The sequence below is a fragment of the Thermobia domestica genome, chromosome 15 (genome assembly GCF_964235325.1).
Source record: "Thermobia domestica chromosome 15, izTheDome1.hap1.1, whole genome shotgun sequence".
Lineage (NCBI taxonomy): Eukaryota > Metazoa > Arthropoda > Insecta > Zygentoma > Lepismatidae > Thermobia > Thermobia domestica.
In genome coordinates this window covers 102574888-102646976 of record NC_137468.1, presented here as the reverse complement: position 1 = coordinate 102646976, position 72089 = coordinate 102574888, and the positions used below count along the sequence as shown (strand labels likewise).

At 35.1% G+C, this 72089-nt stretch overlaps 1 protein-coding gene across 1 annotated transcript; it reads left to right on the top strand.

Annotated features, from left to right (window-relative positions):
* The first annotated feature begins 13956 nt into the window (after positions 1-13956).
* LOC145671172 (prostatic acid phosphatase-like) lies at positions 13957-69854 on the top strand. Its single transcript, XM_081740014.1, has 8 exons — positions 13957-14304; positions 30860-30958; positions 42717-42956; positions 44249-44434; positions 45589-45712; positions 47509-47717; positions 58427-58613; positions 61603-69854. Exons 1-8 carry the CDS (start codon positions 14182-14184, stop codon positions 61725-61727), a joined length of 1293 nt encoding a protein of 430 aa, XP_081596140.1. The 5' UTR covers positions 13957-14181; the 3' UTR covers positions 61728-69854.
* Positions 69855-72089: the final 2235 nt, after the last annotated feature.

Genomic DNA, 72089 nt, shown 5'->3' with positions numbered 1-72089 from the left:
CGTTCCCCAGAAGTCGGTCCTGGATCCGCCCCTGGTTAACACTTGGAAATTTTCTTCTTTCTGTTTTTCAGATTGTGAAAACATCAAATATTCAAATATTGTTCATCATTCTTTTTGCCTCTCAATCACTATTAAGAACTTTTCTATGAGATTCGCTTTGTTCGTGTTTTAAAATTGTATTATCTTTTGGCTCTATATCTGTACTTTTATTTCAGTTTGTGAAACCTTTCGTTATGAAAGTACCATCAGAACCTTTTGGAAGATCTCCATATACTACATACTGAACACAGAGCACAACCACTGTCTAGTGGCAAAAGCAATGAATGAGTTTTTCATCTTTAAAAACGACATATTATCATCAACGTTCTGGGCGATTAAATTTCGGACACTACAAATAGTAACTCTATTGTGAAGAAATATAACACACAAAGCATTACACCTCAAAAAGTACAAATACAAAACCCGATCAATAAACTGGGCCTTATGCAGAGTCGTTTTGACGTATGATTAGAGTCATACTAAAGGCCTGACTACTGCAGGAAACATATGCTACGCGAACTCTTTAGTATGGCACTAATCACCCTAAAAAACGACCTTGCATAAGGACCACTTCCACTTCTGGGGGAGGAGACGCTCCCCCTCCTGTGTTCCAGCAGCGACGCCTTGAACATGGGGTGTAGTAAGAAAGGTAAGTGCAAGGGCAAATTACGGAGAAGGTTAGCTTAGATTAGGAAGTCATGTAGCGCAAGTAAAGATAATGGGGGCTGCTGTCAGTGATTACAGATCAAGCTTATTAACAAGAAGAAGCTGAAGGAGATGATAAATCACTGTGATATTGTTAATGGATAGAATGGTGCACACCGGCATGGGACCATAACCAAGTAAAGAATGCAAGGAAGAAAGAAACACTGGTCGGTAGTGCTGGGTGTATGGACAGGCATATATTAGATGATTCAAGGTACCTAGATCTTCCTGGCAGTAGCAAAGTGGATTATTCCGTAGGCCCTGGCGATATTTGTGCACCGAAGTCTGCGCGGTGTTAAGTCGAAGTCGTGTGAACAACACATGATGAGCATGAGTCCATTTAGGGTGATAGATAAAAGAACGCGTGGTAGAATTAGGTTCTATTCGCTAGTAATATTTACCTAGGCCACCTCTAGTCTGATGTTGATAGTTTCACCATTCTCTCTGCTGTTGTTTTCCAAGAGTTGGGATAAATGATGTAGCCGGTAACTTCACCGTTACAGGCGCTAATAACGCTCCTTGTTTACATAATTGGTCGGCCTCTTCATTAACTGGTATCATTTTATGAGCTGGTATATGGATGAAAGTTACCTGTAGTCCTTTGTTTTGTATTTGACATACCTGTTGTAGAATATTGACCAGAATCCAGTTGGAATGAGATGGTTGGGCTGTGGGAAGAAGACTACGAAGAACACTCTGACTGTCACTACAAATACAGCTAACAGGTGGTTGGATACATAACACACGTTGCAATGCGGCTCGAATAGCGAACGCTTCGGCCATGTTGATTGATGTGTGGTCAGGCAATGCCTGATGAAAGCGCCAATTGTAATGCGGTATAAAGACGCCAATGCCCATCTTCGATTGTCCAGCCTTAACCTGTTTAGAAGCATCTGTGTAAATAAGTAAGGCGTCTGCATGGTGTTGGTTTATATAGTCTTCCCATAAATGCGATGTTAGAGAGCGGGGAGCGTTATTTAGCCAGTGGGGCGAAAGAGATGGAAATTCCACTTGCGTAGGAGTGATGTGCGTGGTGTATGAGGATTGGTAGGATGGGAGTTAGGCGTGCGGTAGATAAAATTCAGCCATTGTTTTACACGAACATACATAAAATAGATCCAAGGCAGCTGGCGATGACAGGGTAGGGTTTTGCTTCGGTTAGTAGCATATAAGAGTTGTGTTTTGGGGATGATGGGTGACGTTGTAATTGCCATACGGTTCAAGATGAAAAGTTTAGCTACATGAAAAGCTTGGACATTGTATGGAATGATACCTGCTTCTTCCAGGAGTGCCCTGTTGGGTGAGTTTCGAGGTTGCCGAAGTATTGAACGGAGTCCTTGCACTTGTTCACTGAGACGCCGAGGTAGTGGAGAAAGAGCTGGGCAGCCATATAGAAGCCTTGATTCCAAGCACTGACGAAATATACATAACTGTGATCTGATATTCAATCCCCATCTCTGGGCACCGAGTTCGCTGATAAGGTTAAGAACGGGTTGCACTTTGATGTTAAGTGTGTCGAGATGTGCTTTCCAAAGGAGTCGAGAATCCAATGTCACTCCGAGGTAATGGAGATGAGGAACAGGCGAGAGTTGGGCATCTTGAAGTATTAGTGGCGGAGCGATTGTGCGCCTTCTCCGGGTGAAGATGTACTGACTCTTACGCCAGTTTACACTAAGACCATGATCTCTGCACCAGTATTGTAGGCTGTCTATAGCTTGACGTAGTTTATTGGCACCATGGATCACTGTGGAGGTGCGAACATATAGCAAGAAATCATCGGCGAACTGATTTACTCTGACAACGCTCGAAGCTGCCTATGAAGCGAGATGGTGAATAGATTAAAAAGAAGCAGGCAAAGTGGAGAATCTTGTAGCAATCCTTGAGATACTATCCTGGGGTCTGTATAGCGGTTACCAACACGCACTGACACTTGTCGGTGTATGAGCCAATTATGGATGAAGCGGAGGTATCCAGCTGGAATCTTAAGTGAAAATAACTCTTGGACGAGCACATCCAAGGGTACACTATCGTAGGTGTATCGCCCCAGAGGGCCCTGATCCCTAGAAAGCCACAGCTAAGTTTAACGCTCAGCACTATCGCACTGAGTTAATAGGAATAAGGGTGTCGCCACCTGTGTGCTAAAGTGAACACAGGAATCTTGGAAAGAAAAAAAGAAAAAACAGAAAGAAAAACAAAACAAAAAAAACTGATTGTACTGAAAAACGGAATTAAAAGGAAAACAGCAAGTAACGTATCTGACCTAAGCGAAGCTACCGCCTAAGTACTCTACGAGTAAATAGGAAGCAACCCTTTTCTTGTGTTGGGAAACTCACCCTGGTATATGGATAATAACTCTGAAAATTTTAATCAACAGTCCTGAGAGTATTTGTTAGGTTTGATTTAGCTAAATGTTAAGAGCTGGCATATTCGGAAATAAACTTTTATTAAGATTATATTTGTAAATATAAAATGTCCCAATGAATATTTGAACACTACAATAGAAATTGCACAATTAAAAAAAACTATTACTTGTTAATGCTATATCATTGTGAATAGCGGAAACATAACATCTTTACAGTAAACCAAAAATATAGAATAAACGATAATAATCGACAATTATGTTATGTTAACAAGGCCATTGCCATATAGTATGTACTCATTTAAGCCAACCTGCGTACGCTTTTATAATAAACCTCGACTAGTCGGGTGACCATGACATTTATTAAATGGATTAAGCACATACACATTTACTTACTAATAAACTTGATCATTAAGCTTATAACTAATAAGAAATGAAAGCCATCATGATGTGGGGACAATGCATATAAATTATTCGCAAACATGGAGATTAGACACCAGAGACATAGGGGAAGTAGTTGACAAGATTTACCGACTAGCAACATTATTAAATTAGGACGAGAGAGGCCCATGTAGTTAATAAAATAATATGTTGCCTGAACAACATATAAATGCAGTTGAGATACCTTGCTATGAGACGGGAAATAAAGAACTGGAGAGAGATCAATAAGAATTTCAACAACCACAGAAGTTCACCAATGGAACGGACAGGAAAATAAGTTAGTAGATAAATGGAGCACTAACCTGTGCTAGATGGAAACGTGGTGCAAACTTTAAATATAGCTGAAACAACTATATTGGTTTGAAATAAACATACATGTGTGAGCTCAGAATTTCATATTTATCAGCCAGGTATTCCCTTTATACGTGCCATTATTATGCTGCTTGCTCATTAACGTGCAGCAAAAATTTACCTGCCCTAAAGGTGCATAAATATATGTATTTTGAACCTAAAAATATGCCACTTGTAATATATAACAATTCACTAAAGAAACTCTTTGCTGAACTAATTCAGCCTCCGTGCGAAGCGGAGCGACGCAATAATATGCTCACTGCGAAGGTAGGCCCATATAATCAAAACTTGCTTATAGTGACATTTTTGCTTGATAATAACGAATATTTCGCTACTTTATTTTTACATCAGGCACACACGCAATAATGCACTACAATTGGACACTTCACTGATAACTGGAACTCCAAAGAGAATGAAAGCAAAGCCAATAAATGCACTCGGAGAACTTATTCACTTAATTTATCTATATAGCACTGGTTAACTAGAAAAACAGGACAAAACATCCTCTACTTCTTCATGGGATATACCATCCTCACTCTCCTGGTGAATATTATTCCCATTGTAGTAAGTACAGGCAGAGCGCAGCTAAGCAGGAGGGCTCCAGCTAGACTATATTGGACAGTACATTATGGTCCTCATGAAGTTACATCTCTCCACCATGATTGTTAATGTTTCCGGGTCCATCTCAAACACTGACCAATGACATAGGATTATAGCTATCGACAAATAATAAATGACAGTAGAAATAGGCACTGGTTAATGTAAGCTATGAACAACCAGGCAAAGAAATCGGTCGATTACACATACACGTATATAACTTCATTTTTACCTTGATTTTACAGCAGTATGAAAGTGTTTGTGCACTCCGTGTAATGGTGCAAGGCTGTTCACTCCAAATAAGCACTTCCATGATTTCCCTATGGAAACACATACTATAGCAGTCAGTATAACTTAGGATGAAAGGTACATGAATGGCACGGCATGCTTGCCGATATAAAACCACTAGAAAACAATTGCTTTGAAGTACTATCTAAGGTGCATTCGCAAAAACTTTGAACAACTGAATTTCTTGAGGATTTTACGAGTGAAGATATGTCAGATGACATGACTACTGAATTTTTGGATTAGACGTGTCGCAGGTTGGGGGGTTCCGACTTAAATTTAACTGCTCATATTTGAAACAATGCTCTTGTTAGAAAAACACATTTTTGACCTTTAGAAGAGATAATGAAGAATATTCGTAAAAACACTCAGGCAATTAATAATATTATTCGCTTCACCAAAACACTGCTGAAGGTTACCAGTAAATTGCCTGAAATGGCCAAGTCACATGGTTCAACAAAGAATAGTAATGAGCCCTTATCTTTTCCTTATTTTGCTAAACCAACACTGCACACAAAGAAATGTTCAACGCAAAATCATATTCTTGCTTGATAGAACTTTAAACCTTATCTAGACAGTCCGGTGGAACACTATTCCACTATTTTACCATGATAAAACACGGAGATTCATAACTGTGAATCAAGATAACGCCATCTTCCCGGGTGAGTACCCAGAGTTCCGTTCGCGATCCAGCGAGCATGATGCCTTTCAATGTTGCAAGATCTATTATTTACAAGTTATACATTGTAAAATTTAAAGAGTATTTGGGAATCCTACAAAAATATAATACGGGCGTTACATAGGCTCGTGCAAGGTCAATATGAACTGCCATAAGATTCCCTCCGTTGAAAAGTACTCCATATGTCGGTGACGAGACTAGTAAGAGCGTCGTGTGTGCTTCGAGATCGGCGGAACCCGTCAAGGGTTGGGAGAAATATATCGTAATACTCTGCCCACCACATAAGACGTTGTAGGAGAATCTTCTCAAAAATTTTAGAGATGCACGGCAATAATGTAATCGGTCTGTAGCTGCTAGGGTCCCCAGAGGGTACATTAGGTTTCGGAACTGGCACAACAAGGTGGTATTTCCAGGACTGCGGTACGTGTGAAGTTTAAAGTACGCTGTTGTACAGTTGCAGCAGATAGTTGGAACCGCTGGCAGGAAGCAGTTGAAGGTGGCGAAACTTGATACCATCAACACCAGGTGAGGTAGAAGGAGAACTCCGAAGCACTCGTTGAAGTTCTGTGACTGTAATCGGAAGTAAAGGAGGATCCTTTTCTGAAGGGACCAAGCTGTGCTGCAGGTTTTGCCGAGCCGGTAATGGAGTGGCCGGAGTGACCATCGCATGAAACGAAGTAAGCCAGTCTTCATTAAGTACCGTTGGTGGAGGCCTCTGAATGTACCCTTGCATTCTGGATCGGATATTGTTCCATAAACGTCGAGGTGTGGTGGAGAGAGTTAGAGTACGGCAAAACTGTATCCAGTGAGCCTTTTTCTTGGAAGCTTGTGTTCGTCGAAATTTGGCATGGGCTTCCTGATATCTAAGGTAAGTTTCTCTGAATCGACTTCGCAGGTACTCCAGTTGACAACTCCGGCGATAGTTACAACTGCGCTGACATTCTATGTCCCACCATGGTGGATTGCTGAGAGGTGAGCGACTAGTGCGAGCTGTAGAAGTAGGTGGCTGCGTAGGTATGACAGCTTTGCGGGCAGCGAGTACAATGGTGTCCTGAAGATGATTCACTGAACGTTCGTTCACTGTAGTACACTCACATCAGATCCTGGAAATGCTGATGAAAGATACTAGGCTGGAATGGGAAAGGGACTTTAGGAATAGAATGAGGGAGCATCCGGTCTGAATCGTATGTGGGACGGGCGACCCGTAATGAGTGAAGAGTCAAAAGAATGGGGAAGTGGTCACTTCCATAAGCACAGCCATGCACTCACCAGGTATGCTGGATATACAACTCTGGACTAAGAATGGTGATGTCAGGAGCACTGGATCTGGCCTGAAGAGAAGGAAGCCTAGTAGGAGTACCGTCATTTGCTAATAGATAAGTACATTGGCGGAGAGCCGTAAGCAGGTCCGTACCAGACGTGTTGGTAACTGTATTGCCCCACAGAGAGCTCTTCGTGTTAGGATCTCCTCCGATGACAGTGGAGAGTGGGAATTGGTGAAATAGACGGTTCCAGTAGACGGTAGGAATAGGATATTCCGGGGGTGAATAAACATTGATGAAATTTATATCCCTAAACGTATACCTTGTAGTTGCGTATTGGGAAACGGTGGAGGTGGTATCCCAGTGAGGGGAGTATAGGGAAATCCACGTCGAATCCCCAGAGCGATACCGCCGTATTGATCCAGTCGGTCTTCCTGTAGTAGGCGATAACCTGGGATGCGTAGTCGAAAATGATGAAACGACCAGACCTCTTGGAGTAGGAGTATGGTTGAAAAATAGCACACATTCGTTGTAAAGCCATTTGCTTGCCCTGTGCTTGATGAATGTTCCACTGTAACATGGTAATTACACTTGTTCCTGCCATCCTAGGATGTGTGAGATTGTGGTAAGCACAGGCTCCAGGTCACTATCATTAAGAAGATTGGTACTCACTAGTTGTTGAAACAACACAGTTCGAATGGCTTTGTATTGATTTTTGAGAACAGTAGTAGAAGTGTCCTTAAGTGTGCAATCTGGTATTTTAGGTTCAGAATGAAGATGACGCACTACATCTCGTAACGGTTCTCTGCGAGCACGAGTAGAAGAAGCTGGTGGGGTAGTTGAAGAGGTAGATAAGGGAGAAGTTCCCGAAGAGAATAAACCTTTGCGCCTCTTGGAGAAAGAAGGTTCTTGCAACGGACCAAGCTGTGCGTCACGATCTGCTGGTATACAGGAAGTAGTCATGGATCGAGCAGGGCGTCTCGGCGATGTAGGTAATGGGCGCTGTGCACTTGGAATTGTTCCAGTAGAACAACTAGCTAAACTAAATGTGGTATCCGAACGAGGTGAAGCCTGTACCGTTTGAGCGTAGGTGGCTTGCCTTGTGTGTAACTTTCGTGCTTGATTGTAAGATAACTTAGATTTAACCATAATTTCTTGTAGTTTTTGTTGATGTTGGCGTTCTGGACAAGCGGGATCATCAGCCACGTGTGATGCACCACAATGAAGGCAGATCGTAGGGTTAGAGCATTGATCAGAGGTATGGCCCTGACCACACTGACGACATTTGGCGACTGATTTGTAAGTTTTGGCGATGTGCCCGTATCGGTAACATTTGCGGCATATTTTCGCTAACGGAACATAAGGTGCAACTTTGAAACGGCAAAAATATAACTTACACTCGATAGGAAGTAATTGGCTGTCAAAAGTGAGGACGACTGTACCGGTGGGAAGACGAGTCGGCTGTACCGGTGGGTCAGTAGGTATGTTAGAAGCATCTGACCCTTGTACTACTGTATTGATCGGATTGCGGACTATACGTTCTATTCTCCGTGCATGTACAACAGGAGTTCCAGCACACTGTATATCAGCGAGTAGATCTTCCATCGAAACGTCGACAGGCACTCCTTTAATAACACCCATGGTAGTGACTGCATAGTTAGGTATATACGCCGTCCAACCTTGTTGTTCGAGAATACCATTGTTAAGCAAAGCATTAGCGTGGGTAGCACTGTCACAGGTTGCCTTTATTAAATTGCGCCCGATGATGTCAAAACTGGTAATTCCTGTCACTTTGGATTTAAAGAGAGCACGTTCTAAAGCCATGGGATGTGTTTTCCCCACAGGCTTGGAATGATCTTTCGCAGTGACGTGCACTACATAAGGAGCCAGATGATGAGATTTGTATGTAACGGAAGGCAGAGCAGCCACAGGAGAAGAGGATGGATCAGTGATAATGGTGACTTCCATAGCCAGACTTGGAGGCTGCTGCAATTCTGACATAGGTAAATCCAGTATCAAGGGGTCAGGCTGAGAGCCAGATGGTGAAATCAATGGCTTTCCACCCGATTGGGCGGCCATGTTGAATAATTGCCCTCAAGGAGGCAAATATAGTAGCACTAAACACCACACACAGCAGGGACGGCGCCAGAAACGTTTGATGGGGTGGGCGGAAAGAGGCGGACCTAGTTGCTGGGTGGGCGGACAATGATAATAACTGGACAATGTAGACATTTTTTGGACAAAAATTTTCAATCTTTAAACTCTTTAGTTAGCTAAGGCTCAGACCGAAATAAAGGAGGGACAAAGATGTGGAAAACAGTTGTCTTGGCCTTACAGAAGGTACAATTCTGACATTCGCCTGGTAAGTCTGAAGAAATGCAGGACTTAGGATGGGCTGCGGGAGTTCGTGGTTATATGCTCGACCTACCGAATTCCGCGTGGCAGACACACTACCTCTACTTCCAGTTTTTTAAAACAATAATAACGCTGTGTACTGTGTGGTCGATGAAGTTCAAAACAGCTTTACTTTCTCTCCCTCCAAGAATGAACATGAATGCATAGAAATATAAGAAGGTTCAAACAACACAGACTAACAGATCATACTCTACCTTTTGTTAATATCTTACAATATACAATAAGTACAGCTCACAGATGACGAGAAGAACCCTAGCAGAAGTAGAGTGACGTAGGTATGGGTTCGCTCACTTTTCGCACGGGGATTTCAAATGACACCATGGAAGAGCACACATATAACTTCACCCGGAGTAGCAGACGACATCTAAGTATAGACCACACCTCTAAAATCGAAAATGGACCTGACCGTGTCGTTGACCTTTCCCCACTTCCCCTGTTTTAGGGTTCTCCTCGTCATCTGTGAGCTTGTAAGCAGAGATGGAGTGGGTCAGTGGGTCGTGGGTCAACAGCATGTGATCTACTGTGACTCACCACCCACCGTGGCCCACCACCCATCGTGAGCCACCACCCACCATGACCCACTGCGACCCACTACCCACCATGACCCACTGCAACCCACCGACTCAGTATGATCTACCGACCCACTCTGCTCACTGCATTGTAGACAGTATCTTCTGAAGACTGGTAAATTTGTCTTCGTTTTACTTTCAAGACCTTCATTCCCTTTCCTTTTCCATTTGTTTCCGTCTAGTTACCTGAGGTGAGTAGGCTATATCTAAATGAAAAAAGAACTTCAGGCACTTTTGGATATTGATATTTTTAATTGTAATAATAGCAATAGGACTTATACTACTACTTGGCTTTCGAGACCTGTGAGTTTTTAGAGGAGCTAACTACTGAAAAAAAAAAAACATTTTTGAATTACTGTAACATAAATTATTATATAAAAAAATTGAATGTAACTATGTGTGTCTGATCATCACGGTCAAATTGCAAAGTAAAATGAAATTACTTTTGATATATAGTTGATATATAGTATATAGTTTTTTTTTAATTCTCCTTTATGGGGGGGCACTTTCTATATATGGAAAATTGGTAGTGAGTTGGTTTGTAAAAATGATCGAAAACGATCGATGTTATTTAAGAAAAGAAATCAGGAACAAAAAATACAGTGCTTGGCTTCATATATTCATTGCTTTCTACTATAATAATTGCTGAAGCTTATGTTTATTATATGGAGCGCTTACAGCACAGGGCAATCAACCCATAAAGTTGTGATAAAAATAGGCATAAAGTTTGTACTCTAAGCTTAATTACACGGAAATTTTAAGTTTGAATTGTACGCATAATTATATGGAAAATTTTACACTTTTTTCCCCTTTACGTTGGTTTATTTACCTTGATTTAGAACTTTCAAATTTCATCCTTTTTCCACTGAAAAGTATCGATAATTCAACAAGGAAATAATTATACTATGATAATTTAATTGAAATTCATCGTAATTTGGCACATGGCAAACAGCAGTTTGGTAATTGAAGGGGAAGAAGAAAGGACATTTCCAGTCACCTCTGAACACTTTCCAGGAACCTCGTTGCCTTTCACTTTCTAGACCGGAGAGGGAACTTGGTAATGGCATCAAACCTTCATGTGTAATTACAAAAATTAAATTTATAAACAAATAAGAAATCATCAGTTTATCAGGCTTTAATTGACAATTTATTCACAAGATTCCCTATCGAAGGCGTGGTAGCTGAAGTTTCTGTTCTCCATGAGTCGACATTACCAACTGACATGGTCGATATGGAAAAGATATTGTATGGTGATAGAGAGATGATATTTCTTGCTGAGTATTTCAAAACTGACCAAGAAAAATCGTTATCAGACTTAAGTCTAACAAGCAGATAGTCGATGAGGAGTTACAGATTCGGGTAGAAGTATTATCAATTCCCACGACAGAGTGCAAACGGGGTTTTCCCCTTATGAATTTACAGATGATTGATATTAGAAATAGACTAAGTGCTCAAACATTGTCTAACTTGTTGTTCATCAATGTTAATGGCCCACCGCTAGACAAGCTCAAAGTACACGAGCTAGTTATTTCTTGGCTGAAGGATGGACATTATTCCGCTGCGGATGATTTACTACGAAAAAATTACCAACAGGAAGTAAACCCGATTTTAGATTTGTTTTAATGTGGAAAATTACGAGTTATGGAAAATGTATAGTTGTATTACTAATAGCTTATTTGTGTTATTCAACTTTGTACCTAATTTTTTAGTAAGTCTCTTTTTTGCTTTAGGTAAACTACTTTGAATAAATATTCATAATAATTGCAATTATGCATATTTGTAACTTAAATTTAACGTGGTGTTTTAGTGATTACACAAATTACAATTATGAGCATACTTTATGGAGATGCTCTCACATAGGGTACCCGAGCACCTTTATACACTATGAGAAACCGATTTTTGAAATCATTTGTGAGAAAAATACTGTGAACTGAGAAACCATAACCTTTTCCATATTGTACAGGGGTATTTTCCTGCGAATAGAAGTTTCTTTTGGAATGCGTTAAGAAATTAACACTTGCAAGAATACTCTCTTAGTACAAGTATATTTTAGGCACACACTAGTTTCCCCTCACCTCGAACTGTTTCAATATACCCCCGCCCACCCTTAGTGCCGTCCCTGACACACAGTGAAAATAACACAAACACTATTCACAGCACAAGTAACAAGCGGAAGGTCGGTATAATAGGAGAATTCGAAGATTATACGAGGACAGGTACCAACGCCACCAGGTCAAACTCGTGAATCCCCCATAAGGACCACTGATGTTTTTCTGTCGTTGCATCGTGCTGATACACATTGCTTAGTGTTCAGCCTCTCAGATAAAAGCGAATTTTTCAGGGAATATTAGCAATTCTTGAAATGACAAGGGAAGTGGGAAATATAAAAATGTTACCATGAAAAAAAAATGACTTTTTGCGAAGTATGAAAACGAACATCGACTGAAAACTTGCAAATTGGAAAAACATGAACTGCACGTTAAATTTGAAACCGGAAATATATAAATGGCTATATCTTTAAAACTTTTGTGGGGGAATTCTACAACTTTGGTGAAGGGAATTTTCCCCTCCTAAGATGCCTGGATAAAACACTGTCTAAACGGAAGCTCGGCAAACTAATATATATATATTAAAGGTTGGAGTTGGTCCCTGTTAGAGGGCAAGAGATAACAGCAATAAAAGAGGGAATGTGGAGATAAATCAAGGACGTTCTCCCTACTTTCCCAGCTCATCAATACCTGCGCTGATTCAAATAAGCAAAGGGAAAGTAAACATTTATCTGAACTTATTTGAGCTAATAATACTTCATTACAGGTCAAGTTGTTCGCAGCACAAAAGTCTCTAGATTTGTAAGTAAGTCGCCGAATTGTCATTTAAAAATCACTAAAAAAAAAAAAAAGTTTCTAATCGGAGAAATTATTCTTTGTCGCTACACTAGAAGCCGAATCCCCTGTATTTAGCTATTTTCCCGCAGATTGACCACACTGCCGATTTCGTAACAATTCAGCAGCAATTATAAAAATATACAGCAATTATAAAAAATAAAGCAATGTGGTCATATAATAGATATGAGGTGTCAAGAATACTATGGAAACAAGTAGCAGTACCGGCACTAACATATGCAAATGAAGTAATAACTTTAACGGAGAAAACCAGGAGTATTTTACAACAAGCACAAAATCAAATAGGAAGGTTTGCCCTAGGAGCAAATAAATTTAGTGCAAATGTAACAATAACAGGAGAGATAGGATGGAGTGATTTTGAAAAAAGAGAAGGTATGAGTAAAGTAAAATATCTTGGAAGATTAAAATTTATGGAAGTAACAAGATTAATAAAAGTAGTGCATGAGGACACTAAACATATGAGAAAAGGGGAGAACACAAAATGGTTTAGGAGAGTTAAGAAATTAGAAAGAAAGTATGATCAAACTACCCGCTGGCACAGAGAGGAAAATTATAAAAATTGGGGGAAACAATCACAGAAAAAACAATTAAAGAGAGAGCGCAGGAAAAGTGGTATGAAGAAGTTGTCAAGAAGAGCAGTTTGAAAGGAATATACACATATAAAAAGCGTTATGAGAAATTAAATTATATGAACAATGATTTACGAAGCATTTTACTTTACAAAGCCAGGTCAGGGAGGCTTGAAACAGGGGTAAGATTGAAAAAAATTAAAGAAGTGAACGAAAAATGTCAATTATGTTTTAAAGAAGATGAAACATTAGAACATTTATTGTTAAAATGTGAAGAAACCCTAAAAATCAGGGAAAAATGGAAATGGATCGATGAAATGAAAAAGGAAGGAAATTTGGTTACATTAGCTTGGAGGCTAGGTTTTAATGTAAATGGAAGGGAACTAAGTGAGAAAGAAATAGAAAAAACAAAGAACTTCTTGAATTTTGGTGGAAAAAGAAAATGGAAAACGTTAAATGAAGAAAGAGCAGTACTTACTTTCACTTTTTTTCTTTTTTTCAGGAACCAAACTTCCGAAGAAGGAAGGAAAATACCTTGAACTTGAACCTGAATTCAATATAACGCAACGCAAAATTTGCGTTTTAGTTTGCGATAATCAGTGCAGCGGTTATATTTTATTTTAGCTCGTTTTCTTTACGCTTTGCAATTTTCGCGATATTAGTATGGAATGAAGCGTTCTTTAAAAATTGCGGGAAATTACAAAGAAAAATAACTTTTTTTTTCTTCTCCAGATAAAATATAATGACGTTTCAGCATCATTGGTCACATGTTCACAACAACCACCTGCAAGGCTTTATGGTCGTTCTGCTGCAGGACAGCGGGAACAAACAGCTGACGACGGGCGGGGAGGTGTTTGGAGTAGCAAAATTTCCTCGTCTATCATCTACTGTACGCATAGAACATTAATGGGTAATTGCAAACACATTAGAAGAACTGTGTGACGAAGGAATGAAGTTCAGATTGTAATATTTTGTCCATTTTTCCTCTGGAGGTTACAAACGGTGACATGAATGTGATATTTATTTATATATTATTTTTGTTTTATTCAGTGTTTGATGTAAACATTTTAAATTCATTTGCACAGGAAGTACGAGATGATGATCTCAGCGATCTCGTTTTAGTTAATGTGGTGAGTGTATTCCTTATTTTATGTGTTAGAAAGTAATGAACTTTTGCTTTCCCTTGGTTTGAAAATTTAAAACGAATTTTGCAGTTTCTATTATACTAACAGAAGTTTCGAAATTTACGTTCAGCCTTAATAAGGGGTTCACTCGAGCAGACGGTTCTACCAAATAGAAAATTTATATTTAAAATACATCAAACATTTTTCGTGAAGGAATGACAGTGTAAGTATAAGTAATTACTGTCAGTGCACGGCATATTGAAATAAAGAAGGCATACGTTTAGAGTTGCCCCTCCAGTTTCAAACCTACAAAAAAGCAATAAAAAGATTAAAACTTGCAGTTTTACTATACGGATCCAGTAATAGTAGGAGGAGGAACGGATTAGGAGCCCCGCAAGGGTTCGTTGGGTTCTGTTCTCGACATAAAATGGGCTGCTGAATCATCAAACCTTCCGCGTCTTGCAAATAGTACTCACTTCTACATATCCTTTTTCGTATTAAACATAGCTTTACTGCCAAACTTACACACCTAAACATATAATAACTCCAAATTATCATTCTCTTACCTCACTTCTCCTGTAAATTTTCCTAATTTTTATAAATAACGGAGGGGCAACTTTAAACAACCGGAGATGAATTTTGAGTGATAGTGGAAGTAATGTATGTGTAAGTGTGCTCTTCCACTCTCCTCGTTTATGCATATACTCTCCGTCGCTGACGCGCCTGCTCCGTACGAACGAACGCTCCGTCTGCTCGAGTAATGCCCATTTTATTATCTATCGCCTATTTGTTACTATAATATGTCGACACAAAAAGTACAAGAAATGTAATCTGATGCAGAGGTAAAAGAGTAGCCATAAATGCAATAATTAAAAAAAAAAAAAAACTGCCGCACTATCCTATTTTATGGGAGATAGTTACATTGTGCCTTAGTGTTTGTGGCTAATCTTCTACGAATAACCGTGGGAATAGACCCATATGAACGTGTTTTCAACATCCTATTAATTTACTATTTATTTGTTATTATTTTAATATAGATTTATTGTGCGAATCCATAGATAAATCGATTGCATATGTTCTTTTTCAGTAAAGATTTTTTATATTTCGTATGTTAATCGTTTTTGGGGTGTGGACTTGCATTCTTCTGTTCAGATTCACTTTAGGATGTCTTTAGTGTTCGTCTACGATAAGAGCTCTTATCCAAAAGATACTAACTAACTTTTGCTTGGTGGCCACTAAAAAGCACGAAAGCTGTCTAACCGAGTCAGGGCAGGAGCGCAGCAAGGGGACCGCAAATGGCTGTTAGGGCCTAAGTCCGTAGGGAACAGGCGCGTTAGCGAAGGTGGGTATAGATGTAAAGGAGGCTAGCGCTAAACACTGCATATGGTATAAACTTGCCTTGCTTGTCCAATTATGAATTTAGACGTTACTTACCATATTATAGGTAATATTCCTATATCTCTTCATTGCATGCATATTTGTGTTCCAAGGTAACGACACATTACTAGCGTACATTTCTGAATAAAGTGGATTCCTTAACTGCAGGGTTCTAGAACAGAGGTTCAGATCCATTGGCATCCAATAAAGAAAGTGATCAACCTGGTTGTTAACCCACCTTCACTCGCTATCGCTCGCTCGGCATTATTATATGAATTGAATATTGAGGTTTGGTAAAGAAAAGAACCAGTCTGGCTACTAACCGACTTTCACCTAGTGTGCGGAGGAGTATTCTGTAACCTTCCTCCCATAATTCTCGGCCACTTCTATAGTTGCGCGTTATGGGTCAGCATATTGACTTCAGACACTTCACTGCATATTGCAGTTACTAGCTTCCTTATGGGCGAATCCGTGCCTAAGAGGTTCCACTTTCATTGATGTATTTTTTTACATAGATACGCATCTCACAGGTAAGAACATGACATACGTGTTTAGATTATTTACACACTAGTCTATTAAAATATTATTACAAGTTTGTTCTGTAAATTTTACAAATCTCTGGATCTATACACTGAATCTACACCTTATAGTAGAGTTGTTTCTTTTTTTCATTTCCATCGTTCACAGTAGCTGTTTATCACTAATATTTATTATTTTAATGTTTTTTTTTTTTCTCTCTCTCTCTTCAGTAGATATGTATCTATCTGTATCATATTACTGCTCAAATCTAGTGCGTTCCAGCTGTTGAGAGTTGCAAACTACTTACTCTTTGAAAATAAGGAAAACAATGAATCCTTACCTTGTCATGTTTCCAACCAGCACTATAAACAGCACCCTACCACAGTGTTACGTAAATAACCTTTTAGAGGGGGGATCGGGAGTGGTGCCCCTATCAAATACATGTCTGTGGGACGTTAGAAATCACGAAATGCATACGAAATTATTTTTCATGTATTATTTTGTCACACGCGGCTATGTTCATGAACTATGAACTTGTTTTAGCAGGAAATGCACTCTTATTGCCTTGGAAAGTGTTTCTTACGGAAGTAGTTGCATTAGTGGTGCAGATTGTCTTTAGGAGAGGTGAGTATAACTGCAGTATATGCACATGTGACATAAAAACTGCAGTGCATAAAACAAGAATTAACTTTAAAAAGCATACCAGCTGTTAGGTAGACAATAAAAAGCACGAATGCTGTCTAACCGATTTTCGGCTAGTGTGAATAGTAACTTCTTGAACTCCTACGCTAAATCTATTGTACAGAATATCTATCGGTCACAAAAGTCCTGAGATCGGAAAACTGTCATGAAAGTATTTTTTTTTTTTCATCATATATCTTAACAAATATAAGTACAGACTGAAAAATTTTTTTCTATAAAACATCAAAATTCATCACAAAAATTCTCTATGGTCGGCTTTATACGCTACCAAATCGCAAGCAATGCGCGCTTCGATCGTATGCATCAAAACTCTGCCTAATTCCCACCCAAATTCGCTCATGAGAGTGTTACGAAATCTTATGGTTTGGTAAAGAAAAGGTCACGAAATTTCATTTTGGAATTCGTAGACACGCTGTTGTAGATCCCTCCGTTTAAGAATTATCCCGTAAGAGAGTAATGTCACTGCTTGGAAACTTGTTGAAAAAGCAATTCCGAAATACCAGAAATGTGACGATTATCCGTTAAAACTGAATAGTTAGTAAGGTGCCTGCGAATAATGACACTGCTTAAAACTAGAACAAACCGTTGATATGTTTACACACTGCACCACAACGTCGTCTTGGGATAATAGTCATAACCTACAAATATTGACAGTTTGTGGCCATGGTTAACCTGTACGTGAAAATTTCAATATATATGTATTCAAACGACTTTTTCTCATATGGGATACTTCTTGGATTAGAGGGTTTACAGTGGATTTAGTATAGGGGTTCAAGAATTTACTGATGAAAGTAGCAGAGACTACTAAAATCGTTTAGTTAAGATTTTTTTTGTGTACAGATGCAAGGTCAGTACTACTTTTATGTACAAATAATCCTATAGCGACTTAGCAAATACTGACTAAAATAATTTTTTCTCTTTCTTTCTTTCTTTCTGAAACTTTAAGACTGCTTTTCAGTACTGTAATGTTTTCCCCACTTTTCTCTTCCCTATTTGATGAATCACTTTGCGAAAACACTTATAATGTTATTTTCCTTAAGTGTGTGTATGCTTCCGCCAAGTGAACTTTGTGGTGGACAAAACCGTATGCGTGAGTTTCCTCCCACTTTCTTCATTTCACTCATTTCTCATAATCACCGTCTCCTTTAGCCTAACTGCCATAACTGTGGGACATAAAACTCCAAAATTTCATTTTATTTTTGTTTTTCACTATTTTCTGCTAATTTATTTTCCATTATCGCTTTGCATTTCTCTCTTCCAACTATGTATACGAGGGTCGTCCAGAAAATGTATAAAATTTATTAAAAATTTTGTAATGTGTATTCTTCTTTATTAAAAGAAGAAAAAGAAAGAGGAAAGATTGTTCGGATGACTATTCTGAAGAGCTCTAGCGATTTTATTCGTTATTCATAAATAATTATTTCGTTATCAAGTTTATAATTAGTAATGTAATGTATTTCTCTCAAGAAACCTAGAAAGTTTACTGGTTCGTGTGTGTGTCCCGACTGCATTTTCAGAAATGGCTCTTACAACAGTTTGTTCGTGTTTTTATAAATTCAAACATTTCATTATTAATACTGCAATGTGGTATAAAATCTAATCTTTCGGAAGACCCCATAAATGATGCTTTACTGATTATGTGAGTTTTGTTTTCGAAAACATCCTATAATACGTACATTTTTTTCTTTTTATTATAAATACGTTGGTGAAAAGTAATGCCTGTTTTCAAATAACACGCTAAATATTTGAAATACCCAGGTAAGTTTTAACACATAAAATTCTGAATTTTGTCTCTTGGTTCATCGCCTGATTTGTCCAACTTTTGTTATTAATGCATTTTTCTCATCTTTTCTTTCAATCCTGAAACACATACTGAATAAAAAGTTCGGGCTACCACACTAAACTTGCTCATTCCAGTTTCTTAACCTAACTCATGTTATGCTGTAGTTATTAATGAGACATTTTCTGGTAAAATACCTCAATAAACATCTAAAACTAAAATTATCACTTGTAGATTTTTCCATGTGTTATGTCATAGTTAGGATTATTAGTGAATGTATTTGTTTATAAAATAGCAACAAAATTAGTTATATTTATACAACTCCCCTCCCCCCCCCCCCAAGTAAACTAACTGTTAGGTCGTTAATTATTTAAACAGACGAAGGTATTCACTTTTATACTCTTAATAATAATCACCAATGATGCCTAAACAACTTCGAAACTACTTCAACCATTTACTGTATCTGTATATCACTGGTTACTTAACGTATACAAATCCAAGCATTAAGATTCAGAAGTAATTAGACTTGAGCAACTAACATCGAAAACTATACAATCAACTCAGCCACTTTTGGCTCACATCAAATCTACTCATAATCTCAACCATTTATAGCTCGTAACACACCTAATTAACATTTCAGACATTAACCAAATACACGTATCAACAATCACCTAGTTACGCTCTTCATTTTTTAAACCGTCGTTCTGAACTTCTTTTATTTACACAATCTATCTCCTAACTTTTAATACTTTTCACTCCCAACACTGACTCTTATGAATATTATGATGGAAGTGATTTATACAACATTATACGAATATTAATGAAATATGAACAACATCGCCTGAGTCGTTTTGAGAATGTAGTCTGAAATAAATTTCCACCCAAGAGTTAACTACCCCTCGTAGATTTTTTCAATTCAAATGAGTTATGTCATATTATCAGGTTATTAATGAAATATCATCAAAATCGCCGGAGTCGCAATTGAGAAAATCGCACAAAAAAAACTCACCGCAAAAATAAACTACTTACTTCTCGTACATTTCTTTCAGGACAAATGAGCTATGCTATATTATCAGATTATTAATGGAATATTTATTTATTTATGAACAAAATTGCGTGAGTCATTTTTGAGAAAATCGTTCGGAAAATCTCATCCTAGGAGTAAACTACCAATCATACATTTTTCAGAACAAGTAAGTTAAGACATTTTGTCAGGTTATTTATGATATGTGAAGAATATTGCCTGAGTCTTTCTTAAAAAGTCGTCGGATAAAGGCAAAGGCGAAACTAGCCCTCGCACTTTTTTAGAACAAATGAGTTATGCCATATTATAAGGTAATGAAGCATATATTTGTGAAATATGAACAAAATCGCTGGTTTCGTTTTTCAGAAAATTGTCCTTTAAACATCTCGCTCCAAGAGTAAACTATCTTTTCCCGGTTTTCCCAGTGAAATTACTTATATCACGCCATGGGGTTGTCGTTTTCGAGAAAATTGCATTTTTGTATTATTTTTTTATTTTCACCTTTCAGTATTATTTTAGAGGTAGAAAAAAACGAAAAAAAAAAAACTGAGGAATTGCGTAAAAACCTCGAAGTTAAAACTTTTATCTCGATACGTTGAACGGTATGACCTCTAGGCGAGTGTACATCAGGACGAACAGATGTTGAAAAATCAGTTTTCGATATGTATGGGACATGAAAGGTGTAAATCCGTTGAAATCTCCTGTTGTCGCTCAGTTTTCAAGGTAGTTTGGAGTTTTGGGACTGAGTTGTCTTACTTGCCTCCCAGAAGCCTCTTAAAGGTTTTCGAGCAAAACAAAATCAGAGGGGACTAGTGAGGCATGATTATCCATTCGAATTCGGCAACTTTTAGGTTTTATAAGGTGGACAATGTGAGTTTAGGCATTATCCCGTAATTTGATGACCTGTCTGTAATAATTACTTTTCTTTTTTTTTTTATTTACAATTATTGCTCTTTTTACCACTCTGTTCAGTTCGTCTAATGCCTTACGACAACTTTAATTATTAATTGTAACATATTTCTTTAAGTAATCAATGAGAGCCCATCCTATTTCGCAAAACTCGGTCATAATTTTTTTGCACCTGATCTGGAAAGCCAAGTTTCTTCGTTATCGAGGATGATTTGTAACTCCATTCCATAGGCTGTTGTTATGAACAAGGATTGTGGAAATATACGTACGTCTCTTCTGTAATAGCACCATTAAAGAAGCCCTCTTTGAAATTCATTAGTTCATCCAAATGATCCTAATAAATTGTTTTTCTTTAAGCTTTCATATCCTTTGTAAGGAACGTTGAAAACTATTTCGTGCATATCTTTGTGTAATTTAGTACATTTATCATGCTAATTACACTGGCTTCGAAACAGTGTGAGGCTTCTACAACGGTATGTGCGGAGATACCCATACCATTTCAAATCAGTTCATCCAACGTGCATAAATTTGGATCCGTTACCACTGATTGAGGTCTTCCGCCTTTGTAGTATCGAAATCAATTACGGATACCAATACAGTCATCCTTGTCCACATCTTTTAACTTCATGTGAATTATCACAGCACTCTGCTTGTCAACTGGGCATTACTACCTAATTGCTGCAAAGAAATCAAAATAAATGTCGGTATGTATGGCTAAGGTACTATACTACATATAAGAAAAATGCATTTGAAACTATAGAAAAATGTATCAAACATGGTCCAACAGGCAGGACTTATTGGACAGAATTTGTGTTTCAGTAAACTTTGTGTGATTTGTGACTGAATATAAAATGGAGTCGGGAAAGTTTAGTGCGATAGTTTGTACCCCAATAATATTATATATGTTGCATAAGTTTGCTCCCAATTGGGATGAGAGCGCATTTGCTAACATAGAATCTTCATCAACTACGTCGTCTTAGTCTACCCAAAGGTCTTTTCCCAGAGCCTTTCCAAAGAAGTCTTTATTCATCTTGGTTATGTTTACTATTCTAACAAGTATCCCACGCGTCTTAGATGGTTCTATTTGTTAGAACTGTGCTTGCTGATGAGTCACGAGTGTAGGGTTACGTATTATTTAGCTTTGTCTGTTTGTCTGTATAATCTCATTTTTGTAAAATTTATTTTACGTCATTTGTCACGTCTATAAATTGTAGATTTGCCGCCGCCTTCTACATTATATTAAATACGTCCTTTATATACGAAAACCACAATTTGTGTTCATCTCATGGTGGTAGCGACTGATTTTCACATCCATGAAGTAAAAAAGGCAAAAAATATATGGTTTTATTTGTTTCTTTAATTGATTTTTTTAAAAGAAACTTACTTCGATATTAGTCACAAAGGAAAAGGTTCTATAGGAAGTAGTTGCACATATTTTCCATCATCACCCAACTTTTTATTTCCTCCTTATAATTTCCTTCTGACTTGTTACAAATACATCCAGATATTTATTCCTCTTCTTTACATTGTTATTGATTACAATATTTCCGTTGTTCCACAACTCAGTTCCGAGGTGTTTCCATATAAATATTTTGTACTATCAATGTTAATCTGAGGTCGAGTTCTTGCCACACCACCATTAAGATATATGCTATTTTTCACTCTCTTACAGCATCCAAAAAAGTCTTATAAATTTTGGATAAAGGGCATGTACACCGCACTAAACTCCCTTGGTTCGATTTTCAAATTTGTGTTATTATTATTATTATTATTATTATTATTATACTATGAAATGAAATCTTTGAGTTTAACATCCCACGATTATGCCTGTTAGACTAAGGTAGACATGATTAAAGCAAGTGAGTGATGATAGAAGAATTGGTGGAATGAGAAAGTGGGAGGAAATGGAAGTACCCCGAGAAAACCACGAGCACGATGTTCTGCACAAACTTACTTGGCCGGAGATCGGACCAAGGACCCCATGCATCAGAGGTAAGTGCTCTACCACTAAACCACCGTGCCCTCTATTATTAGTAGGGCCAATCCATTTGAAGTGATCCAGAGGTGGTTGGTTGCTCGACCATTTTTGAAAATTATGAAACTTACATAGTTGTTTTCTTCATGTTTTCAGGCTTTAAAACTGTGTTTACAATATGTCTATCTGAAGCAGTTTGCCAGTGGCGGCCATATTTGTTTTGTGGCGCGCACCTACTTTTACGATTGTAAGGGTTAACAAAAACGTTCATTACGAAAACAGTACTTGGTCTAGAAGGATAAAACGAAAATCATTTGGTTTGTAATGGATTGAAGTAAAAACTAGGCCTATAGGTATTTACTTATATTTCTCTTTTCTATGAGAAACTTTTTTTTTTTAGTTTTACGTCCAACGGTTATGCCGCTTAGGCTAAAGGAGACGGTGATGAGAGATGAATGAAATGGTAGAATGAAGGAAGTGGGAGGAAACGGGAGAACCCCGAGAAAACCCACGCACACGGTGTTTGTCCACCACAAAGTTCACTTGGCAGGAGCAGGGTTTGAACCCGGGACCCAAAGCACCAGAGGTGAACGCTCTACCACTGAGCCACCGCGGCCCCTCTATGAGAAACAGAAGTAAAAGTAAACATCAATATCGGTGAAATTTCACTTTTTGTAATCTTTTGTAAGTAGGAAAGAGCGGTATACACAGTTTGATTTTGTTTGTGATATGAAAAGAGGTGTCAATAGTTTTACCAGAAAAAATATTGATTGTGATATACTTACCCTTATGTTTTTATGGTTGTGTTAAAATCACGTTTTTTGTCGAAAAACCCGAAGTTTGGGTTCAAATAACTCTGATGGGGCTAGCGATAAAAATCTCAAATTAGCACAGGATGTAGTGCTGTTGTATATGTTTATGGCAAATAAAAAACTTTCTTGTGTATTTTACTACTACAAAAGTTATAGCCTTTAAGATAAATTGACCCATTATTATTATTATTATTATTATTATTATTATTATTATTATTATTATTATTATTATTATTATTACTGTCCTCCAATTTTTTAAAAAGTAAAAATGGCTACCAAATAGTAGGGTTGTTAATAAAAAAAATATATGAAATATAAACAGATCAGGAAAAAAATACGTCATTTTGTAGGGTTGCTAGTGAAATATTTAGCTGTGAAATATGAACAAAATTGCATTTAGCATTTTTGAGCAACCTTCCGAGAAAGCTCACTACCTATAAACTAGCCCTAGAGGTTTTTTCCATGAAGGACGAATGGTGCCATACGATTGGGTTTTTCATGATTTATGAGTATTTATATATGAAATTTAAGAAATCGTTAGAGTCGTTTTCGAGAAAATATCAGTATTCGATTTTCACTCTCGTATTTTTTGATCTAGAGGGAGATAAGAAAAAAAAACTTGTTGAATCTCGCAGATATCTTTAACTTGGTCTTGATACATTAAACGTGGCCAATAGGCTTCTGTCCTATGGACCGGCATACGAAATACAATTTTCGGCATAAGTGTCGTGAAACTGTAAATCCGTTCAAATTACGAATTTGGTATTTTTATGCGATCAAAGGATTGTTTCCTTCCTATAGTTGCGCTAAATTAAATTGGAATATCGACCTTGTACTTTATAACACAGTGAAATATTTTTAAAAAAAATATATTAACACAATATAAAACATTTTTAGAGTCTGTGATAGTCGCTGTGTAATTTGAAGACACACCATTAACAACTTTTCTTTTTCATAGTTTTTCCTACTTAAAGCAAGGAAAATTTAATTCGTTGAAAATTCTGAGGAATTATTTTCTTGAATGTAAACTAACTTTTCTTCGAGTAATATAGCTCCTTAGGTCAAACTTGGGATCTCTGACTGTGGGGTGATAATAGTGCCTCGTTTGCTGACAAGAGAATAAGAAATAATGGTGTTTTTTTAAAAAAGTTCTTTTTTTTCTTCTCTTCATATGTAAACAACGTAGTGTTATCATACACGTGTAGAGTTCAGAAGGAACAGGATTAAGATTATTGTTATCACTGTTGTGTTAGTTGACCGAGGAAAGAAATTTGTCAAGAGGGCATTGTAAAAATTCAAGGTATCATTGGAATGACTTCAGAACCTTGGACTTCACTCTTCAAACGGAACTCTTTTTTTTTTTTTTTTTTTAATATCGTGTGACTTCTCGCTTCTTTTATTCTTTATACTAGTTGAAAGAGGAACTTTGTTTGGATTGTGTAATCTTTTGTGACAAATTTCAGATCTTTATCATTTTGTTTTGAAGTTGGATTTTTTTTTTTTTTTTTTTTTGATCAAACTGTTAGTAGGGCATACTGTAACTCATGGGCCACCAGGCAAACTACTGAAATGCATCTTAAAAGTCACTGCTGTTAGTGACTAGAAATACAAAAACATGCTTGAATTTGAGCATATGGAGTAGTTAAAAAAAAAAAACATATTGCTGGCTATTAAATTGACCACGAAGGAGTCATCAGATCGACCCAACATTTGCTGAATATGAAGTATTTAACCACAGTTAGCGGGGCAGCATATTACTCAAAGTTTGCGTCAGATACATTTTCTAGTAATAGTAACCGACGAAAGGGGAGTTTTATCCTGTCTTGCTTAATTTTTGGGGAAATCTAAAGTTCTAGTGGAAAACCATGCTCATCACCTAATGCTACACCTATATCTTCAATAATTGGGAGATAAAATGCTGGGTAGAAGGACAGATAGCCGTAGTTATGCACTAGAAGTACTTGCATGATGGTTCAAATATGCTAAATGCAACATCCATATTAGCTCCGTCGTTGATCGTGAGACAATTCTACCATAGCAGTGTTGCATTTTATTCTTGCTCAAAACTGATGTCCGTATTGTACGAAATGCAACTACAGTGATGCGAATATGAAACAGTTGCTCGCGGGACAGGACGTTTGGGTGCGAGGTACATAGTAAAAATCACAATTTACGACATATAGAGTAAGCTAGGCACTGAAAACTAAGCGCGAATCAAGATATATACATTTCCTACACTTCTATCTTTATCTCACCTCATTTATCTATATATTTTCTATCTCTATCTTATTTATTCATCTAAATTAAATTGTTTCTGCGTTTGTGGTATTTGTTGCCTAACCTCGTCATGGATTGACTTTTTGCTTTTTCACGATTCTTGTACTTCAACATGTTGGTCTAATTTTTGTATTATGTAAGGAAGCTAGGAAATGAAGGAATCAGACGAACTGTTAGTAATGTTGTTAATGTTAATTATAACATATTGATTTAATTTTTGTATTTTTTAAAAGAAGTTAATAATTGCATACTTATGAATATTAAAATTCGTTTTCTTTCGTACGTTTGCCAAACTCTTCCTTAAGTCCAATAAAGAACTACCAATAAAAGATTTCCGCGCACTCGAGTTGAGGGAAAGATGTTAATACATGTCGTCTAAGACATTGAGTTTAGGAACAGCAGTATGCCGTATTTCTGGTAACTTTTTTTTTTTTTTTTCATCCCATGGTAAGCATTTAATCTGCATTAAAGGAAGTGGCGAAAGAAAAAAAAAAAAAAAGAACAATTTCAAAGTGAAAAATAATAGTTAAGTGTACATATATTGATCATTTAACCACTAAAAATGTGTTTGACATTCATACTGATTGATAACTACAGTAGTAGGCCTGCTCTAAGTTCTTTTATGGAATAGGCTCACTATGTATATAATGTAGTCAGTCATATCTAGTCTGGTCTACTTACCTTTGGCTTGAAAAGTTATCAAATAAAAAGCACACTTAACTTCGGTTGAAACTTAAATTTACAAAATTTAACTGTTAATTAAGCTTTTAGAATTTTGAAATTCTATTATTTCTAGTATGTAAAACAAAATCCAGTGTAATTCAAGGACTTCCACTACAGTAGACCAGGGTTGAAAAAAATATTATATATATATATATATTGAAAAAGAACAAAACACATGTTTAAAACGTGAAAAAGGTATTTAAAATGTTTTAAACATGTTTTAAAACGTACACGAAAAAATACATGTTTTAAACATTTTGAACAGTTTAAAACATGATTTTAAACATATTTCAAAATCGTGTAATAACGTATTTATTAAGACTTTTGCTCTTGCAATCGATTTTTCATTTATTTTATTCTCGTTAAGACTACACTGTGTTGGGTACAGAATATTTCAGTATAGATCAGTAATTCTCAACTTATTTCATATCACGACCCCATTTTATTACACCCTCTTGCTAGTATCTCTCATAAGTATTTTCTTGGTTATAATAAGCTTTTAAGGTAGATTTTAAAATCTACGTACTATAGAGATTTCCACAATCTATCAATATACATGGCAAAACAAAAGTCCTCACCATTCTTGTATGTTGAGAACGAGTTGAGGGAGAATGATGAAACTTGAAGTGGTCTGACACATCAGATGGTGCTATCAAGCATCATGGCGAACATCTTTGCTTAGTATTCGAAGTTTCAAATGCAAATGGTGCCATGTTACATGTTTTAAGGTTAGAATTTTACCAGAAATGAGGTTGTGCGGTTATTTTAGTCCTAAAGCAAGTCATTTCGAGTTACCGCTTCTGAAAGTTTTGTGGTTATGCCTTTAAGGGCTATGCTATCGTTTCGTGGAGGCGGGTGAGATTGTTGCAAAATTTGGTAATTATTTCAGAACACTGATGCTAGTAAAATTATTTTAAATTAATACGTTTTCGAAAAGTAATGTTTGAAGCACACTTCATGTTGTGCTAACTTTAGAATATTTTTAAGCCTATGTAATTGGTTGATTTTGTCAATAATTTATTGAAGAAAGGTAATATTTGGGGCGTTCAGAGCACAATAGATCCAAATCCATTTTCTATAAAGTTCAGTTTTGCTCAGCAAATGAATTTATTTCAAAACGTAATACTTTGCAGTCAAGAGTCCAAAACAAATGTAACTAAAACCACGCGAAAGGGCGTGGGATTGTTTCATATGACAGCCGTTAGACAGGGACGTTAGTGGAACAGGAGGGCAACTGCCCCCATCCCCACCCTGAATTTCAGATTTTGGGGGCAGTAAGTCTGTTTTAGAAATCTTTTAATAAGAAAAGTTCAGCAGAACAAGTTTGAGGTCCTTACACCGAATAAATACGGAGCACATACAGGTGATTAAAATTGGAAAGTTGCTTAGACCCAATTTGCAGAATTTTAAGCAGGCCGAAAACTCGAAAGTAGAGCCACCTTTGTAATGCTCGGCCCAAAAAATATACAGGAGAGCAATATAGGATCCCGTGTGAGAGCACGAAAACACTGAACAATCAATTGTTAGAGGCAGGTCTAACATTCATGCGTGTCTCTGGCATCTTCATCCTTGATAAATGTTCATCGCCGAGAATGTGTAGTGGTTTCAGGAGAGACTGCAATAGTGAGGTAGGTTGTGGGCAGCGGTAATCAGTGATGAGAACAAACACCGTGTGCGTAGGTTTCCCGTTTCCTCCCACTTTCTTCATTCCACCACTTCATTCATTACTCATCATCACCGTCTCCTTTAGCCTAACCTGTATAAACCTGGGACGTAAAACTCTAAGATTTCATTTCATTTCAGTGATGAGAATAATTTCTGTCTCTTGCACATTGTCGGCCGTGTATATGTCTCAAGACGTAGATGAACGAAAACATCCACCATATGTTTACACTTGTCGTAGAGAACCCACAACCACCATGTTGGTATGGTTGGGGAGGGGGGGGGGGATAAGCTACATATCCCGCTCACATCTGATGTTCATTTAGGGGATTTTACTAGTGCGTCATACATTCGCCACGTTGTCAATCCTGTTGTCTGAATTTGCACTTTGCGGGATCCTACCGTCCAACAGAGTAATGCACGTCCTCATATCGCCATTACAACTCATCGTGCTCTATTGGGTATGCGCCTACCTTCACTTGCGAGGTGTCTGGAGCTAAGTCGTATCGAGCATTTATGAGAAGGACATGATGTAACGGCCTCTAACTGCCAGCCGAACTCCGACAACTATCTCCTAGCTACTTAAAAACTTACAGCTATATCACAATGAATGTGTTATAGACCCTTGAACGTATATTCTTTTTCCTATGTAAAATCCTCTTAGAACTAAAACTTAAGGGTCTAGTGAACAGAAAAAAGAACAACCGTCTCGCCCACACATGTCTCCTGCTCGTCACTGTTACCTTATGGGGAAGAAAAGAAAGAAACATTCCTTTCAGTTATTTTTAACTCTGGAGCAACCAGTGAACCAGGCAACAACTTGTTCGACCAATTGAGGTTGTCCCAAAGAGATGGCAGAAAAAGGTGATTTAATGTAAATATTCTCAATTATTATGTGAACAGTGAAAATCAATAGTGAAATTTCCCTTTTTGAAATTGTTAAGAGATCATGTTCTATGGCAGAAGAATTCGCGCCCAACGTGGGACATCTTCTAGTTGGGCGCGAATTCTTAACACTTGTGCCTCAGTAATTGATGAAGAAATATTCCCCGCCGTGCCTTTATACAAGGTAGCCACGAAATCTCGTTATCCCTGAAATCACTAATCATACGTAAAAATAACTACACGGAAAGAACTGAATGACATGAATATGTCTGCATTTGTAAAGAGTTAACGAGAAAACGTACATTAACATTTATAAAGGGGTAACAGGAAAACTTACATTAGCATTTATCAAGGGGTAGTGGGACTTTGTGGCCATCCTGTAAATATAGGTAATCAAAATGTAACCCACCAAATAGGCCTTGGAAACCTACAAAAGTAATCAATGTAATGATGCAAGTAAAGTAAAGTAAATCATACTAAAGCGCAGAGGCAAAACATTGAAAGCAACATTATTTAAAATGCATCATAATAAATGTGGCAGTGCTTCGATAACTTAACACAGCAGAACAGTGACGTTTCGATTCTCGTGTTTGTACAGACTTGTTCAAAAATTCTTGGCCACCCACCTTACTTTAGAAGACCATGTTCTGGCAACCGTAGGTAGAAAGATCGAATACTTTGGCTGTAAATATATATTTCAAGTAGGCAAATAAAATCCACATTTGTTTCATTTAAATCGAACTTAGGTAAGAGTGCAAGATTTTCCAAAGAAATATGGGTGACCCAGTTCCTTCATCAAGACTGTACCTATGTACAACATACATGGAGAAATCAAATTTAAAAGGAAATAAATAATAAAACACTGTGAATTATTATAAGTTATTTCTTGCAACTGTGTAGTTATACCAGGATATATAATAATGTATGTTATCTGTGAAATTCGGTTTAGTTATCTGTGATATGTTTGTATCACGGTAAATTTATAACATGTTATTACTTTACCGTTAATCAGAGGCTAGGTAAATATATAAAATATATATTTATTATTGCTTGGCATTAGTAATTCGTTATTTTGCAACATTACAGTTATGCTTATCAGAACACGAATATCTCCGCCTCATTTTTCTTCCACCAAACTCTTTAGGAGGTCTAACACCTGAATCTTTACTCAGAAAGAATCACTTTGTCTTCGAGAAATATTAACCTGTTCATACAGCGAGTGTTGGATGTCATACCGGCTAGCTGCTTATGTGGTCGCTCGAAGTGCTTGTATACAGTATTTAATAATAATAATAAAATAATGTGCTTTTCATCAGTTTTTGCATAGGAGTCATCTAGAGCGACAAAATTTTATACACCAGATCTAATCGTGTATGAAGCTGTTTTTCGATTTTCGTCTCGAGGGATTGGCGAGGGGTTAAAATTTATGGGTTCTGTCTATTTCTAAGATTGTCTTGTCTATATGCAATCGTATCTGTTAATGTGGGGTTTACGTAACAGTATAGGATAAATACCCAGACAATTGAATGGTTGTGGGGACATTCCTTTAAGTACCTTCTTCCTTTCTTTTTATCCATGTTCTGAATTAAGACCGGGCAACAACAAATGCTTACAGCTTGTGTACTTAAAGGTAAGTATTATTGTCTGAGCATCCACCCTACGGTGCCATATTGAAATCAGTTTCATTATCTTTATATGCGTGAACTTTGGATGGCCTTAAATCCACAAATTCGTGCTCACTATTCTCCAAAGGGTTCCACAATTGTAAACTTATAGCATCTCTGTTTAAGTTACTGATATTAGTCCAACAGAGATGATAATTAGAAAGAAAGCCTGCTTTGTAAGATTACTTTGAAAATGATAATGGCATTAATGGAAATGACAAAATCATTTGAACTGTCTCCCTTTATTTGTAGATATATCGACATGGAGACAGAACACCTGTTGATCCGTATCCTAACGATCCCTATGGGAAAGAAAATTTATGGCCTGTTGGATGGGGGCAGTTGACAAACGTAAGTATTGAGATTAAATTTTATATATATATATTAGTGTTGTTTTGGATTTTGGTTTTGTGTGGCAGTTTGTAAGTTATGTATTACATTTTCGGGAGTGTAGAAAAATATTATTATATAATTTACTGTTTTATGTGGATAGAAAGTAATAAAAAATAAAATATTTTTTGTATATTACAACAATAATGATAATGTAAAGCAATGTAAAGAAGAAGTAATGCCAGTTGTATTTTTTAAAAAGTGCTTACTTTGTCCTATAGATTGCTTGTTTAAGCTGGTAGCTATATTTGAATGCGTCCATACAGAGTTTTCTGTTAATTTCTGAATTCGTAACGCATTTATAAAATGGGGAGAATGGATTTATGCAGTCTACGCAGTGAATCTTCATTTTTACGATAAACAATATATATATATATATATATATATATCACACAAATGTTCATTTAATCAAATGCTAATTAGACTAGTTCATGTTTCCACTTTTCCAAAAGTTCTGAACCAACCACTAGTTTCCCTTCTCCATTTTTAATGGAAGGTAAGGAAAATTAGCAAAAAGAATATTTTTGGACCTATGCTATGTAACAACTAGATACATCTTTTATGAACTCCTTACTAAAGCTTCAAACAGCTATGAAACAATAGAAGGGCAGAAAAGGGGATATTTCTAAAGCCCCGTGTTTTTCTAGTGAGCTTGTTTCCGAGACGTAAAAAGAGGTTTTGTATTTCGAAATCTCAAGATGCTTTATTTCCAGATGTAATATCATGTCAAAGTATAAAAGATATTTTCATCATCAATTCTATAACCAGTCTCCAGTAATATGGTGGATAGTTCGAAGTGAATTGGTTTGTATTATTGAAAACCTAAAATACACCTTATCTCTGAAAGTTGACTAGTATTTATGACATCGAAAGAGAACTGTTCTGTCCTGAAGAAAGGACAATGATCTACTTTTTATTATTATTATTATTGCAAAAGCAGCTCACTTCGCTTATAAATTATGATCTTAAGTGTGTCTCATTTTATTTTCCCAAACCGTGAAGCGATATTGTTTTTATGAAAACACTTCAAGATCAAAAAGTTTCGAGACCAGCTCTGTTGAGAAGAAACTACTTTATTAACCTAAGTGTACAGACTGTTATATTGAAACTAATCCCCTTGTGCAACAATACACCATTCCCAAAGTTCTAACTCTTCAAGGTCAAACCTATCGTTGATAAAATAAGAGAATTTTGCTAAAATTGAAAGTGAGGAATACAATTCAGTTGATCAATCGCCCATACCATTCAAAGGACACAGGTCATTAAAAAAGTACATAAAAAAATTACACGGACGAAGAATCAAAGTGTTCGCTAGAGCGAAAGCAAGTGACATTATCAACGATTTTGAATTTGATCGTGGTAAAGGTACTTTACAAAATACTGACAGGAATCTTAGTATCAGTGGAGACATAGTGCTAAAGTTATGTGAAGGCGTGTCAAAGCACCGAAACTATAAAATATTTATTGACAATTAGTATACGTCATATGAGCTGATTTACACTCTAAATCGTATGGGAATATTGGCTGTGGGAACTGTAAGAATTTCCAGGCTTCCAGATGCAGAGTTGAAAAGAATGGACCATTATTCGGAAGACTATAGAAATGAAGTTCTAAGAAATATAATTACACTCAAGTGGTACAATAAAAAGTCTGTTCATCTAGCGTCTTCTTACATGGGGAGAAGTCCATCAGATACTGTGAAACGATGATCAGTAGCACAAGCCAACATTGACAGAATTCCTTTAGTAACATTGACAGAATTCCTTTCCTTTCTGTTATTTTCTCTTTGTTGTACTTAATACAAAACTGCGAACTATTTACGAAAATTATTAATTTCTTTGCATATATCATCTTTATACTTTTTTTAAACTAATATAGTACCTGAAATTAATTAACAGTTAATAGGTTAAAAGAACTTGTTATATGGCGTATTTAGAAATTAAAAGTTAATAGCAGCTAAAATAAATCCATTAAATAAAATAAAGTTTTCTTCTCGTCCTAGGATATAATGAATAGATGGAAGTTTCGTTTGGAGGCACCACTGCAAGTTCATGGAATATTTATAATCTATATTATAAAATTGAAAGTGACTATGTTTGTGACTCTTAATGTCCGCCACACAGATCTCGATCAAATTTTCAACGTAGATGCAGTTCTGACTTGGGAGTGCTTTTAGCTATTTACTTTGACGGTACAATTGAGGGGCGGGGGGCAGGAGGGGGCCGTAGAAAAATAAATAAAACTTAATAACTCTTGAACCACCCGACCAATCTTGATCAAATTTTCAATGTAGATGAGGTTCGGACTGGGATGATTTTTGTCATTTCACTTTGCCGGAGCAACGTAGGGAAGGGGTTGGAAGGGGAGCTATACAAAAATCAATAAATATAAAAATGAAAGTGACTATGTTCGTAAATTAATTACTTTTGAACCACCCGATCGATCTCAATCAAATTTTCAACATATATGAAGTTCAAACCTGGGAAGGTTCTTATCATTTCAATTTGACAGTAGATCTTGGGGGGGGGGGGGGAATATATGAAAATAAATAAAACTTAATAACTCTTGAACCCCCGACCGATCTCGATCAAATTTTCAACATAGATGACGTTCGAGCTTGGGATAATTTTTATCATTTAACTTTGACGGTGCAACGTAGTGGAGGGGGATATATCTATATATATATATTAAAAAAATAAAAATTAAAGTGACTGTGACTTCACTCTTGAACCACCTGACCGATCTCGATCAAATTTTCAACATAGATTAGGTTCGGGCCTGGGATAATATTTATCTATTCACTTTGGCGATAGAACTTAGGGGAGGATGTAGGAGGGGAAGATATATAAAAATAAATAAAACTTAATAACTCTTGAACCACCGGACTAATCTCTATCAAATTTTCAACCTAGATGAAGTTCGAACATGAGATGATTTTTGTCATATCACGTTGACGATGTAACTTAAAAGAGGAGAAAGACATTTACAAATGATCGAAAATGACGGATATTAGTGCCGAATCTATAGTTTTTGAGGTCGCTGAGATGAACAGTGATACTTCTGATGCCATTTAAATCCAAATTCAGCCCCGTAAAAATTGTGGGAGGAATATATATATATATATATATATATATATATATATATATAAATCAAAATGACCAATGTCAGTCAGTGTCGAATTCGTACTTTTCGGAGTCGCTGAGATGAAAAATGACACTTCCGATGCCATGGCCCACAACATGGGGAGGAGAGGGAATATATAAAAATCATCGAAATTTAATAATAGTAAAAAGTGACTGACTAACGAAGCATATTACTATATATATATATATATATTTTTTTCTTAATTTAACCCAGCGAAGCGGTAATTGATGCTAGTTTAAATTAAATTGAAAATAGTCAGTGCTATGGACATTGATAAAATTGGCTGCGCAGAAATGGTTTTCCTTTCCATTTAGTATTTTTTTATTATTATTATTTTCTTTCTTTATATACTGCCATCATTTTAGTTTTGATCTTAAATCTTGAGTATAATTTTTTTTTAATCCTTTGCGATCGATTAATGTAGAATAAGTGGTAACATGAATGTTAATGCATTTTTTTAAATGATTTCCCAGAGCCCCATATATTTTATATTCTGGTGTCAAGAAAACACCGTTATACAGAAAGTGGAGTGTTATACAAAAGTGGCTTACGAAAGTGCGAATGAATATATACATGTACTGTGGGTCATAAACTGTTTTCTTACAAATATAACATTGAAATAATGATACAGTAACATCATACACACCAAGAAACATCTTGCTTCATGCGAAAATATCAATTCTGTGAAACAATAGCTGTCAGCGTTCGTCAGTAGTTGAAAGTTAAATAATTCTACATTAAGAAATTTAGACCCTGGAGTGTGTTTTTTTATTTCATGAAAAATGTTTCTTCATTATTGCGCACTGTAAAAGCCATCTTTGGTAGTAAAACTTATTTTTACACAAGCAATAAAGGCTCAAATTAATAAATGATACCATTGTATATAAATACTTTTTTTTTTTTTTTCAAATATATTGTAATTCTTTCGAAGCAATCATATTATTTAAATCATGAGGGACGTGCTAGAAGGTATGATAAAAAACGGAGAAAGAGGTGACGAATCAGTCTACAGCAGATGAACGGTACAAAAATCATATGTGAAGATGAAGATGTTAGCTGAAGATCGTGGTGCATGGAACTTTCTCGGTTGGAGCAACTGATTTGCCAATAATAGCAGAATACCTTTGATAATGATTTAAGGATTATCGCCGCAGAAACAAACTTCTGAGTGAATTTTGTTTTATGTAAAGCCAAGATGTGATAATGACTATAACCTGTCCTACGTAACACTTATGTATACGTGACTCTCTCCCTATTCTCAGTAAACCGTTTTTTTTTTTTTCTTCTCCTCCTCAAAGATTTCTCAGCTAAAACTCCATATATTCTTTCCATAGGAGTATGGCGGCGATATTAGCTGCCAGTCTAGAACCTCTATTAATGAAGTGCCACGTAAAATAATTTGGAATTAGCCTATTATAAGTAGCCATATCGAATGAGATCTGTTAAGCACATATTATAAAGTAATTGGCAACTGTAGCGATCCTCAGGAAACGGGACAACAAGAGACAAGAGTTTCTCCTCTCGGCTAGTAAAAATGATATCTCGAAAATATATCCCTATATCGTCTCATCTTGAATTTCCAAGCGAGATGAAAATAGTATAAATTGAAATATATAATAAAAATTTAAATTGTGGGGAATTTGCAACATTCTGGTAAACATACAGCAAATCTCACAAGTTATGGCAGAAGCAACTGACAGCCGGACAAGGTGGACGGTGAACGAATATTTGACTAGGTAATATTTTACTCTCTTTGAGCTGCCCAACTTTGTGGTTAATATTTTTATTATTATTATTATTATTATTATTATTATTATTATTATTATTATTATTATTATTATTATTATTATTATTATTATTATTATTTGAAATTTTGATTTTTGGTCGCGGATTACCTTAATTCTCATCTCATCTCATCTCCTGCGCATCCCTACAAGGTGCCAATGATTTTGTTTGACATAGTTATTTATAAATACAATTCACGCAGCACTAAAAATAATATAGATTCTGAACTGAGGTGTCTATTATCGTCGCGTTATTCGTATGGAAACAAGATGTTGAGGCAACTTTGAGAAAAAGATCCGTGGTTCACAAGGAGATAGGTAGAGAGTAACGTATAGGTAGATAAATATGATAAGACTGATTACAATTATTCTAAAGGCGTTGTCTTTATTTACAATAAAATTCTTTCAGAAACTTTTGTTTCTAAGGTAATGATTCTTCGAAATCTTTAAATCACACGATTAATTTCAAGTAATTACAATATATTTGAAGAAAAAATCCGCATTTAATATAAAATGCTCCTATTAATACGCAAGGACATTATTTATTAATTTGAAACTGTTAAGGCGTGTGTAAACATACGTTACATTTCCAGTCGAAGGCTTTTACAATTGCTGAAATTGCACATCGGTGAAGACACGGAGTTGTGAAGCAATGAGAAGCGCATTCAAGGGTGAGGACTTCTTTGTATCTTCTTGTCTATATTTTACCTTCTGGCAAAGAGTTAACACTTGTTTTGTCCAAAGCATACTTTTCGCATGAAGCAAGTTGTTCTTTGGTGTGTATGACGACATTGTAACGCTATTTCAGTGTCCTTTTCTGACCTGTTCGAAGCTTTTCTATCAGCCATTTTTTTTTTCTTTTTCGTATTTCATAATTTCACATGTAAAAGAATTTCTGGAATGGATTCGAATAATCAATCTTTGGTTTTATCGATTGCATTTTCTCGCACTTAACCACTGGGCTATTTCTTTCACTTTAAGTGATTGCTAAATTGCTGGTTTATATGAGAAGATAGTTACAGTTACTATTCACGTTTAAAATGTATATGAATTGCTTTATAAATCTGTGAAGCAGTGTTTAGGTACGAATACTGTAATGCTGCAGCTAATATTTATAATAATTTTATTATAGGAAAAGACCTGATAAGATTTGATAATATGTTCCGTACGTATGTCTGAATCGACAAAGCTTTGCTCTTTAAATTATGTTCCAAGGTTCAGTGCTAGGTAGTATCATTTTCCCCTCTTCGAAATTCCCTTGTAACAGTGTTGATAGTGGAAGAAAGTTAGCTCATTTTTAAGTCTTTTCCATCAATTTAATTATTTAACGCTATTATTGAACAAAAATATTAAAAATAAATATGTCAGTACTACAGTAGTGTTGTTAAGACCTGGGAAAAAAACTCGTAAATTTCGGGTAAAAAACAGTTTTTTACCGTTTTTTTCCCAAGCTTGGAAAAAAAACCGGAAAATTTGGGGAAAATTGAAATTTTCGAATATTTTACTACATTATGCTTTTAAAATGAAGACTATTTTATATTTTCTAGTTTACAATTAAGATCATTGAGTATTTGTTTCTTGTATTAGAATAGGGAAAATTTGTGGCAACAAATATATGTGCACCATTCCTTTAAAGTTACCACAGTGATAGAATGGAGTTATGGCTACAAAAGATATTAAAATATAATCCTAGTTAGATTAATTAATATAGACGCATTTAAATTATCTTAAGCAATCTTATGAAGTTCCCGCTTTATGGCAGGGAAGTGTTAAAAGATTTTATGGAGTTATGTATTTTTCTTGTGTTGTGTAAAATTTCCGGAAATTTTGAACTCATTAGAAAAAATCTTTTGTTCTGACATACTGGCAAAAAACGAAAAATATAATTTAAAAACTATTTCTTCGCCTGATGCTAATCTTGTTTGCTGTAACCTGTCTGCAGCATATATACAATATATTTGGCTAGCAGGAAAAAAAAAAAAAAAAAAAACTTAAAACAACAGGTTTTAATTTTACTTTTTAGGTTTCTGATTTGTGGTGAAAATCCCTCTTTATTATTTGTATATTTTTCAGACAACTCCAAGAGAGATTATCTTATTTACACATACACTGCACAAGTGCGTAAATGTGAGCAGCGAGAAATACATTAAAGAATTTAACCGGTCAACGCCCAGAGTCACTTACAGGTGACACTACTTGAAAGGCGTCTTCTTCCTTGTACAGTACGTCGACTTCGAAACTTTTTTGTGTGGTGGTGCAACGTATATAGGTAAGTAGCTGGTGCTACTGTGGTTCGCTAGGACTCTCTCATGGACGATTGGTGAACAAGAAGACGCCTTTAAAGTAGTGTCACCTGTAGGTGACATTGGGCGTTGACGGGTTAACATGTGTAACTTCCATTCGTTATTATTAAAGATTATCAGAATACCCGTTCTTCGTACAAGGAGAATACGTTTCATTTTGGACATAAAGGGCACCAAAACCGTCACCAATAAACTTAAGGACTCCCAAAAACTATAAATTCGACACTAGTATCGGTAATTTTCACTCACTCTTACCTATCTCCCTCCCCTTTTAGGAGTACTAATGAGGGCTGAATTTGGATTTAAACGGCATCGAAAATGTTACTATACAACTCAGCGATCCCGAAAACTATGGATTCGACACTAATATCGGTTATTTTCGATCATTTTTCTATATCTCCCCGCCCCCAGGTTGCGGGGATGAATTAGGACTTAAATGGAATCTGAAATGTCACTGTTCATCTCAGCGATCCCGAAAACTATATATATATATATATATATATATATATATATATATATATATATATATATATATATATATATATATATATATATATATATATATATATATATATATATATATATATATATATATATATATATATATATATATATCCCCTTTCCCCTCCCCTAAGTTGTGGGCCTGAATTTTTATTTTAACGGCATCGGAAGTGTCACTGTTCATCACAAAGACCACGAAAACTATGGATTCGACACTAATATCGGTCATTTTCGATATATCTTCCCCTTCCTTCCTCTAAGTTGCACCTTCAAAGTGAAATGATAAAAACCAAACCAGGCCCGAATCTCATCTGTGTTAAAAATTTTATCGAGATGGGTCTGGTGGTTGAAGGGTTGTTAAGTTTCAAATATAGTCACTTTCGTTTTTATATATATACACAGCGTGTTTCAAAACAACACCGATAACGTTCGGGAGGTGATTCCTGACACTAAGATAAGACAAAAAGTACAGACCAAACTGGGTGCACAAATTCTTCCTTTCGGAGTTATAAGATGGAGAAAACATGAAAAATAAATAAATAATAATAATAACTTTAAAGGTTCATAGCTTCTAAGCTATGGGACCTACCGTAGTCGGGTCAAAATTTCACTTAGGAATTAATATGTGCGGTATCCAAAAATACATCTTTTAGAATACTAAGGTACTCACGCAGCAATTTTTATAGAGGGGGTTTGGCTACGGGCATCTAATTTGAAGTGCTCACAAACTACCTCTATAAAAATTGTTGCGGAAGTACCGCAGGATTTTGAAACATGGATATTTGTATAGGGCACATACTAGTTCCTAAGAGAAGTCTTGACCCGACTACGGTAGGTCCCATAGTATCGGAGCTACAAACCTTTCAATAAAGTTAATTTTTTCATGTTTTCGGCACCTATAACTCCGAAATGACGGATTTCTGCACCCAGGTTGGTCTGTACTTTTAATCTTGGTGTCAGGAGTCACCTCCCAAACGGTATCGGTGTTGTTTTGAAACACCGTTTATATAGATAATTTGTCGCCCTAGAAAACATTTATTTGTTTACATTCAAAATTTTGTACATAAAGTTTATATAAAAATCTATATTAGAATACTAATTAATAGTAATTACACGTTCTAGTGCATAAGTATTAGTGAAATTTGCCTACTTCTCTCTCTTTTAAGAAGTAATTTAGTTAAAATTAACAAAATTTCACCAGATCAAAGAGAACATTAATACCCATTTTCATTCAAGAGCCTTATTTGTTGCAACAGAAACGCTTCATGATGGTAAATTGTGTATGCAATTGTAAAAATTCTGTAATTCATGCATAACGACGAATAAACGACTAAAAAACACACAAAGGAAATTTTCAAATATAATTACAACTTTTATTTTCGAATGCCTCTTTTATTAAATATTTGCAATTAAATAGATTTCTTAACTTACATTTTTCACGCGCTCGAAAAAAAAAAAAAAGTTTCATTACTAGTAAAATTAACCTAATACAGATTTTTGTTATTTTTCCGGAAAGAACCAGAAAAAAAAGATTTTTACCAACAGGTTCAAAATTTCCGGAAATCTTACAACACTAGCCAGTACTGTTTCATATTAAGAAAAAGGAGGTATTTTTTGATAAAACGTCATTTACAGGATACGCTTTTTTTTTATTTACATAGTGGTACATTAAACAGTGTGGCCTCTAACCTTATGCAATATATAGAGAAAAACAGATAAACTGCCAAATAACTTTGTCGACATATACGGAACATGAAATGTATAAAACCGCTGGAATCGCGTTTTTATATATATAAATAAATAATTATCACAAGGTTTCTACTTCTACTATTGTTTGAAAAATAAAATGAATATTTATCACTGTATTTGGATCACAAGAAATACACTTGTGGATCGTTTTATTGAATTCAAACATTAAAATTGTAACGATTGCAATTGATATTTGCTAATGGTATCTGTAAGATACAAATTAAGTATTGAGAGATAATAAAAACCTTATTTTGTATTCAGGGAGAAAAATAAATTCCGTTATTAACTGTGCTACTAGTCTGGTAAATTGTAGGTTGGTTCTTCCCTTTTCGTGGAGTCCCCTCCTCCCTCTTTTTTTTTTCCGTATGAGAAATAAGTAAATGTAATCGTCACTTCAAGAATTGTGTAAACGTGGCCTCATGAAAACATGAAAACTACTAGTTGTCCTTCAAGAAAGTGAAACACCTTATAATAATTTTCCTTCAAGAGGCAGCTTGAATCAGTTTTTGAAGTGATGATAAAATTTACCTATTTCTCTTAAGAGAAAAGGGATTATCACGAAAAAGAACAAACCTGCGTGTTACCAGCCTAGCAGTGTAGTTGATGACATTGATAAAGTTGTCAAAGAGCAACGAATGTGTATGGAAAAGTTTTTTCTCCACGAATACATGATAAGGTCTTTGTATGTCTCTTGAATGGATAGTAACGTGCTGTTTGTGCTGGTGTTCGAATGCATTTTTTCCCCGGATTTTTTATTCTCCTGTGATAAATGAAAAAAAAAAAAAAAAAAAGTTATTCTTGTTTCATATACAGGTAGTAGACATGAAACTGAAACGCCTGCGCAAATAGCATAGGATATTTGTGGAGCTCACCAGAGCCATCTGGTAGTTTATGTCGTACTTTTGGGCAATGAGTCGTGTGTACAGGTCCTTGATACTCACTCTAGTAGAAGTTCATCAGAAAACGTCAAATCGTGTGGGTAAAATGGTATAATGGTGGACATATCCAACTTTAAAAGAGAGCAGATCGTAGGGTCTCTTCTAGCAGTTGCATCTGTGTCCAAAACTGCAACACTTTGTGACGTCTCATGAGCTACAGTATCCAGGGTAATGTGTGCATATGAACAATTACGAACCACATTCAGGAGGAGCAACTGCAAGGCAAAACAGAAGTTGTCTGAAAGGAACGTCAGGACATTGTCTAGGATTGTTGCACGAAAACGGAAAACCACCGCATCGGTAATCACCGCAAAAGTTAATACACACCTCACAGAACTTGTGTGCATGAAAACAGTCCGTCGATACCTGCATAATGCCAGCTTCCATGACAGGGTTACGATACCGAAGCCTTTCATCGGTAGCACAAGGCAGAGCAGTTTAGTGGTGCCAGAAGTACAGAATTTGGACATTGGATGACCTAAAACGTGTCACATTCTCAGATGAGTCCAGCTACACTATTTTCCAAACAACAGAGAAAGTGTTCGTCTCGAGAAACCCCTCTGATGCATACAAGTCAGACTACTTGGTACCCACAGCCAAACATAGAGGCATATCCATGATGGTTTTGGGTGCACTGTCATGACAGACTTTGGGCCTTCTCATTGTTTTAGAGGGTTGTGTCACTGCTAAGGACTATTGGACCATATTGGAGAACCATTTATACTCTATGGTTCGAACATTTTTCCCGGACGATGGTGGAGCGTGCCAGGATGATAACTTCCCCATTCACACGGCTAAACTTGTCACAAAGTGATTCGATAAGTATGACAGTGAGGTTGAACATCTGTCATGGCCCACTCAATCGCCGGATCTCAAGATTATTCAGCCTGTATGAGTGAGGAAAAGTTTCCCTCCACCACGTGCACGTGCTGAATTTATCACTACGCATCAAGAGGAATGGCTGAAAATCCCTCTGCAAACGATGTAGGGCCTCTATCAATCCTTCCCTTGTCGTGTTGCTGCTGTACTGGCCGCCAAAGGTGCCGCATCGCCATATTAAATACATTGATAGCTTTCTACCAGATGTTTCAGTTTTAATGTAGAGGACAAGCATGCATGAATACTACCTTATAGGTATTTCACTTGTGCCATATTATCTCACTTCCCATTTTTAATTCCTGCCCTTCCCAGCTTGAAGTTCACTACTGACAGACGAAATATTAGTACTAATTAAAGCAACCATTTTAGAAGATAATTAAAGTAAAGTGAATTATTATCATTATTGTTTTTTATCTTTCAGACAGGAAAACTACAACATTTTGAATTAGGACAATATTTACGCAAACGCTATGGAAATTTCCTAAGTCCACGTTATTCTCCAGATGAAATTTACGTCCGAAGTACAGATGTAGACCGCACTTTGATGAGCGCAGAAAGCAATTTGGCTGGATTGTATCCGCCTGTAGCGTCCCAACAATGGAATCGTAACTTGAAATGGCAGCCAATTCCAATTCATACAACACCAGAAATCGAAGATGAGGTATGGAGAAGTAGTTGATAGTTTTATCTTTATTATTATTATTATTATTATTATTATTATTATTATTATTATTATTATTATTATTATTATTATTATTATTATTATTTTAATTTATTAATGAAGTTTCGGATACCATTATACTTGGAAACAATTCACACTGAATCACATAGAGGAAATTTGGCAGAAAGTCAGCCAGACCGTACGTAGTATCATCCATGCCAAAAGTATTTTCAACTTACATTTCTTAAAAGAGCTTGTGTCTCGTAGTAAGATTGATTCAAGTGAAATACCATTCATTGTTAAGAAATTGATTAAGCTTGTCTTATACTGACATTCAATGAGAATTTTTTGCTTGCCTGCTTCTAATAAGAATTGAATTTTGTATGGCAGATTAATATAGTCGAAATCTAGAGTTGGTCATCATTAAAGAAGACATTTGTATCAATGATAATGGAAGTGAGTAATTTGTCATCTCGCTGTATGGTATTTCTGGATGAATAATAGGTGTTTTATGCAGTTATAGTAGATTATTTTGAATAAATAAATAAATAATGTGGTTCTCAATAGATTCATGAGAGCTCCATTTTGGTTAAATAGTTAATTTTCGTGTCTTTGTTGAAGATAAAGGTTTAATTCCTGATGGAAGCTTATGTAATTCGGGTCCCATGTTACACTGGAGGTTCATGTTTCATATATAAGGTTACGATAAGGTAACGTATTCATACAACAAATTGTAGCACGTGACACATCACTATACTTAGCAACATATGTAGAACCAAGCTTAGCAGTGCAAGGAAAGTTATATTGCATATCTGATAGTAGACAGTACCTTCTCAGCAGATATAATTCATTTTCCCATAAGAAATAAGAGTATCTGACTATCTAACTTAATAGTCAGATAATACTTTCACATTCAAAACTCTATCTGGTCTTTGTATGAGATTTGCAGGCAATACTTGGCTAAAATTTTAAAATGTAAATGTTCTGTTGATCAAGTGTAAATTCTCATGTCTAAAAATGTTAACGTTTGCAATTTTACGCACATTCTATAATAATCAAATTTCTTAACTTTGTGATGAGTAAATTTAATTTTTCTTAGCTGTACTGTATTTCGATTGAAAATACTCTACAACCATCTGCAGACTGCCATTTGTAGAATATTTTTAACTCAAATGTAGCCGATTACAAATTTCCACAGTAAAGGAGTAAGAAGTTTGATTTTTCTTATTGTAATGCTTAATTCACCTGTAATTATGACTAATACATTTTTAAAAATGTTCATTTATTTTTAGCTTCTGGCAATGAAGAAACCATGTCCTCGGTACGACGAAGAACAGAAGAAGCTGAATAATTCTCCAATGATAAGAAAAATCAACGAAGAAAATAGAAAATTATATGAATACCTTACGAATCACACGGGCAAGCTTATCAACTGTGTTAAAGAGCTGGAGTATCTCTATGATACATTGCACATTGAGGTAATTTTACAAGTAGAAATATAAGTGCAAATAAGCATATATTAGACAGAGGCGAAATTGAACATGGAGAACTTTTGTTGATGTCAAAGTAAATCTGTAAAGTTATCCGTTTTTGTAACCTAGCTTGTTTCATCGAACCAGTTAGTCCTGTATGTTAAGGTCGTAAACATCTGTACCGTGTAAAAATTTAAGATTTACATGCTACATCTTATTTAAGTTTTGTATAACACTAACAAGTCTACTAGGTCACTAAAACTAACCATACTTCTGACTTGGTGCTATACGTAAATTTTTGTAAAATGGTTATTTACCCCATAAAAACACTTTCTACATTTTCCACCTAAAATGTAATAACTCTGTATTCATTGTTACAACAGTAGGTGAAAGTTACGTTTTCAAAAAATTACTCAATCATTAATCAGATGAAGAGACCTATCCCGTAGTTCGATTCCCAATACAGGGGTTCTTGCTCCGGATACAAACCCGAGTAATGGTTCGGATCCCATTTTAGAAAGTAGGTTCGGTCACTTGTAGCCTTGGTGTTGAAAAAGGACGTTAACTCCAGTCAGTCAGTATATAATACAAACAGGAACGCAATTGGTAGAAGGTATGTTGTTTGTATAATGTTCATTGATATAAGAAAGTACAAATACTCTTTTATGGCACTTGCAGAGATTTGAAAAACCAGTCAGGAAAAGTCAATGTTTACCACCAATTGTACCGTAATTTAATTCATTTTCTAACTCTGACCTGACAAATTATTTAAAACTAAGGCTAATATGTGGGAGGGACACGGTGGCTCAGTGCTACAGTGCTTACCTCTGGTGCGTGAGGTCCCTGCTTCGATCCCCAGCCAAGTAAGTTTGTGATCGACAACATCGTGTCCGTGGGTTTTCTCGGGGTACTCAGTTTCCTCCCACTTTATCATTCCAACAGTTCTTCCATCATTATTCACTTGCCTTAATCATCTTCCTTAGGCTAAAGGGCATAACGTGGGACGTTAAACTGAAAATGTTGTTATATATATATATACTCTATAAGAATATGCTGTTGATTTTGATAAGCAACAGTATTTTGAAAATTTCTGTATGTGCAAAACATAAATGAAATATTTATCAACAATGCGGTGTAAATTTATTTTTTTTCTTTTCCAGACTTTATACAATTTCACATTGCCAGAATGGACGAAACCAGTCTTCCCGAATAAACTGAAACCTTTTGCAGAACTTAGCTTTACTCTTCTTGCTTACACACGTGAAATGCAAAGACTGAAAGGAGGTAATAACACATTTAAATAAATATTTGCCTCACATTCCGTTATCTAGAAGCAGGATTAGAAACTGAATTGTTTACCAGAAAGTAGTGAAAACATAATCACAAAACTACATTATAAACTCTTTTGGTAAAAAAAAGTTTAAAAAAAAACTGCACAGGTGTTATTTCTATTCCCGCTTTACTTATTTACCTCTCTCTCAGTTTATTTTTATTTATTTATTTATTTATTTATTTTTTTTTTTTTTTTTTTTTTTTTCTGAAACGAAAGATGCCGGTACTTACCATGAATATGTTATTACAACAACTTCCAGACTTAGGATAGATAATTCGACATTTCGTCATCATCTCTAGATCACTTCTTGTGTTCAGTATCAGCCGCAGAATGACATCGGAGCAGCCATGAGTAGTACACATCACATTTGCTAGAAGATATTGCAGTTGTGCCAAAAATTTGTTTTAGAGGAGATAGTATGTTCAGGACTTAATACACCCTATGATATCACTTAAACTAAAATCTGCGTCTTTTTCTTTTAGTGGAATTTTGTGATCAATTGTAAAAATCCAAAGCACTGTTGATCGTGTTACCTTTTAAATGCATACATTATACAGTTGTTCAAGTCTTCAAACGGATTTAAGTTGAAAAATTCATTTCATAAATATAAAAATTAAAACAACTTAAGAAAAAGGGCACCAGAAAAAAAGCACTAATATTATATCGATATATCTAAAATATATATTAGTAATCTTGCATATGAAATATAATATTCTGGAGACTTTTTGCTCCCGAGTTATGAGAGATCAAATTTTGAGCCAGATTCTTGAAAGAAAGAAGACAAAAAAAAAAAAAAAAAAAAAAAGTACATGGAACTCATCTGATCTCAATCAAAGTTGCATGTTGGTAGACCTGAACCTGCTATATGTGAGTATGAAATATTGTGTTGTGGAGGCGTTTGATTTCTAAGTTACGCACAATCAAAGTTTGAAAATAAATTCATTGGGTATAGTAAAACTGTAATTAATGTTATTATTTACATAGCATATATATAGTCCAATGAAAGGCGATTCTTTTTACGACTATGCGTACATCACTTATCGAGAAAGTATTCACTGTTCCGTAACGTCTCCTAATTAATTTTAATGTAGTGCACTTTACCATCGTAGAAACAGTAAATGTTATGTTGTAATATTTTAATATTATTCATTCGTCCACTGTTTATTTAATTAATTAATTTTGCAGTACTTTGAGAAATACTGAAATAGCTTAAAAGTAAAAGCAAATAGCCGTGAACAAAGTCACTGCATAAACGTTATAACACATGTGATTATCAAGAACACTACACGGAAGAAAGGTATAAAGAAAGGTGAATCATATATTATGCTGGGTTTCACTATGTTACAATCTATACTACAACAATTCGAAACATACAGACTATTTTATTGTTAATTGCAGGTAATTAAAGCAGTAATTACTGGGTCATGACTCAGATACATGTGTTTGTATTCCTCTTATGATTAGAATTCATTTTTTAAAAAAGGAAATATTAATGTTGCGTCCAAAATATTCAGCACCATGAAATTGTCTATTGTTTGTCGTTCAGTTTGCTGAAATATACTTTATTGTATTGTCAGGACTTACAATGTAGATAAAAAAATGTTTAGGTTTATTATTGCATACATTTGTTTTTACTAAGCAACATACATAATAAAAGTATGTATATTTTCAATACTGTGTATTGTGTTGTACTGTCTGTTACTGTAAAGGTAAAAAGCAATCATGAATTATAATTCTCTCTTAACAGGCCCTCTATTAAAGGAAATAGTCAACCATTTTAAATTAAAGAGAAAACATACTTTGTCACCAGATAGAAAGATGTTCATGTATTCGGGACACGACACTACTATTGCCAATTTTTTGATGACTTTAGGTGTGTTCGAACCTCAGATACCACCATATAGAGCATTAATTATGGTTGAGCTTCATAAAAATAACGATGATTATACAGTTGCCGTAAGTAATATATATGTTTTAATTGTATATTTTTGATCACTTGGATCAAGTAGTTAGTTGAAGTCTCATGATGTTTATGAAAGTAATCATAGTGTAAAGCATATCAAACACATCCATTTTCTTGCGTGTTCTTACACAACATTGTGTTGTCGCATTCACTGTCCGCTGATAGCTTCATTGAAGAAGTAAACGTAAGGGGAAGGTAAAAATATAAGAGATTAAGAGAAGAAATAGTAGTAACGAAGTAATAGTGCTAGTAGACATCTTGGACATTTTAATTTTGAACTTAATAGTCATTGTTTCCCGTATGTGTTCTCTAACTTTGACGTACTGAAGATGTCACCAAAATTGAATGACGTGACCAGTGTTTACGTAAATGTAAACATATAGCATACTAACTTTTGTAAAGAAGTTCCTATGATATATTTTCGTACGAACTTGATAATACGACAGTTTTACTTTAGGTTGCCTTGACCCATTTTTGTTTCTTTTCATTTCTTTATTGGTAGAAATGTAAAAGAATTCATCTTTCAGTTTCTGCTGAGCTCCTTCGTGGCTAAGCGTTTACCGCACACGCCTATAGTGTGGGAAGCCCAGGTTCGATTCCCGACTAGAACTCATGTTCGGATTCCAGGTTAATCATTATGTCCATGTCTCATAGCCTCGCTGCTAAACGGGACGTTAAAATCAACTCAATTCAATTTCAGTTTCTGCTTTTTTTTTTTTTTTTTCTTTCTTTCTTTCTTTCTTCCTTTGAGAGGAGGAGGGAAGGTGCTATACTATGCGTTGGGTTTGTTTGCTGTCACAGTGAAGGTTTGACGTTAAGCCCTTAGGTTTGGGTTTTACTATGAGTGATAAAAATGTGTATTTCATTTAGCATAGTTCCAAATAAAGTTATAACATTTTTACATTCGGAACTGGTTTTGGAAGTTTATAGAGTACACATCGGGGTTTCAGGATATCTGTCGGTCACGAAAGTCATGAAAAAGTCACGAAATCAGAAAACGGTCATGAAAGTCAAGAAAAAGTCACAAAATTTAACTTTTGGGTCACGATTTTTTTACTCTGTACAAATATAAGTATAGACTGAAAAATTTTGTTCTACAAAGCGTCAAATTCACCAACAAAAATATTTATGGACGGCTTTAGGCGCTACCAAATCGCAAGCAAAGCACGCTTCTATCGCATGCATGAAAATTCGACCCAATTCGGACCCAAATTTTCTCTTGAGAATGTTACTAAATTTTATGGTTTGGGAAAGAAAAGGCCACGAAAAAGTCACGAAATTTCATTTCGGAATTTTAGTAGACACCCTGGGGTTCATACGATATGTTCATGTACAATCAACTAAAGTGTATATACTGTCGAATTCCTTGGATGGAATCCATGCTTCGATTGAAGATTTTAAACAGCAATGTGTGATAATTCTCAACAATGTGTCAATATCTTAATAACTGCGTTATGCATATGAATTCGAAAATAAACACAATAAGTTTATTATTGTGTTTATTTTCAGAATACACACACAATAAGTTCGAATTTGAACAAGATTATCTGAGTATTAAAATGATTCTCGAGTAGTATAAACAAAATATATCTTAATAGATTCTAGGATTTAGTGTTGTTGAGTGAACGAATCATTTAATGAAGTTAGATGTTCGTTGTCGTGACAGTGATAGTCACTGAATTAGACCATGAATAAAATATTAATGACTTGCGAGAGATGCGTGTCGTGGATAAAATGAATTAATCTTTCCTGAAGTTATGTCTTGTTTTGGACTTGACATAAGTTCTGACATTGTGGTGCGTATGCATGGTTCACGGAATGGAAGATGACACGTACGATCTTATAAGTAAGGTGGGATATTGGTAAAATGTTTTGGGGTCGCGGTAACTCAGTGGTAGAGGATTCAACTCTTGTGCGTAGGGTCTCTGGTTCAATTCCAGTTCCTGCCAAGTGGGCTTTGTTGTGAACAAACACCATGTGAGTGTTTTTTTCGGGGTTCTCCCATTTTTTCCCACTATCTTCATTCCACAGTTTCATTCATTATCATCGTCTTTCGTCGCATACTCGTGGGAAGAATTCTTTAGTTTCAATTTGCAAAACTAACTTTTAAAAAATAAATTCACTGCTGTTTGAGAAAGTGGCAATGCTTAGAAGAGATGATTAGAGTGCGTCCCAACTATAAAATTTGTACAGAAGTGTATGAGGTACTAACGACAATATCAGGGATGCCACTTTTATGTGTTCAGCAGTCAGTTCGATATATGGAGTAGTACCGCGCGCAAGGGTAGTGGAGCATAGACAAGCAAACAGGAATGTGTGAGCAACCGTCAATATTGCTTCGTCGACAGCAAAGAGCGCAATATACACAAACGACTGATTCAAACGATACCGGGTGGTGTGCTTACAAGATACATGGTGACCCATTGTTGAGCAAGTAGTATTGAAAGGCTTTGAAACATGTATCAAATTCGACAGTCATGAGCCCGTCTGCGATTTTTGACCTGTTTCTTGGGTTGAAAAAGTCTCCCTGAAGCACCAGGTTTCCAATCCAATAAAAGCAACCTTGCCAATGACAACACAGGAGTTTATGTCGAAGTCCTGTAATGTTGTTGTTAATGTAACTTCAGTAACTAACATGCCTGTACGAATTATCTTGCCAGTGTTTTATTTACAGCTTATGTATACGAACAACACAGTTCAGATATTGAAAAAGATATTCGGATACTATAACCACTACTTGCAAATATTACGAAACTATGCAATCAGTACTCTGTCTTATCTGGGTATTCCAATGCATCGTATATTATCGCTTCGTGGATGACATGAATGCATTATTTTATCCAAAGAAAAAAAAAAAGATTCACAATTAGAATATCTGTTTTAATAATTAAATGACATCATAAATTATCCTTCACTTTCAAAAAGTGCATTCATTTTCAATACTTCCTTATTTTCATAAGTAAGAACAATATTGTAATAAGAATTTGCACTAAATCAGCATCTGGTATAAAGACAATATACATCTAAAGAGAAATAAATAAATAAAAAAAAAAAAAAAAAGGAAGGGAACGAAAAAAGTTCATGAATATAGACATTTCAGTTTTTACAATTGTAACAAGTATGTTGAAGGTGTCTACTTGAGTTTCTCCGAAGAACTTAGTAGCATTTAGTAGTAACAATGCTCACCGATTACAAGAGTTACCATTCTGAGAAGAAATGTGATTCAAAGTGTAGGAGGCCATATGTGAATGGAAAGGAAATTACAAAATGGGCCAAAAGTACTCTTACAATCAGTACATATTCACTGTACAGTCATTTATATGTGTGTATGTTATAATTATATTTGTTTAATACTGTAGATTCAGGATGTTGAATTGTGATTCTACCACATCACGAAGGATTTCGAGGTGATTCACTCTATCCACAGTTTCATCAAAGAAAATATATTTGACAATACCTTCGCTAGACAGTGCACCCCACACTGTGGTACCAAGCTAGATTAGTTGAGAAATGATGGTAACGTGGGGATTAGCATCATCCCTTACACCGAGCTATGCCTGTTTACAAGACCTGATAATTTGAGACAAGCTTTTTCTGTACACATGATCTTATGTAGAAGATCTGGCTCCGAACTGATTTTCTCACGCGTCAGTTCACAGCATTGCAGTTGGCGATCGGATTCGCCTTCCAGAAAACCATTCACCAGTCGTGGGCGATGTAGTTTTAATTTAAGCTAACGCATAAAGCGTCGCAAGGACGTTTGCGATATGGATTGTTCGATATAAGCACGTCGTGTAGATTTCTTTGGATTGTTCACTTATGTTAGAGCCACCTTCACGTGATTATTTTCTGTCATACAAGTCTTAGAATGATCAAATTTCGGTAAATTAACCACCGAACTAGTACTTTCAAATGTATTTCTTATGTAATAAAAATTGTGGGGAAGTATTAAGTTCCTTGCAATGCTGTGCGCACCTACTTCGCATTTTCACACTTCCAATGCTGCTTTAGTATGCACTTGCTCTGCTCTTGATTTAAATTTGTCATTGCTGATAATTGCCTGTAGAAAATAAATAATAATAATTAAAAAATTAAAAATCAGAGCTACCATGTGCGGAAGGAAATATCTTAATAAATAACATTTCTAAAAGGTAGATAAAGGATTTAGAATAGTAATTTTGAATTACTGTTTGGAAACATTGGATCTAAAACGTAAACCGATAGTTGAAACAACTCTAAGGTTACTTTTGGCTTACTCAGTATGTTAACATGACAAAAATGAACATAATAGGTCGAAGAAGTATATTGGAAATTAAAAAAAAAAAAAAGTCCGAATATGTGTTTGAAAACAAAGAGTAAGATTGAGAGCCTACGCATTGTTCACGATTCTAAATCATAAACTAAAAGATCGGTTTTTAAATCTCTTTCTAAGTATGTTTAAACTTTATTTTTTAAATTTGGACTAAGGGAACGTAAAGAAGTAGTAGTAATAATAATAATTATTATTATTATATTTATTATTATTATTATTATTATTATTATTATTATTATTATTATTATTATTATTATTATTATTATTATTATTATTATATTTATTATTATTATTATATTTATTATTATTATTATATTTATTATTATTATTATTATTATTATTATTATTATTATTATTATTATTATTATTATTATTATTATTATTATTATTATTATTATTATTATTATTATATTGTGACGTGTACTTGCTGCACTCTTTCGTTCAATTAGTGCTTTCACTATCCTCTAAAACCTAGCTTTCAAAGTTGGAGATTATCGTATTTATGAATTTTTACTGAAGTTTAATAGAGCTAATTATTAGTTTCTTTGTCTTTTTTCAAAGAGCAGAATTAAAGAAAAAGTAATACTTTAACCTAAACTGGAAGCTAGTATAGAATTGCACAGGCGAATGTGAATGAATGAAATGTAAATAAGATTCGCCTATTGAGACATCGACGCAATAGAGGCAACGAGAATTTTGAAGATGATTCTTAATGAAATCACCTATCTCAAATTAAATCTGAATATCAAAAATAGGAAGGCAGATAGTTGCACCTTGTATCACTGTGTACATTCCCCAATCAACATTTCTAATTGGTTATTTTAAATGGTACTCACCTGGAAGGTTCTTGTAAATAGAGCATCACTAAAAGTCACAAAGTTCACTGATCACTTGTACATCAGTGGTAGGCACATATTCCTCCGAGAACAAGTGTTACTGGCGAAGCTAAGCCTTAGAGCACCAATGCTCAAGTTCTTTTATACTGGTAGACTTCATCGAGAAACGGCTGATGGCTAACTCATCGATGACTAGAGGTCTGCACGAATTTAGATATTCGCATCATTGTAGCTTTTTGGAGGTACATTTTTATTTCGTGTACGGATGACGGGTAAAAATGCAAATATTCGTCAAAAAAATAATATATATATATATATATATATATATATAATCACTGTTTTACAGTGAACATTATTAATTATTTAATTCTTATAATAAAGCATAATAATCTTTCTGAACAAATAACCACCAAAATAAAATTAAATTTCGGTAATATTTTTTCTGTTTTTTTAAATCCGATAATTAATATGAAATGCTAACTGATTACATAGTAGTTTGTATGAGGTGCCTTATTCTTCCCTCTTAGAGGGTCTTCTATCTCCATTTTGCCTCACCTCTGGTGCTTGGGGTCCCGGGTTCGATCCCAGCCCCCGCCAAGTGAACTTTGTGGTGGACAAACACCGTGCTCGTGGGTTTTTTCGGGGTTCTCCCGTTTCCTCCCACTTTCTTCATTCCACCGTTTCACTCATCTCTCATAATCACCGTCTCCTTTAGCCTAACCGGCATAACCGTGGGACGTAAAACTTAAAGATTTCATTTCATTTCCATTTTGCCTTTGCGTTCTGAGTAAAGACACTTATGTATTATAAGTTAGGAAACACAAAGAGAAAAGGTTTACTCTAAAATTAATACCAACTTAACCACTTTCTTGTTAGAAATCTGCATTTTAGGGAATCTTCGACAGATGTGTTTTCCATGAATTTGTTATTCCTGCTTGCATGAGTTGTATTTGGCATAATTGACTTACAATAGGAAGAAATAGTATTGACTATTTAGTATTGAATTGTTATAGTAGAAACTATTTTTGGAATTGGAATTGTCATGGAAGAAACAAAGCTGATATATTTATCTCCCTCTGCGGATGCGGGTACAAGTAGAGATCTTGCGAATGAACATTTTTTTTTTTTTTTTTTTTTTTTTTTTTTATCCGCGCAGATCTGTGCTGATGACTGATGACCACCTTATCACTGACTGATTTCGATTTGGGCGCCTCTTATCATTTTATAGTCGCAGATAGTATTGGGACGCTTACTTGGTTCCCATGTGGCGATGGCCTGTTATTCTCTTCCCTTGGGATAGTGATGATGTAGGAGTCTACACAATCGTCATTGTCTTTTATTAGACATAAAGACACGCGAAAAGGTATTACCCTTTGTTATATATCACATCTAATCTTTGATAATGTTAAAGTAATTACAAAAAATAGCTGTTATTCTTTACCTTAAATATTACATGTGTGATTGTTAAGCTTGTTTCTATGTCAATATAAATAAAAATAAAAAGTTGAATATCATTGGACTACAGGTTCAAAAGTTCAAGATGTCCACACGTGCAAGAGTAGAAAACTAATGCCAGTTTATGTCTAGATCATCTTCATACTATTTAGTTAAGTATTTTAGTTTTTCTTCGATGAAGCTGTTAACAAACAACGAATGCAGCCAGTGGGGTTTTGTGCATAAAGATGGGAAAAATGTGTGTTGTGCATAATTCAATAAAGAAATGGTGTAATATAAGAAATTAATTTACAATCTCGTCCTCCATTGTAGCTTTGAGTGTGTCAAGAAACATTATATCAAATAAAGGCAAAAATGTAGAATATCTATAAACTTTTAATATCACCTTAAAAATATTGTATAAGTTGAATATGAAATGCAATCTTCTAAGACAAATTATTGAAGAGAACTGTCTGCATGATTATTTGAGTGGGTTATTTATGAAATCAGTTGAAGGACTTGCTACCGGAAAGATGCAGTTTCAGTTCGATATTGTATCAGTGTATGTGGTGAAGAAGAATCGCTCCTTCTTTTCCTTTCTTCCATTTTGGCAGAACTGTGACCGATGGAATAACAAAATATACGCCATGTTTTCGCAGCAAGTCCAATTTAATCCTATGGCTCTCATTAAATAATACTGGTAGCTTCAGTACTTGATATCGGAAGTTCTGAACTTTAGTTTATTTAGATGACTTATGACCATGCATAGTTGTCCCAGGCTTGAAGTTGTTATTCATAATTTGGTATTAACTAACTAACTCTATGGCCTATGGAACCCGGAGGTTCAATGCCGCGTTCACAAAAGCTCCACTGACTTTTATCCTTAGCCAGTTGGATCCAGTTTCTACTTTGTATTCCTATCTCTGCGAGATCCATCTTAATATTGTCCTCTCATCTGCTCCTAGGTCTTCCTAATGGTCGTTTTCCGATTGGTCTTCTAGTCAAGACTTTGAAAGCGTTTCTACTTTCTTCCATTCTAGTTACATGACCTGCCCACCTAAGCCTCCTAGACTTGACGACCCTAACAATGTTGGGTAAACCGTATAAATTATATAGTTCCTCGTTATGAAGTTTGCACCATTCCCCATTGCCGTTCCTCTTAGGTCCGAATATTCGTCTCAGGATCTTGTTTTCAAATACTTTCAGTCTGTGTTCTTCCCTCAGAGTAAGCGACCATGTTTCGCAACCGTACAGAACAACAAACATGATTATCGTTTTATATATTTTAAGCTTCAAATTCCTCGACAGAATTTGCGACAACAAGAGATTTTGAACCGGATAGTAACACGAATTCCCTGCTTTTAGTCGCAATTTAATTTCTTCGTAACTATGGTTTTCTCTGTTCTATTGATCCTAGATATTTGAAACTATCCACTTTATCAAAAGTATTATTTAATATTTTAAGGCATCCATAATTTGCCATATTACGGTCCCGACGCACTTCCATGTATTTAGTTTTCTCTGCATTTACTTCTAAACCCATGTCCCTGCAAGCATTTAATAAGATCTCTGCATTTCTTTCTATTGTTCTCATATCATCCCCTATTAAATTTATATCATCAGCATATGCCATAAGCTGGTGAATACCGTTCAACTCTAGGCCCTGGTTGCTATCTTTGATTTTCCTTATAGCGTATTCCAGCATAATTAAATAATAATGACGACAACGCATTTCCTTGTTTCAGGCCATTTTCGACGTGAAAGCTCGTGGACAAAAATTTTCCTACCCGCACTTTACTTTGGGATTCATTTAAACATCTTAATTAATCTAATTAGCTTTCTCGGTATTCCAAGTTCTGTAAGAACGTTGTATAATGTTTCTCTCCAAACCGAGTCGTACGCCTTTCTAAAATCAATAAATAGTTGATGTACCGGGGTATTGTATTTCCACTTTATTTCGAGTATTTGGCGAATGGTAAATATTTGGTCGATAGTTGATCGATTTCGTCTAAATCCACACTGATAATCTCCAATCATTTCATCTGCGTATGGGGTCATCTTGCTAATAGAATATTTGAAAGAATTTTATAGGATGTTGACAGAAGAGAAATGCCTCAATAATTATTACAGTCAGTTTTGTCGCTTTTCTTGTGAATTGGAACAATGATTGATTCTTTCCACTCTTGTGGCAACTGTTCCTTGTTCCAGATAAGGAGAATGAGTTTGTGTATCTTGTTCCACAATTTTTCGCCTCTAGCTAAAATTAACTCAGCCGGAATTTCATCTACACCCGGAGATTTGTGTTTCTTTAATTTCTTTATAGCGGTTTCTACTTCTGTTCGGTTGGGTTCTGGAATATACGGTTCTGCGGTGTGTATCTCCTTTTCTCCACGCACATTAGCTTTTGGCTGCGTGTTCAGTAAATCGTCAAAGAAATCTTTCCATCTATTTAAAATGCTATCCATATCGGTGAGAACTGTTCCGTCAGCTTTCTTTAATATATAAGCACCAGGTTGATAGCCTTTCTTAAATTCGCTGATCCCCTTATACATGTCCCGAATATTTTTATTTTTACTATTATCTTCAAGTTCCTTAATTTTAGCTTTCAAAAAATCGCATTTCTTTGTTCTAAAAGTTTTAGAAGTTTCCCGCCTGATATCTGCGAAATTTTATGTAGTTATTTCATTCGGATGTTGTAGCCAACGTAATTTTGCCTGTTTTCTCTTCTCTGCTAGTTTAATGTATTTCTGGTCGAACCATAGTTTGTTCCTACGTATTTCCACGTGTCCCAATTTTTCTTTTGCTAAACTTTTAATGCTATCTCTAATTTCAATCCAAGTATCCTCATCACTAGTGTACTTCGAATCTTCTAAAACCGAGAATCTATTGGAAACTTCATTCTGGTATTCCTCTCTTACCTGGCTCTTTTCTAATTTCTTTAAATTAAATCTCTCCGTTTTCGGACATATTATCTTTATTCAACGATAATCTCTCTCGTATTATCGCTGCTACCAGGTAGTGATCAGTGTCACAATCAGCCCATCTAAACGATCGTTCATCAATTATGCTAGATTGCCTTCTTCTATCTACTAAAACATGATCAATTTGATTGTGTTTTTCCGTCTGGTGATGTCCAAGTGTATTTATGAACGTCGCGATGTGGGAATTTTGTACTCTTCACGATTAGGTTTTTGGATGTTGCAAAGTTCACGAGTCTAACACCGTTGTAATTACTTTCTTTATGCAGACTTTCGTTCCCTATAATCTGTTTGAAAATATCCTTTCATCCTACCTTCACATTGAAATCCCCTAATAGAATTTTCATATGGTATCGCGGAAGTTGGTCAAATATCCGTTCTACTTCTTCGTAAAAACTCTTTTATATCGTCATCCTTATCTTCAATTGGGGCATGTACATTTAAAACAATATCACACCACCGTCCCTTAAGAGTAATAAAAGAAAGTCTGTCAGTAACAAATTCAACCCGTTTAATTGCTGGTAGTATTCGTTTGTGAACGAAAAATCCTGTTCCTAACGTGATTTTTATTTCCTTCCTCGTAAAAGAACGTAAAATTTCCGGAATTCACAGATCCATTTCCTTCCCACCTAACTTCCTGAACTCCTACTAGGTCCATCCTGTATTTCTCTAACTCACTCGATACGGATTTTAACGCGCCTGCCCTATAAAGACTTCTAATATTCCATGTTCCAAATCTCATGTCCATTTTCTTTTGCTGAGGTTGTGCCAAGTTATTAGTCCTTTTCCGAGGCTTTTGTAAATGTTTCTGAACAAGTTTTTTTTTTTTTTTTTTTTTTTAACAGGATGAGGTTATTAGCCTTACCCAAACCCCCAAGCTGGAGGACCACTGCTAGTAGTCTGTCCGCGACTGCTTATTATCAATTAAGTATTAAGCAATTTAAAATTGTTCAGAAATTGTTTTATTCAAAAATTAGTTTCAAATGTCGAAGGACGAGAGACTCACCCGTATTCTTCTGAATATTTTTGTTATTCTTTATTAATTCAGTATATGTAATCAAACGTGAATAAATGTTAGTACTATATATAAACCGTAATTTTTTGCTGTATATACTATATACTATGAAATTTCTTTTCTGTAGGTTTTGTACAGAAATGACACAGAGAGAGATCCGTATGTTTTGACTATACCCGAATGCACAGCTTACTGTCCTCTTGATCGTTTTATTATGTTGACGCATCCAGTTATACCTGACAACTGGGACAAAGAGTGTCAAATTCAAGATGGGCTTTATGGAACGTTTTCTGCCACTCGTCTTACTTACATAGGTAAGGTCTCTGCATAAAATGCTGTTTACTGTGTACTGTATTACCATTTAGTTGAATTATTGAATGAAGTTTCGACGCATTTTATCTGCACCGAGCCATACGAGATAGAATCAACAAGCAAAATCGGGTTTGTATCCTAGCCATCTCGACTGAAAATCTAACCTAAGATCATGCGTGATAGTCACTCGACCTCAAAAGTCATATGATTAGTTACTTCCAAACTAAATTATTTATTATTGATTGTTTTTAAGTTTGTAGTAAAAAAAAGCCTGGTTATTTTCATTTGTTGTATAGATGAGACCGTAGAGTTTTTCGGAGATAATTGAGTGGTGCGTACTTTAAAATATATATATATATGTATATGTAATAATATGTAGTAAAAAATTACGGAATATTTGAGCTCTAAAGCGCATTAAGATAAACGTCCATAAGAAATATAATACCTATATAAAGAAATCGACTCAAAGTACGCTGTTCTCGTATTTTTTTTTTTCAGATACTAATAAACTTTTCCGTAAGAAAAATGTTATGTATTTAATTATTGTATGTATTTAATCATTGTTAAGAAGTATTTCACTTGTTAACTTACAAGGATACATTAAATAATAATAATAATAATATAGTTGTGTCTCAAATCAATTTTACCCGACCCATATCACATCATCATTAACTTGTTTCTGTTTTCTATTGTAACAGCCAAAGACAGCGTTAGGGGAGTAAATACGAAACACACAAATTAAATCATAAAATATTTTACGTTGTGTTTGTGTTTTAAAAATTAATACTTTATTACAAGATTCATAATTGGAATTTACAAGATAGGAGACACTTTTGGCGACAGAGTTGTAGGTAAATGTGTTGATTTCTCTGAAGAAAATTTATTTGTAATAAAAATTCTTATCTTGTATTTAGGATATTGCTAGTAGCGTACTAAAAGTAATTAAGTAAAACGCTAGAATTGTTTAAAATTATGCTTATGTAATCTACGCCTTTACGTGGTATCGATCTAACGAGCAGTTCTTTACAGTTTTTAATATTTAGCAGAACGTACTAAAGGAGAGGGTGGTAGAATCCAGATTGTTCTGTATTGGACACTGTTTCATTTTACATAGTTTCAAAACCCTGTACTTTTTAATGAAATATTAATTGCTACGAGGGTAATTTCAAACGTTCAGCACACTGAAAGACACTATGGAAGTAAATAATTTATTGTATAAAATACCTTTACAGGCCTTCAATATAATCTCCATTCTTGCGTATGACAGCTTCCCAACGTTTTGGTAAATTCTACATTCCGGATATGGCACCTTCATTGTTGAGCTGTGATCACTGGGGTCATCTCACTGGAAGCTTCATCAGTTGTATCGAAACTTTTTCCACGGAGTAGTTCCTTCAATTTGGGAAACAAATCAAAGTCTCGTGGGCTCAAATCAGGACTATATGTGGGTGGGGAAATATTTCCCATCCATACTTGTCGAGTGTTTCCCTCATTTGTAGGGCAGTATGCGGTCTTGCATTATCGTGCAAAATGAGGACACCAGTAGGAAGCATGTCAGGCCTTTTTTTGACGAATTTTCGGACGCAAAACATTGTGCAGAAACAGGTTGTAGTATTTACCTGTTACAGATGTCCCCTGTGGCATTTTATTTGTAGCTATCACTTCCATTCATGTCATACACGAAGATCATCATGAGTTTAACCTTTGATTGTTGGCGGCGGAATTTCTTCGGACGTGAAGAATCGGAACTTTACCATTGTGACGACTGAGAATTCAGTTCTGGTTCCAAATCTCGTATTCAGTTTCATCAGTTGCAACAGTTCTTCGTAGGTACTGATCTCCTACTGTTGGGTAACGTTGAAGCAATTCTTGTGCGATTCTTTTGAGACATGCTTTCTGCTCTTCACTCAGATCATGCAAAACCCATCATGGGCGATTTTTCTCATCTTTAACTTTTCAGTAATGATTCTCTAAACTGAAGTGACGGACATTCTGGCCTCATATGCAATTTCCTCACATGTATTTCGTCGATCCTTTATCAAAATGTAATTCACAATAATCTTAGAGATGTAGACTGTTGCAGTTGATGGTCTTCCACTTCTTGGGTTGTCCGCAGTACTTACACGACCTTCACGGGAACGAGCTGACCGCCGTGATACAGTGCTACGATCCACTACACTATTTCTACAAACCTCTCTCAAAGCATTGTAAATTTCAGTTGGATTCTTTCCACGTAGAATTTCGATTTTGATATAGGAACGCTGGTCACTATGTGTAATCCCACCTGAGTCGGGTTCACCTTTCATTTTAACACTGAATTTTTTACAACACGGCTACGCGAACGAGTAAACACAGACACAACCGTCAAGCCCAAACTGACTGACAACTGACATAAAATTAAACTTGATAACACCACACAAACGGTCGCGCATGCGTTGTGTGCAAGACTTTTGAAATGGCCCTCGTAATACTTATTGAATTTGCCAGTTAGCATACACTGTAATAAAGTAATTTCAAATTCACCATTCACAGCTTCAGAGGAAAGGTAATTAAAAGATAGAATTTATATTCAACCGAAAGAGTAGATGCAACAAATTAGATATGGTCTTTGGATTGAATATAAATCAGTTTTTAGTTATTTTAAACCTAGGTATTTAGATCCTTAATTTATTCCTATATATTAATTATCTTCCCTTGTTTATTTCTATTGACGCTCGTTGATAGGGGTTGACAGGGACCAAGATAATCAGAAATGCAGTGAATCTGACTGCAACTGTGAGTCAAGCCTTGAAATGCCTTGTTCGTTCTGAACAACCATCGATCCGTTTATTCTCTAGTGTACGGTAGAATAACAATCCTAAATCACATTTATCTACTTCATCCACTTTACTTCTTTCAGTCTATCAAACTTTTACTTGCATTAAAGCACCATTTTTTTACTGATTTTTTTTTAAATATATGTAATTCCTTTTTTTCTTTTTCTTCTTTCAGCCATGATAACTTCAGTAGCTCTTGGGTTTGTGTTGGTAATTTCAGTCATTCTTGGACTTTTGTATTGGAAGAGCAGACGGACTACCGACTACTGGTATTTTAAATTACAAACTGAAGCACCGTAATTCATGAAAAATTATTTTATTGACTTATCACACATTATTTTTGTGTGTTAAATCTATTTTCTGAAAATACATAAATAAGGAAATTATTTTTATGATTATAGACTTCAGGTATATAAAGTTGCTTTTAAAAAATTGCAATGATCATTGACGAGATTAAATCTTTGGTCACTATGATATAATAACTTTTATATATTCGATGCATTTTTCAATATCTTTAAGATTTTCCTAGTCATGACAATGACATTGTATTTGTATTCCATGAAATATATCGCCGAATGTAGCGTTTGTTTTAAGTTCTTGTGTTTCCAAGGACACTGATTAATAATTCCGTCGCAGAATTTTAAGAGAACGTGAAAGCTTACACGTTCATTACCTGTAAAGAATAAAGCAGGCTATCTGCTTTCATTTTAAAAAAGCATTAGATTCCAAATCATTGCTAATTTTTTTTTGTTTCAGTTTATAATTAAAATCATAGGGAGACAATATTTGGCTTGGTTCGAGGTATGGCCAGAAAATCAGAACTTTCAAAAAAAAAAAAGTATGTTGTTGCTGCTGTTTTGTTAAAGTTTATGGTCCCTTTTCAACACCGTGGCTATATGAAACATGGACCTACAGTTTAAGATACAATCCGAAACACCGCAATGTGTTTGATGCTCTCCCATTAGAAATAGAACATGGGACTCTGTGAATCAAAGGCGTGCGTGCTAGCCACTACTTCCGGGAAGTAAAACACCAGTACATGAATTAAAAGTATTGAATATGCAATCTCACTTCAAATAACTGGGTTCAGTAGTATGCCAGTTATGAAATGCATATTATTTGTTGAAGGTACGTGTTGTGGATGCAAGACCCTATGAAATTTCTACGTATGACAGTAATGGATGAATCCATTCGGAAAATAGGATGACCAATTTGCATTGTGAGATTGATGTCACGTGCCACCGTAAATGATAGAAATTGTTCCGACGTCGAGGCTTCTTTTCTTCAAATGGATAGAATGTGCGTGGTTCTCTTCTCAATTAAAAGTGCCTCATCTGGGCAAATAGCAGTTGAATCGTAAATCATTTTTCGAAAGAAGTGTTATCTGGAATTATGTTCATTTACTTCCAGCAACATGTGCACTGAAATGTAAAGTAACATAAAAATATTTAAAGAACATAAGAAACACATTGTATTAATAACGTAATAACCTTCTTTCTTGCATACTACATAGAAATACTAAGAAGCTTAATAAATTAGTTATTATTAACATGAAAGTATCTGGTGCTGTAATTCTTAGTGAAAAAATATTTTAGTTAGTATTCTTTTAAAACAAAATTAACTCACAATCTGGAAATTGTTGGTATACGAATCTAAGATTGTTATTTTGATATTCACATCCTACACAACAAATACTAATATTCGTAGATGGTATCCAAGAATATAAATATAAAAACCTCAAAAATTTAAGTTCGAAAACAAAACGATTAATATTTAGTTCGATATTTTCAGCGTGTTGCTTTTTTCAATGATAATGCATTGTCCCCCAGAAGAAATTAATTGATATATTAACATCCGTTTTGAGCTCCGTGGCAATAGATACTTAAAATTGAATAGAAGCAAGTTCGAGTTTATCAGAGATTTACGCACCGAGGATCGAATCCGAAACCACTCATATAGAAAGCACGCGAGATAGTTATTTAGCCACCAAAGGTCACCACAGAAATGAAAAATTCATTTCTTGTTGTTTGTTAAACCGTACTTTATTTACTACATTAAAAAAAAAGAAAAAGCAAAGAAATCAAATCTTCATTCTGAAGGTTTTTGTTAAATAAATAAATATTATGAGCCTTTATTACAAACTAATAATGGAATTATGTTCAGGAAATAGGAGATGGTTTTGCTCTGAATAACCCAGTAGGCTGGCCAAACTTTGAAGGAGTGGGCTCAAGTCTCCCTAGCAGCTGTTGGTATAGCCTTATTCTAAAATAACACATGATCGAGGGAAATCTTCAGTATTCTCAATTATACTAGCTTTTCCTGGTATATATTATAATTAAAAGTAAACTAATCGATGAGAAAGCAAACTGATTTATTGTTATAGAACTAATATCTTGTGACATTTTCGCCAACTAACCACTTGGCTTCATTAGCCAATGCTTGTTGTTTGGAAATCTTATATTACCACGATTTCACAGTAAGTGATAGTGATAGTTATCTTCGGTACCTGTACTGCGGAATAGTTCCTGTTAATTGAACGATTTTCGAAGATCAAAATAATATGTATGAAACTAAAAGAGTTAGAATAATACTTACAAGAAATTGATATGTTCGAAAGTTCTAAAATACTACTGGAACAATATCCAACACCATCTCATATTTCGTCACGATGTTGCATATTATTCAGGCGCATTGTGGCAACATTGGAGGGAAATTAGTTGCTGATTTAAGCTGTGGGTGTGTAGTTCTGTCAATGGATGCAGCTATGCTAGTAGCTGGATTGTGTATTGGGAAGTTGATGTAGGCTCTGATGCGTTACAGATTTTCAAAGAAAATTTTGATTGATTTGAATTGTGCAATGTCGATTGTGTAATGTGCGTAATGTAACAACTGAGTTTGGGGAGGAGTGGAAGAAGAAATTTCATAGTGTGATTATGAATTGTCCATTTGGAACAAAGCATAATAAGGGTATTGATATGGTATTTTAAGCACTCAATCTTGCAAATATATCCGTAATTCTCTGCGTAAAACTTCAACTAGAGAACGTATCCTGAAGAAGGCTTCTGATTGAGGAATGAAAGTTGACGTGTTTGCTGAGTTGCGATTTGATTTACCAGTTTTTTTCTCAGTTTCATAAAAGGTCGTCAGTTGGTATTGCTGTGGATTTTATAAGATGTCGTTTCTGAAATCTTTTTATTATTTTTTTTTTTTAAATTTCATTAAAGAGAGAAACAAATACTTAGACTTATTAATTAAAATGTGTGTTATACTGATCTTTCCATTGTCCTGAATGGATTAATAGAAGAACTTTATGTACTATTTAGAAAAAACAAAATATGGTGTCTGAAGCCAGGTGGTTAGTTGGCAAAATTGTCTTAAGACAATAGTTTTATAATAATAAATTGGTTTGCTTTGCTCACAATCAGTGATTAGTTTATATTTGATTAAGATAAAACTTCGTTTCAATGCTCTCAGTGTCCAAAGTTGTCCATTGTTAAATATCACCGAATGAAATCTATTGAATTAATTACAGAGAACAGCCTTATCGTGTATTTTGAATTTTTGCGGCTCGCGAGTACGGTTTCAGTGTTTGCTGACACCTTTTTCAGTAACATCTAAAAATTGCTAAACTAAAACCATTGTTGAGATTTCTCCCTTGCTGTGGAACTCTCCTTAAAAAAAGTAACTAACCTCATTCCTAAAAAAAAAAAAAAAAAAAAAAAAAAGCATTTTTTTTTTCTTTTTGAAAAAAGAAAAGTGTGTTGTACAGTTAATAATAGATCTTAATCCGTCCTATGAGTAAAATAACGAAATTCCACATAACAGTTGATCATTTTCCACAAGTGACTGAAGAAAGAATCAGCTAACATTGAAACCGTATGAGTGAGTTGCAAAACTTTGAGACACAAGGTAAAATTGTTTTTAATTGAATTATGCATTCTATAGAATCAATCAGCAAATAATAGCAGAGAACTTTAAACCTTAACCTTTAAATTATTCTCAATCCTTACACGATAAGTGTAGTAATTTTAGAAACGTAATAGTTGTTACAAACAGCTATTTTGTGCATATGTTGTGTTGATTATTTTTGTTGATTGATTTTTACTTAGATTTTTCACTAGTTTATTTTCAAACTTTTAAAATATGTCATTGTATGTAACGCAAACATGGTTGCTCAGGGTATGTGATATGATAGTAATAATTTTTTTCTTTCTTTTTAAAGTCTGTGCAAATGGTGATATATATATGTATATATAGCATATTAAATTATATTGTGACAATTTCAAGGACCGATTTTTCAAATAGATTCATGACTAAGGTATTTTTATTGTGTACTTTTATGTGCGTGAATATTGTGTGAATTAATACTGAATGATAATTTGTGAAATTCATAAGTGTGATGTATTTGTAATATTTGTATAAAAATTACTTTGCTGACGCTGCATTTGGGGAAAGAAATTAATTACGAAAGGCGATATTTGAAAGTAATTTTAAAATATGCATAGTATACTGACATTAATTTCTGTATCTGATGCGATTTCTGGAAGATATGCCAATGATTCCAGTAGATTGTCTCTATACCTATCTGAAAAATATTATTTAATCTTTGTTTCAGTTCCTACTGTGGGTTAGCTTGCTTTCTCTGTTGATTTTTTTGTAGACTGTTATTGTGCATTTAAAACAATGTCTATAGAAAAATATCCCCAAGTTTTTCTTTTGGAAACCTCTTCAATTAATTTGCGTAGTAAGTAGTACATTATACGTAGTATGTGTATATATTAAAGATAGGTTGATACCAAAATTTATTAATATCTAATACCAGTAACTTCGGTAATTGATACCGAATAATGGATACATTTCTGTAGTTGTGTACAATTATGATAAAGATTTCTGTTTCTTAAATTCAATTTTTAATAGTTTCGTATTATTTAATTATTTTGTTTTACCAAAGAACTTCCGAAACTAAGCAAGGGCTGCTATTTCTAGAATAAAGTCGTAAGTCTTAGAAATGTGAATTAAACAATTAATGATGATTCAGATATAACTTTTTTAGTTCGAAGTCAAGGGAACATAAAAAAGATTCTAGATATCCAAAAACTTGCAGTTTAAAATTAAATTAAGGAAATAAAATTGCTGTAAACGAAAAAAAAAAAAAAAAAAAAAAAAAGGCAGTATATCATTTGCGTGATCCAATACCGCAAATAAACAAACTTCACTCGCTCATAAGTGCAGTACCATATACAGGGTAGTAGGTAACTCCACCGACAAACTTTGGGAGGTGATTCCTTATATGAAATGAAAGAAAAAAGTTCTGATAAACATAGGTCGGAAAATGTCTCCTTTCAGAGTTATGAAGCGCCGAAAATTCGAAAAATCATGTTTCGAAACGCCCTGCCTTAGAAACTATAGAACCTATCCCAAGCGGTTTAAGGAACTAGTATGCGATCTATCTAAATATCCATGTTTTAACATCCTCCGTTATCGGCGAAACGAACGCGCCATTAGTACTTAACGAAGCATCCCTATACCTCAACTTCCTTCTTACAGTTCGTTTCGCCGATAACGGACCACGGTAGAACATGGATATTTAGGTAGAGCGCATACTAGTTCCTTTGTAATTCCTTAAACCGCTTGGGATCGGTCCTGTAGTTTCTAAGGCAGAGCGTTTCGAAACGTGAATTTTCGGCGGCTCATAACTCTGAAAGGAAACTTTTCTCGTCCCATGTTTATTAGAACTTTTTTCTTTCATTTCATATAAGGAATCACCTCCCAAAGTTTGTCGGTGGAGTTACCTACCACCCTGTATAAGTATAATGAATTAACACAAAACCACATACATACATACATACATAAATAACAATCTTAATCGTATATTCTTACCTAAAGAAGTTTGTAATCTCCGATTTGCTTTGATTTGTTTGTTTTTACACTGTCAACGAAATCTCCAATTTCAGTTTTTGCGTGAAATACGTTCATTAGTAACATTTAGTTGACATTTAATTAATTTCTTAAACTTTTGTTAGGAATTATCCAAATTCCAAAAAAAAAGTCTGCCGTATGTTATATATACATCCATTGGTAATGGTAACAGTTACAATAGCGCATCCGCAGAGAGTTTAAGCGGGCTTAAGCCATTAGCCGCTCGCAAGTAAACTAAACAGGGAAGTCCGGGACATAATAATAATAGCAATAATAGAAAATTGATGGAATAAAATCTGAACACCATCTTAAAATTATTGTCTTTTGTTTGTAGTTCGTTGCCTCTACACATGTCACCCTCATGTGCAGCTTAAATAACCATAATCTGAGTGCGCATATGAATTACTATTAATAACCTGAAAGCATTGAAGGTATCAAAATACCGAAAGTTTATCCCTAGTATATATAAAAACTGTATGTAATCTTAGTATTGTATAGAAGAATACGTGCCGTCTGGTTTTCTTTTGAAGTGTATGTTTGTTTATAAATGAATCACGTTTTCATCGATTAATTAGCTTTCGCTAAGATGTGTAGCTTGTCTGTTTTCATACAAAGAGTGTCAAATTATTAAACTGTGGAGGAAAAATCGATTTGTGAAACTCAGCAAAAGTTTGGATAGTGAAGAATGTGTTTTAAAAAATAATGGGAGAACATGGAAATAAGACTATAAAGGATGCAAGGTTAAATTTTGTGGATATTCTACATTCCATATTGCAACGTATGTATAAATTTGATACGTGAATCAGTGATAATTATACATCAACATATAGGAAAAGTTTTATCTAACTTGTCATTTTTCTGTACTATTTTCAGCATCCGTTGTGCAAAGCTATGATTGATTTTTCCAAATTTTATGTTACGTTCGCAAACGGATCTATGCTAAAGATGAACAAATGTCAAGTCTGGCATGGTGTAGATCCATAGTAGCTCAGTGCTATAGTGCTCACCTCTTGTGTGAGGGAGCTCAGTGGTAGAGCTTTCACCTCCGGTGCTTGGGGTCCCTGGTTCGATCCCAGCTCTCGTCGTTTGGACTTTGTGGTGGAGCTCGTGGGTTTTCTCAGGGTTATCCAGTTTCCTCCCACTTTTTTTATTCCACCATTTCATTTATTTCTCATCATCACCGTCTCCTTTAGCCTAACCGGCATAACCGTAGGACGTAAACTGAAAGATATCATTTCATTTCTTGTGTGAAGGATCCCCCATTCAGTCCCAGACATTATCATATCCTGTGAGTTTTCTTGTTTTCTCCTTCATGCACATTCTATTAATTACTTTGTAATCATTCACTTCCGTTATTCATCCGTCTCCTCTATCCCATAGAAAATTAATTTTTGAGCGTAGTGCGGTAAGTGCGACACGCAAATGATTCTTATGAAAATAATTGAAAACTCAGAACAAGGAGTTGATTCATTCTTGAAAATGTGCCTATTATTGTGATATATACAGACGTGCAATAAGATATTATAAAGAGAAAGCAGCTCCAGAAGTACAAGACTTGAAGAGAAAGTTAGATGGCGAAATGTTTATTTCCGATAGCAGAAACGATAGTGTATCAAATTCTTTATAAAAATCACACAAACGAAAAATATAGTATTGGCCTGAAGATAGTGCGATATTTTTGCTATAAAAGCAGAAAACCATACTTATATTATAATCGCAGCCTAGCCCTTTATAACCTTTAAAACAAAAGGTTCTATTCCTCCCACGTAAGAGTTTACCACCTGTATCACTCCCGCGACCGTGCCTTCCCGTTGCGTAACTTGTCAACACCCGAGTCCAGCTCAGTAATATTGTTCACCCAACAAAACCAATTAATGTTGTATTCATCATAAAGTAAAATGTTTGAAGATTTATTTGCTATGTGCCCATTCATTTACCATCTCAAAAACTCGAGATTGTATTATATTCTAGGTCGTACTATATTAAGGCCAATACGGTACATACATTCAGAAATCTTCATGTGAGTGACAAAAAGGTAATAAGAAGCAAGGTAATAAGCAAGAAAAAAAAAAAATAATTTCAATAGTGAAGTTAACATTGTTAAAAAGATAAAGGTGAACGAAGATGTGTATATATACAATTATTTGCCTTTTTTTGTACATAATCTGCTGCTTCAATTTTTTGTTACTTCAGTCTTACGTGCAATTGTATTAGTATTTTCAATTTCGTCCAGCACTAATATCTATGTCCAGTATGTTTATTTTGTAGTGACATTTTTAGTATTGTGCTCAAAATCAATTTTAATATTGACTTCATCACAACACAGGTTATTTCATTAAAATATTTATAATGTAACAAAGCGTTATGAAGAAAAAAGGTATAAGAAAAGTACAAAAGTATCATAATTAAACATCGGTTTTATTATTTTTTTATGTGTAACGTCTACTATTGTAAAGATGCAATAAAAAAAACAGTCATTTGTTGCAATAATAAAAATTTCAAGCTAAACCTTGTTTGAATAATTAACATACCTGATATAATATCGGTTCTGCAAGTGGACCCGCAGTGGTGTTAAGTACACACATATGCTTAAATGTTGGACAGAAAAACCTTCAATTCCTCCATGTATCCCAAAATTCCCCCCCCCCCCTACATAAATTCCTAATAGGAAATCACAATATTAGTGGTAAATAGAAACATTTTATTATTCCCTTTTTACTACTTCCAGACTATGCTATGAATAAGTATGGGAAGAATTATAGGACGGCTATGTCCATTTCTTCGTCTTTCTGTCAAAGGAGTATGTCAGAAACGGTAAAAATTAGAACCTTTTTTTAAACCCTTAAGTACTACCTTGGGATCCTTTTGTGACCTCTGAGAGATAGTTAATGTAGTATATCTCCTAAATGAACGGGAGTATCTAAAAGTCGGTTCTTGCATTTTTCCCCAATGTATGTTTAATATATTGAATACAAATATATATTTGCTGTTGTTTTGATGTTATGTAGAAAATGATTGTTACCAGCGGAGTCGTAAAAGAACCCCAAGGTAATACCCATGTAAGTATTTCCCTCATCACCACCACCAAACGAGCAAAATTAGTAGTTTACTTAATGCTTAAGAGGTGACAGAAATTACTAATATATTATTCCTGAAAATTACTTAATTATTGACATAATAAAGTAAGTTGGGTGTGTAGTAGGAAAAAAGTTTTCTTATGTTACGCTACATTGTTTGTAACCTTGCCTTTTTCTTCCTCAGATTACGATTTGAAATAATAGGTATCTTGAAACCTGGTTATATTGTTTAAACAACTCCTAAATAACAAAATGATTAGTTTTAAAGGGCTAAGGCCCGTCACTTCTAGCAACAACCCCTAGAAGATATGACTTGACTTCTAGGTTGTAGTTGCGCCTGTTATTTTGTGATGAGGTTGAAGTATTTGTTCTCTATTTCCGGTAACAATGATGTCAGTGATGTCGAAAATGCAGTCTCGATTGGAGAGGAGTGAGTGTTTTGGAATATGTGTAAAATTTCTGTATGAAACACAAAGAATTACTTTCAGTGGTAGAGCGCTAGGGGTCTCGGGTTCAAACCCTGCTCCCGCCAAGTGAACTTTGTGGTGGACAAACACCGTGTGCGTGGGTTTTCTCGGGGTTCTCCCGTATCCTCCCACTTTCTTCATTCCACCATTTCATTCATCTCTCATAATCACCGTCTCCTTTAGCCTAACCGGCATAACCGTGGGACGTAAAACTCAAAAATTTCATTTACACAAAGAATTACTTGTTTTTATTTTGGGTCTCAAAGGAACCCCACGGTATTTCCTATGCTATATATTGTTCACAGTAATATACAAGGGTTAATCAATTCATTGTCCTAACAATAGTGTCTTCTCGATCCGGTATCCCAAAATTTTCCCCCTACGTAAATTCCTAATAGGAAATCAGAATATTAGTCAAACCGGAAGTGGAGAAAATTACGATTTCCGGTTTCCACACTGATCGCCATAGGGTTAATGGATAGCGAGGATTTTTTTATATATGGATTCAGTACCCCAAGAACAGATTGCATCTCCAACTTCATTCCTTTGTTGCAGCATCACTTTTACTCTATATTGGTTCCTACAGTGTCAAAACGGTAGTAAGAGGCAACAAACAGTTTTTTGATGTGCATTCAGGATCCTAAGAATAATTTTATCTTAGTTCTTGCTCTTCTATTGAAACTGAAAGTAGAAGAAACTAGGACAACTTGCGGTTTATTGTATGTAAAATAGAGCTCAATTCGAGTAATGGTTGTAAAAGATAGAAACTCTTTTTGACGTGGATTCAGAGCCGAAGACCAGGTTCCATTTCTGCCTTTATCCCTCTATTGCAAGCGGAACTTGGATATTTATTTCCATGATTGATAATGATCATTATGGTTGAAAGCTATATATATATATATAATGTGTGTTTTTGTTTGTTTCATCTAAAATTATCTATTAGAGTATCTGTATATTGAAATAAAACTCGCAAGTATATTTATTGTTTATTGCATCTGTAATTCGTACAGTATTGATTTCTAATGTAAAATAACATACGTACATATAAATCACATTTATTTCAACATTTCATTATTTGCCAGTTACACAACAAATACAAACACTATATCAAAATAATTTTTTTATTTTAGAATTCCTCATTTAATAAGAAATAAAATATACATTCTTTTTTTTTTTTTTTTTTTTTTTTCAAGCATTTT

Excerpts from the sequence above, each read along its gene's own strand:
- LOC145671172 (XM_081740014.1), top strand. The coding sequence starts at position 14,182 with ATGAATGTGATATTTATTTATATATTATTTTTGTTTTATTCAGTGTTT. Across the intron at positions 14,305-30,859 it reads ATCTCGTTTTAGTTAATGTG|ATATATCGACATGGAGACAG; the intron begins GTGAGTGTATTC and ends CTTTATTTGTAG. Across the intron at positions 42,957-44,248 it reads CACCAGAAATCGAAGATGAG|CTTCTGGCAATGAAGAAACC; the intron begins GTATGGAGAAGT and ends ATTTATTTTTAG.